This window comes from Theropithecus gelada, chromosome 2 (assembly GCF_003255815.1).
Source record: "Theropithecus gelada isolate Dixy chromosome 2, Tgel_1.0, whole genome shotgun sequence".
Lineage (NCBI taxonomy): Eukaryota > Metazoa > Chordata > Mammalia > Primates > Cercopithecidae > Theropithecus > Theropithecus gelada.
In genome coordinates this window covers 32977390-33049478 of record NC_037669.1, presented here as the reverse complement: position 1 = coordinate 33049478, position 72089 = coordinate 32977390, and the positions used below count along the sequence as shown (strand labels likewise).

General features: G+C 40.3%; 2 protein-coding genes across 8 annotated transcripts in view; one reads left to right on the top strand and one right to left on the bottom strand.

Moving 5' to 3' along the window:
• The first annotated feature begins 45667 nt into the window (after positions 1–45667).
• On the top strand, positions 45668–60870 carry NEPRO (nucleolus and neural progenitor protein). 6 transcript variants are annotated; one of them, XM_025375557.1, is made up of 9 exons: positions 45690–45988; positions 47951–48105; positions 51834–51913; positions 52444–52575; positions 53035–53112; positions 54428–54789; positions 55128–55189; positions 57419–57678; positions 59800–60870. In XM_025375557.1, the coding sequence occupies exons 1-9, from the start codon at positions 45886–45888 to the stop codon at positions 60266–60268; spliced, it is 1701 nt and encodes a 566-aa protein (XP_025231342.1). In that variant the 5' UTR covers positions 45690–45885; the 3' UTR covers positions 60269–60870. The 6 variants fall into 6 exon arrangements, with proteins under 6 accessions (XP_025231344.1, XP_025231347.1, XP_025231342.1 ...); XM_025375559.1 differs by lacking the exon at positions 47951–48105 and having other exon boundaries at positions 45668–45988; XM_025375561.1 differs by lacking the exon at positions 47951–48105 and having other exon boundaries at positions 45697–45988; positions 51834–51917.
• A 3571-nt stretch (positions 60871–64441) lies between these two features.
• Positions 64442–72089, bottom strand: part of GTPBP8 (GTP binding protein 8 (putative)) — a 10781-nt gene continuing 3133 nt past the window's right edge. For both annotated transcript variants that reach the window (XM_025375564.1, XM_025375565.1), the window contains 4 exons: positions 70843–70973; positions 68831–68930; positions 66218–66336; positions 64442–64956 (listed from right to left, as the gene is read on the bottom strand). In XM_025375564.1, coding sequence (XP_025231349.1) covers positions 64887–64956; positions 66218–66336; positions 68831–68930; positions 70843–70973 — 420 coding nt within the window. In that variant the 3' untranslated portion in view covers positions 64442–64886. The remainder of the gene's footprint in view (positions 64957–66217; positions 66337–68830; positions 68931–70842; positions 70974–72089) is intronic.

The window sequence follows — 72089 nt, the reverse complement described above, 5'->3', positions numbered from 1 at the left end:
ACCATCGAGGCTAGGAAGAAACTGCATCAACTAATGAGCAAAATAACCAGTTAATATCATAATGGCAGGATCAAGTTCACACATAACAATCTTAACCTTAAATGTAAATGGACTAAATGCTCCAATGAAAAGACACAGACTGGCAAACTGGATAAAGAGTCAAGACCCATCAGTCTGCTGTATTCAGGAGACCCATCTCACACGCAGAGACATACATAGGCTCAAAATAAAGGGATGGAGGAAGATTTACCAAGCAAATGGAGAACAAAAAAAAGCGGGGGTTGCAATACTAGTCTCTGATAAAACAGACTTTAAACCATCAAAGATCAAAAGAGACAAAGAAGGCCATTACATAATGGTAAAGGGATCAATTCAACAAGAAGAGCTAACTATCCTAAATATATAAGCACCCAATGCAGGAGCACCCAGATTCATAAAGCAAGTCCTTAGAGACTTACAAAGAGACTTAGACTCCCATACAATAATAATGGAAGACTTCAACATTCCACTGTCAACATTAGACAGATCAACGAGACAGAAAGTTAACAAGGATATCCAGGAATTGAACTCATCTCTGCAGCAAGCAGACCTAATAGACATCTACAGAACTCTCCACCCCAAATCAACAGAATATACATTCTTCTCAGCACCACATCGCACTTATTCCAAAATTGAACACATAATTGGAAGTAAAGCACTCCTCAGCAAATGTACAAGAACAGAAATTATAACAAACTGTCTCTCAGACCACAGTGCAATCAAACTAGAACTCAGGACTAAGAAACTCAATCAAAACCGCTCAACTACATGGAAACTGAACAACCTGCTCCTGAATGACTACTGGGTAAATAAGGAAATGAAGGCAGAAATAAAGATGTTCTTTGAAACTAATGAGAAAAAGACACAACGTACCAGAATATCTGGGACACATTTAAAGCAGTGTGTAGAGGGAAATTTTTAGTACTAAATGCCCACAAGAGAAAGCTGGAAAGATCTAAAATTGACACTCTAACATCACAATTAAAAGAACTAGAGAAGCAAGAGCAAACACATTCAAAAGCTAGCAGAAGGCAAGAAATAACTAAGATCAGAGCAGAACTGAAGGAGATAGAAACACAAAAAACCCTCCAAAAAATCAATGAATCCAGGAGTTGGTTTTTTGAAAGGATCAACAAAATTGATAGACCGCTAGCAAGACTAATAAAGAAGAAAAGAGAGAAGAATCAAATAGACGCAATAAAAAATGATAAAGGGGATATCACCACCGACCCCACAGAAATACAAACTACCATCAGAGAATACTATAAACACCTCTACGCAAATAAACTAGAAAATCTAGAAGAAATGGAAAATTTCCTGGACACTTACACTCTCCCAAGACTAAACCAGGAAGAAGCTGAATCCCTGAATAGACCAATAGCAGGCTCTGAAATTGAGGCAATAATTAGTAGCCTACCAACCAAAAAAAGTCCAGGACCAGATGGATTCACAGCTGAATTCTACTAGAGGTACAAGGAGGAGCTGGTACCATTCCTTCTGAAACTATTCCAATCAATAGAAAAAGAGGGAATCCTTCCTAACTCATTTTATGAGGCCAACATCATCCTGATACCAAAGCCTGGCAGAGACACAACAAAAAAAGAGAATTTTAGACCAATATCCCTGATGAACATCGATGCAAAAATCCTCAATAAAATACTAGCAAACCGGATCCAGCAGCACATCAAAAAGCTTATCCACCATGATCAAGTTGGCTTCATCCCTGGGATGCAAGGCTGATTCAACATATGCAAATTAATAAACGTAATCCAGCATATAAACAGAACCAAAGACAAAAACCACATGATTATCTCAATAGATGCAGAAAAGACCCTTGACAAAATTCAACAGCCCTTCATGCTAAAAACTCTCAATAAATTCGGTATTGATGGAACGTATCTCAAAATCATAAGAGCTATTTATGACAAACCCACAGCCAATATCACACCGAATGGGCAAAAACTGGAAAAATTCCCTTTGAAAACTGGCACAAGACAGGGATGCCCTCTCTCATCACTCCTATTCAACATAGTGTTGGAAGTTCTGGCTAGGGCAATCAGGCAAGAGAAAGAAATCAAGGGTATTCAGTTAGGAAAAGAAGAAGTCAAATTGTCCCTGTTTGCAGATGACATGATTGTATATTTAGAAAACCCCATTGTCTCAGCCCAAAATCTCCTTAAGCTGATAAGAAACTTCAGCAAAGTCTCAGGACACAAAATTAATGTGCAAAAATCACAAGCATTCTTATACACCAGTAACAGACAAACAGAGAGCCAAATCAGGAATGAACTTCCATTCACAATTGCTTCAAAGAGAATAAAATACCTAGGAATCCAACTTACAAGGGATGTAAAGGACCTCTTCAAGGAGAACTACAAACCACTGCTCAGTGAAATAAAAGAGGACATAAACAAATGGAAGAACATACCATGCTCATGGACAGGAAGAATCAGTATCGTGGAAATGGCCATACTGCCCAAGGTAATTTACAGATTCATTGCCATCCCCATCAAGCTACCAATGAGTTTCTTCACAGAATTGGAAAAAACTGCTTTAAAGTTCATATGGAACCAAAAAAGAGCCTGCATCTCCAAGACAATCCTAAGTCAAAAGAACAAAGCTGGAGGCATCATGCTACCTGACTTCAAACTATACTATAAGGCTACAGTAACCAAAACAGCATGGTACTGGTACCAAAACAGAGATATAGACCAATGGAACAGAACAGAGTCCTCAGAAATAATACCACACATCTACAGCCATCTGATCTTTGATAAACCTGACAAAAACAAGAAATGGGGAAAGGATTCCCTATTTAATAAATGGTGTTGGGAAAATTGGCTAGCCATAAGTAGAAAGCTGAAACTGGATCCTTTCCTTACTCCTTATACGAAAATTAATTCAAGATGGATTAGAGACTGAAATGTTAGACCTAATACCATAAAAACCCTAGAAGAAAACCTAGGTAATACCATTCAGGACATAGGCATGGGCAAGGACTTCATGTCTAAAACACCAAAAGCAATGGCAACAAAAGCTAAAATTGACAAATGGGATCTAATTAAACTAAAGAGCTTCTGCACAGCAAAAGAAACTACCATCAGAGTGAACAGGCAACCTACAGAATGGGAGAAAATTTTTGCAATCTACTCATCAGACAAAGGGCTAATATTCAGAACCTACAAAGAACTCAAACAAATTTACAAGAAAAAACAAACAACCCCATCAAAAAGTGGGCACATGATAAGAACAGACATTTCTCATAAGAGGACATTCATACAGCCAACAGACACATGAAAAAATGCTCATCATCACTGGCCATCAGAGAAATGCAAATCAAAACCACAATGAGATACCATCTCACACCAGTTAGAATGGCAATCATTAAAAAGTCAGGAAACAACAGGTGCTGGAGAGGATGTGGAGAAATAGGAACACTTTTACACTGTTGGTGGGATTGTAAACTAGTTCAACCATTATGGAAAACAGTATGGCGATTCCTCAAGGATCTAAAACTAGAAGTACCATATGACCCAGCCATCCCATTACTGGGTATATACCCAAAGGATTATAAATCATGCTGCTATAAAGACACATGCACACGTATGTTTATTGTGGCACTATTCACAATAGCAAAGACTTGGAACCAACCCAAATGTCCATCAGTGACAGACTGGATTAAGAAAATGTGGCACATATACACCATGGAATACTATGCAGCCATAAAAAAGGATGAGTTTGTGTCCTTTGTAGGGACATGGATGCAGCTGGAAACCATCATTCTCAGCAAACTATCGCAAGAACAGAAAACCAAACACTGCATGTTCTCACTCATAGGTGGGAACTGAACAATGAGATCACTTGGACTTGGGAAGGGGAACATCACACACCGGGGCCTATCACAGGGAGGGGAGAGGGGGGAGGGATTGCATTGGGAGTTATACCCGATGTAAATGACGAGTTGATGGGTGCTGATGAGTTGATGGGTGCAGCACACCAACATGGCACAAATATACATATGTAACAAACCTGCACATTATGAACATGTACCCTAGAACTTAAAGTATAAAAAAAAAAAAAAATAGGCACATAGACCAATGGGACAGAATAGAGAATCCAGAAATGAATCCAAATACTTGTAGCCAACTGATTTTTGACAAAGCAAACAAAAATATAAAGTGGGGAAAGGACACCCTCTTCAATAAATGGTGCTGGGATAATTGGCAAGCCACATGTAGGAGAATGAAACTGGATCCTCATCTCTCACTTTATACAAAAAACAACTCAAGATGTATCAATGACTTAAATCTAAGACCTGAAACCATAACAATTCTAGAAGATAACATTGGAAAAACTTTTCTAGACATTGGGTTAGGCAAAGACTTCATGACCAAGAACTTAAAAGCAAATACAACAAAAACAAAGATAAATAGCTGAGACTTAATTAAACTAAAAAGCTTCTGCACAGCCAAAGAAGTAATCAGTAGAGTAAACACACAACCCACAGAGTGGAAGAAAATCTTCATAGTCTATATATCCAGCAAAGGACTAACACCCAGAATCTGCAAACAACTCAAACAAATCAGCAAGAAAAAAATAAACAATCCCATCAAAAAGTGGGCTAAGGACATGAATAGACAATTCTTAGGAGAAGATATACAAATGGCCAACAAACATATGAAAAAATGCTCAACATCACTAATTATCAGGGAAACGCAAATCAAAACCACCGTGCAATACTACCTTAGTCCTGCAAGAACGGCCATAAAAAAGTAAATAAATAAACAGATGTTGATGTGTGTGTGGTAAAAAGGGAACACTTTTACACTGTTGGTAGGAATGTAAACTGGTACAACCACTATGGAAAACAGTATAGAGATTCCTTAAGAACTAAAAGTAGATCTACCATTTGATCCAGCAGTCTCACTCCTGGGTGTGTGCCCAGAGGAAAAGAAGTCATTATATGAAAAAGATACTTAACGCATGCATGTTTATAGCAGCACAATTTGCAATTGCAAAAATATGGAAACAGCCTAAATGCCCATCTATCAATTACTGAATAAAGAAAATGTGCTATATATGTATACCATGGAATACTATTCAGCCATAAAAAGAAATGAAATAATGGCAATCGCAGCAACCTAGATGGAATTGGAGACCATTATTCTAAGTGAAGTAACTCAGGAATGGAAAACCAAACATTGTATGTTCCTTATAAGTGGGAGCTAAGCTATGAGGATGCAAAGGCATAAGAATGATATAATAAACTTTGGGGACTTGGGGGAAAGGGTGGAAGTGGGATGAAGGATAAAATACTACACACTGGGTACAGTTTACATTGCTTGGGTGATGGGTGCACCAAAATCTCAGAAATTACCACTAAAGAATTTATTCATGTAACCAAACACCATCTGTTCCCCAAAAACTTATTGGAAAAAAAAAAAAAAAGAAGCCTTGACTCCTAATGGCAGTTGATTACCTATGTTTGCAGGTGGAAGATGAGTACATAAGTTTTGCCTCCACATGCCGTGAACTATCAGTATGTTATTTACCCCTGGAAGTAGGTAAAATCTGATCAGATCAGGGTAACACTTTTAGAAAACCCAAAGGCAATTCAAGAACCCATCTTTAAAGTTTTGCTTCTCTGAAACCACTCCTGGTACCAATTTTTTTTACAGTTAGGGTTTGATCAGAGATGAGAGATATAGAGTAAGGGAATTTTTTCTTGTCTTGTCTTGTCTTGTCTTTTTTTGAGACGGAGTCTTGCTCTGTCACCCAGGCTGGACTGCAGTGGCATAATCTCGGCTCAGAGAATTTTTAGCAGGAATTAGATCTCAAACAGTCGTGGAAGCTGGCTAAGCAGTCTATTTAAGATTACTGCTTTGTATCTAATGTTGGGCCCAAAGACACCAGGGCCAATAGTCAGGAAAGAAAAATAGACAAAAGTTGAGGGAAAGCACGTATTTGTTAAGTGCTTACTTTTATGTGCCCTCTGCTCTTCTGGACTCACAGAGATGCCCTTTGTCCACTTGGTCACCACTGGCCTTGCAGCCATTCATTAAGGTCAGTGACCAGCATAATACTTGCTCAGGTCCCTTTTGGCTCCACCGGGGACAGTAACCATCCCCAGGATTCTTGCCTCATCTGTGAACCCCTCTGGAATTGAGCTGAGACCTTATTATATACTTGGTCTTGATCTAGGTGGTTCCCTCTGCTGAGAGTCACCTCAGGTTGGCAGGCACTCTTTGGCAAGTTTTTCAGATAGGTTCTCAACTAAATTTGAGTTATACATGCCATGCGCAACTGAAAGTGGCTTAGGAAGATAAATTTGTGGGTCTTTCTCTGCTTAACTACTCTGTACCACTAGGTTTGCATGAAGGTAACACACCCCACATTGATCTAGGTGGTAACATCCTTCCAGAGCCCCAGATAAGAAGGTGGAATAAAGATTGCTCCCGCCAGGCACAATGGCTCATGCCTGTAATCCCAGCACTTTGGAAGGCCGGACCCACTTTGGTGGGCGGATCACGAGGTCAGGAGTTCCAGACCAGCCTGGCTCTACTAAAAATACAAAAAATTAGCTGGGTGTGGTGGCGTGCACCCATAGTCCCAGCTACTTGGGAGGCTGAGGCACGAGAACCACTTGAACCTGGGAGATGGAGGTTGTGGTGAGTTGAGATCGCGCCACTGCACTCCAGCCTGGGCGACAGAGCGAGACTCCATCTCAAAAAAAAAAAAAGAGGATTCCTCTCCTTGATTGGGTACTTCTAAAGCACTCCTGTCATTTTAGTCATAGACTGTGTGTGTGTGTGTGTGTGTGTGTGTGTGTGCGCGAGAGAGAGAGAGAGAGAATGAGAGAGACAGACAGAGAAAGAGAAAGAGAATGAGAAAGAGAAAAAAGAGTGCTTTGGAACCAATAGTGTGCTGGTCACCTGATCTATGGGGGAATATGTAACATTTGCTGATTTCTGAGCGGGGTGTAAATATTTGCACTCTGCTTAAAAAATGTCTGAATATTTAAAAGGAGACTTTGCTAGCCTGTATAAGCTGACACCAGCATTCCATTGCCTGGTTCCTTTCTATATCATCTACTTTTGTTTTCCTCTCATTTGTCTCTTCTCAAAATTCCTCAGTCAGAAGGAGTGGGCTTTCTTTTCTTTCCAATCTCGCATTCTTCTTCTCCCATGAAATGGTGAGCCTCTTGGCTTGGGGATGATATAATTTATCATCGAAACCAGAACTTTTTTGAGCGTGAAAGGGAGCAGTTGTAATGATTCATCAGGACAACAGGAATAAACCAGGACTGGAACACTGGAATATAGGGTTTCCCTACTCATGGTCTAGTCTTCACAATTGGGTGGTATCTTCTGTAAAATACGAGAAATACTTTATGATCTGAGTTCTCTATGCTTCCTTCCGAAAGAAATTTAGGAAACCTTTTTCATCCAAGCCTGGGTTTTTAAGACTGTTTTCTTGTTAAATAGGCCTCTAGTCTGGAGAGATACAAGTAAACATTCACCTATTTAATATTTTCACACTTTCTCTGTCAATACATAGAAATATCAACAGGCATTGGAAGGAGAGTCCTGCCTTTGAAGTTGGAGTAGGGAACGAATTCAGATCTGCCATTAAACAGTATGTGATCCTGAATGAGTTTCTTGATTTCTTGGAGTCTCAAATTCCTAATTAGTAAATTGGGAGGCAGGGGAAAATGAAGTTACAGGACTATTCTGATTTTAAAATTAAATGTCACACCCCAGGGGCCCTCTCAGTCCTGGGCAAACGGGGATGGTTGGTCACCCTCCAACCCACTAGAGTTGTTATGAAGCTCACCTATCACATAACAGTCTGTCTCATCTAGATGGAGCTGCTGTCCTCCAGGTAGGGTGTGTGAGAGAGGTTGGAGGGTAAGTTTGTAGTAAATGTTTTCAGTTTTGTTTTACTCTCTGTCGCTACAGCTTCACTTTATTCCCAGCTATGTGGGGTCACCATCTGTTTGGTGGATGTAGCTATGGGTGATGAGTTATCTCAGCAATACAGTTAATTATTAGGCACAAAGTAAGAATCCTGAAAATTGATCTGAGATTATGCTTCTCCCCCAACGTTAGCCTCGAAAACGACCCTTCGAAGGAAACCTCTCTAATCCTCTTGCCATGGAAAGTCCACATTGCTAAAAGTCGACTTGCTGCTTCTGTTGAAACGATCACTGTAATCAGAGAGGCAGGGGAACAATCAAGCAGATTGACAGATTCCATCCATCTGTCTGGGGACTAGTCTGGAGTCATTCTCTCACAAAAGTTTTATTTAGCTTGTCTAAATAAGAACCTCTCTTCTTAAAATATAATGTAAGTTTAAGGCTGATAACAGGAATTGGTTGGCAAGTGCAGAACCAAATCTTCTGTTTCCCTAGAAGGTGCCACTAGTGCAGCCACAGCACAAATTTCTCTCCTTAGTCTGAGAAGTGCAACCTTGACATGTAGGAAATGGCTCTAGAGGGGCTAGTTTAGTCTCAGGGACTCCTTCCAACTCTGACACCTCTGCTTCAGCTGCCCTATTATGCTGGGAAGAATAAAATGACTCTCACAGAGGCAAGGTTTGGGATGACATCAACATTTTTCCATCTGGAAGGAATTGAAATCACCAGCTCATTTTTAGTAGTCTCTTAGGGAGTAAAGGTTGTGACTGAAGAAATTATGACTTGGAACTCAATTTAGGACAAATGACACTTTTTTCCAATATACATCAGATGCTACATACACAGTATCTTCATGATCAGTTCGTCAGCCCCCATCCCTTTCCTAAGTCGGCAGGCCCTTCCTAGTTAGAATTAATAAACCAAATTATTTCTGAAACAACCCATACCTTATGTGCTGGCTTGGAGGGAGGGATTAATCAGCTTCAGTTCTTCCTTTAATTCCACGCTGCCTCCCCATACGTGTACGTAAGTTATACTGGAGTGGCAGCAGAACAGCTGAGGTTAGGAACCAACATAGTACCTAGCATCATGTAGGGGTAATGAGTGAGACTAAGTTTCTGGCCTTGGCTGTGTCACTTAACTAGCTATATAACTTTGGTGTCATTTTACCTCTTTGGCTCTACTCCCACAGCTATAAGTAAGGGGGTTGGCTTGGGTAATCTTCAAGGCCCTTCCATCTCTAGGAGCCAATGAATTCTATCCCTTAGCAGCTTTTCTACCCACCCCTTCTTTTCTTTGTGTTTCTCTCTGCCTTTCCTTAGAAGTCCAAGAGGCTGATAGGATGGCCCTGGCTGGGGATGAGGTGAGGATGGTGATTAAGGTTGGCTAGCAAAAAACACAGATTTTTTTCTTCCACTTCCCTCGAGTCTTACTTTCAACAGGAGCTTCCCCATGGCACCAAATGACTTTGCCCTGTCCTGGAGACTGGCTTCATAGTGGTCACTGTGCCCTTCCTTGTGTTATTCCTTATGTTCTTTCTTTTTTTTCCAACTTTTATTTTAGATTCAGAGGGTACATGTGCAGGTTGGTTACCTGGGTATATTGTGTGATGCTGAGGTTTGGGGTGTGGATGATCTTGTCACCCAGGTACTAGGCATAGTAGTATCCAATAGTTAATTTTTCAACCCATGCCTTTCTCCCTCCTCCCCAGTTTCTATTGTTGCCATCTTTATGTCCATGAGTACCCGATATTTAGCTCCCACTTATAAATGAGAATGTGAAACATTTGGTTTTCTTTGCCTGTATTAATTTATTTATGATAATGTCCTCCAGTTGTATCCATGTTGCTGCAAAGGACATGATGCTTTCTTTTTTATGGCTATGTAGTAGTCCAGGGTGTATATGAACCTCATTTTGTTTATCTAGTTCACCACCGATGGGCACCTAGGTTGATTCCATGCGTTTGCTATTGTAAATAATACTGTGATGAACATGTGAGTGGATGTGTCTTCCGGGTAGAACAATTTGTTTTCTTTTGGATATATGCCCAATAATGGGATTGCTGCATTAAATGGTAGTTCTGTCTTAAGTTCTTTGAGAAATCTCCAAATGGCTTTCCACAGTAACTGAACTAACTTACATTCCCATCAACAGTGTATAAGCATTCCCCTTTCCCTGCAGCCTCACCAGCATCTGTTGTTTTTTGACTTTTTAATAATGGTCATCCTGACTGGTGTGAGATGGTATCTCATTGTGGTTTTGATTTGCATTTCTCTAATGATTAGTGATGTTGAGCATTTTTTCATATGTTTGTTAGCTACTTGTATGTCTTCTTTTGGTAAGTATCTATTCATGTCCTTTGCCCATTTTTTAATGGGGTTGTTTTTTGCTTGTTCAATTGTTTAAGTTCCTTATAGATTCTGGATGTTAGACTTTCATTGGATGCATAATTTGCAAATATTTTCTCCCATTGTGTAGGTTGTCTGTTTACTCTACTGATAGTTTCTTGTCCTGTGCAGGAGCTCTTTAATTTAATTAGGTCCCACTTGTCAATTTTTGTTTTGGTTACAATTGCTTTTGAGGACTTAGTCATAAATTGTTTCCCAAGGCCAGTGTCCAGAATACTGTTTCCTAGGTTTTCTTCTAGAATTCTTATAGTTTGAAGTCTTACATTTAAAACTTTAACCCATCTTGTGTTAACTTTTGTATATGGTAAAAGCTAGAAAACTAGTTTCATTCTTCTGCATATGGCTAGCCAGCTATCTCAGGACCATTTATTAAATAGGGAATCTTTTCCCCATTGTTTATTTTTGTTGACTTCGTTGAAGATCGGATGGCTGTAGATATTAGGCTTTATTTCTGGGTTTTCTATTCTTTTCCATTGGTGTATGTATTTGTTTTTATACCAGTACTATGCTGTTTTGATTACTATACCTTGTAAGCACAGTTTGAAGGTGGGTAAGGTGATGCTTCCAACTTTGTTCTTTTTGCCTAGACTTGCTTTGGCTATTTGGGCTTGTTGTTGGTTCCATATGAATTTTAGAATAGTTTTTTCTAGTTCTGTGAAATATGTCATTGGTAGTTTGATAGGAATAGTGTTGAATCTGTAGATTGCTTTGGGCAGTGACACAGTTTGGCTATTGTCCCTGCCCAAATCCCATGTTGAAATGAAATCCCCAGTGCTGAAAGTGGGGCCTGGTGGAAAGGGTTTGGATCATGGTCCCTCATGGCTTGGTGCTATCCTCATGATAGTGAGTGAGCTCTTGTGAGATCTGGTCATTTAAAAGTGTGTGGCACCTCCCTGCCCCCACTCTCTCTCTTGCTGTTGCTCCTGTTCTCACCATGTGATGTGCCTGCTCCCCTTTGCCTTCTGAAGCAAGCAATGCCATGCCACTATGCTTCCTGTACAGCCTGCAGAACTGTGAGCCAGTTAAACCTCTTTTCTCATAAATTACCCAGTCTTGGGTGTTTCTTTATAGCCATGCAAGAATGGCCTAACACAGGCAGTATGACCATTTTAACAATATTGATTCCTCCAATCCATGGGAATGGAATGTTTTTCCGTTCGTTTTTGTCATCTATTATTTCTTTCAAAAGTGTCTTATAGTTCTCCTTATGGAGATCTTTCACCTCCTCAGTTTGTTGTATTTCCAGGTATTTTTTTGTGTGTGTGGTGATTGTAAATACAATTGCATTCTGGATTTGGCTCTCAACTTGAACGTTATTGTTGTATAGAAATACTACTGAGTTTTGTACTTTGATTTTGTGTACTGAAACTTTACTGATGTTGTTTATTAGTTGCTGAAACCTTTTGGTGGAGTCTTTAGAGTTTTCTAGGTATAGAGTCATATCACCTGTGAAGAGAGAAAATTTGACTTCTTCTCTTCCTATTTGGATGTCTTTTATATCTTTCCCTTGCTGATTGCTCTGGCTGTCACTTCCAGTACTATGTTGAATAGGTCTTGTTCTGTCTCTCAAGGGGAATGCTTCTAGCTTTGCATATTCTGTAAGATGCTGGCTGTGGGTTTGTCATAGATGGTTCTTATTATTTTGAGGTATATTCATTCAATTCCTGGTTTGTTGAGGCTTTTTATCATGAAGGAATGTTGGATTATGTTGAAGATTTTCCTGCATCTGTTGAGATGATCATATGGTTCACTGAAAGGATAAACAATATTGATAGACTGCTAGCTACATTGTGTGAGTGCACACATGAGAGACAGAGAAAAACAGAGAAAGAGAGGGAAGATCCAAATAAACATAAATCAGAAATGACAAGAGTGACATTATAATCAATCCCGGAGAAATACATAAGATCCTCGAAACTATTATGAACACCTATACACACATAAACTAGAAAATCTAGAGGAAATGGATAAATTCCTGGAAACACATAATCTCCTAAGGTGAAATCAGGAAGAAATCGAAATCCTGATTAGACCCATATTGAGCACTGAAACTGAGTCAGTAATAAAAAACCTACCAACCAAAGAAAACTTCGTACCACATAAATTCACAGCCAAATTCTACAGATGTAAGAAGAAGATCTGGCATCAATTTACTGAAATTATTGCAAAAAATCAAACAGGAGGGACTCCTTCCTAACTAATTCTACAAAGCCAGCATCACCCTGATAGAAAAACCTGGCAAAGACACAACAACAACAACAACAACAACAAACTACGGGTCCATATTCCTGACAAACATAGACATAAAAATCCTCAACAAAATACTAGCAAATTGAATCCAACACCACATCAAAAAGCTAATTCATCATGATCAAGTAGGCTTCGTTCCTGGGATGCAAGGTTGGTTCAACATATGCAAATTCATAAATGTGATTCACCACATAAACAGAATTAAAAACAAAAGCTACATGATCATCTCAATAGATGTGGGAAAAGCTTTCAATAAAATCAAACATTTCTTCATGATAAAAAATCTTCAAGAAACTAGGCATTGAGGGAACATACTTCAAAATAATAAGAGCTATCTATGATAAACCCACAGCCAACATCATACTGAATGGACAAAAGCTGGAAGCATACCTCTTGAGAACAGAAAAAAGACAGGGATGCCCACTCTCACCACTCCTATTCAACATAGTACCAGAAGTGCTAGCCACAGCCATCAGACAAGAGAAAGAAATAAAAGGTATCCCAAAAGGTAAGGAAGTCAAACTATCTCTCTTTGAGGACAATACAATTCCATAACTAGAAAACCCCCAAAGCCTCTGTGAAAAGGCTCCTGGAACTGAGAGACAATTTCAGTAATGTTTCAGGATGCAAAATAAATGTGCACACATCAGTAATATTTATATACACCAATAACGTTCAAGCTGACACACAAATCTTTCTAAGTCTATCATCTGCAGCATTGGGCACGGTCTATGTATGTTTACGGCAGTTGTGTGTTGCTAAGCTGCCTCCCTGAAAACAAAGTCCTGATGTGCAGCATTTGTCCATGTTCATGGTTTAAATATTCTTTTGTGGCTAATTTCAAGCTAACAATGGTTTAGCAACCTGCTCAAGAATTTCCTGAATATTTAACAATATGTTCCCACAAGTCAGTCTTCGCCAATTCCAGCACACCACAGACCTGGCATAAAACTAGAAGGAACCAGACCTTCTAGTTCTTCCATCAGTCTGTGGTATCAACACAATGCACTGCACATAGTAAGAACACAAGTGAAGCCCAGATTGACTGAATTTCTTTATGCCTTGATTGGTACGATCTTCCTGACTGTCATAATTTTTCTTATGGAATGTAATTATGATAATTTCCCGGCCTAGTCTTAGCTCCAGGCTCTAATTTATTCTATTTATTGTGGTTTTCTTTTCAGGTTACAAGTTGGTCTGGTTTTTTAAATTTCTGTTCCTTTCTTATTCTTAAACTTTTATTTTTAATGCAGAAACACATACCCATGAAAACATAGTAACCTCCATCTTCCCTGTTTCTATCTTACAAAAAAGGAGGTGCTCCCAGTGCTAAACTTTAAGCAGTGTGAACTCCCTCCACTTCACATGAGTTTTTTTTTTTTTTTTTTTTTGTGGTCCATGTCAGTCCGTGATTTGCTCAAGGGTTCCTTCTTGAAATGCCATGCATGATGATCTCTGGGAACTGATTATCACGTTGGAGGAAGATTTTGGAGATAAACCTGCTGTTACTAGCAAACCAGATATTGACTGTATCTTTTGTGGACCTTTTTCAAAACTTTATTCAAGAGCCTCCATCTGTTGGGCTCTGTCTCCTTTTAGCTCTTCTGTTATTTGACTTTTGCCCTGAGTTTGTTGTGTAAGTTTGCTTTGCAGGGCTGTGCCAATTGTGGCTTTGGGACAGACTGTTCCTTTTCCAGACAGAGATGTTTCATCTGGAGCCAGCCTTTACTTTTCTTTCTTCTGTAATGTAAGCATGAAAATATGAAAATGAACAGCACAAATAAGGTTTTATGGCTTCCTCCAGTTACATAAGGAGCCAAGAAAGGCAATAACGGAATTCAGTCATTCACTCTCTTTTCCTATTAACTTGATTTAAATTTATCTTCCAGAATAAATATTTGACAAATTTCTTCATTAGTGTGGAGCTGAAGAAAATACAGTACCTTTGGCTCAGGTTGGTTAATACTGCTCTACTTTGGCAGTTCTGGCCTGTGGAGTTTAGTGCTGGGTTTGTGATTCCTACCAGGCCATATTGCAAAGACTAGATAAAGAAGGCATTGAGGTTGTTGAGTGGGGGTCCAAGGTTCAGGCAGCCAAAAGCAGACATCAGAGGTCAAGGCTGAGGTACTGGTAGAGATGAGCTCAAGACAAAACTGTGTGCCCACTTGTTATACTCCTTACCAGGAGTGCAATTCATTCTTCAAAGTGGAAAAATACAAGAAGACCTCTGGAAATGGAGTGAAGCTTTCAAAAAATTTAAAGCAGGCACATTCTTCATAGAGTTCAGGAGTCAAAAAAGGTTGACCTGCAAGTTAGATTAGGGAGCAGTGACTCACATGCACATTCCAGAGAGGGTGCATGAGATAATTTTGAGAGGGCACAGGCAGGACCAGCCTGAAACAAAATTATATACTTTCCCATGGCATTCCCTACTTCTGCTATTCTAGCAACTGTTATGGACTGAATGTTTGTGCCATTCCCCACATTCATATGTTGAAATCTTAATCCCCAATGTGATGGTATGAGAAGATCGGGCCTTTGGAAGGTAATTAGGTCACAAGGGTGGAGCCTTTATCTATAAGATTAGTGCCCTTATAGAAAGAGATCCCAGAGCTTGCTCTCTCTTTCTGTTCTCTGCCATGTGAGGATGTCATGAGAAGATGTTCCTCTGCAAGCCAGGAAGCAGGCCCTCCCCAGACACTGGACCTGCTGGCACCTCGATCTTCACTTCCCAGCTTCTAGGACTATGAGAAATAAATGTGTGTTATTTAAGTCATCCAGTCTTTGGCAATGTGTTGCAGCAGCCTGAACTGACTGACACCATCTTGTTTCTGAAGTCTTATGACTCCCTACCACTTCCAGGGACCTACCAACTCCACTCGTAATTGTGAAACACTGAATCCTTACCAAAAAAGGAAAGCTTCCAGGAAAATGTCATATAGTGTGTTTGATAATTTGGGACTCAGGCTTAGATATAAGTATTGTATGCCTATTACTTATATGGTCCAAATGATGTACCTAAGTCTGCCTACACACTTAGAATCACTTGGGAAACCCTTTAAAAATACGAACCCTTCCTTTTCTCATCTTCATCTAAGGGATCAGGACACTGAGGGAGGAGGGGGTGCTGTGGTGATGACTTGGCAAGAGGCAGTCTGATTGCTGAGGAAGACAGTGGGAAAGATGCAGAGGTGGCAAGTGAGAGAGGCAGTTGGAAGGCTGGGGACTGGCTATACTCGGCAAATAAGTTAGCCCACTGAGCAAATACGTGAATGAATTGAGTATAGTCAGATCCACATGTCTTATCATCTGGGACAAGAGTTATAATCATGGAAATAGGAAAAGCTAGGGAGATCCTAAGGTGTTGGATTGAAATTGGAAGTATTGGTAGAAGCTCATGAATTTTCAAAAATATATAGATACAGAAATAATTATAGAAACACGTAGCAATATACACACCAAGTTCCCAGATCTTGGCTTTTAAATATCCCCTCCATAAAAAGGAGCCAAGCTCCTGGAGGAATGACTGATTATAGGCCTAGGGCAAGGAAAGAACAAAATAAGCCTGAATTATCTTGCTACAGAAAATAAAGAAGTGCTCAAAAAATGTCAGGGACATGTCAAAAGGAGAGAGAAGTTAGTGTGAAGGAGCTCCCACTGGCCAAATCTGAGACAACCAAAGCATCAAAATAAATAATGAAAACATTGGATTGAAATTCAATGAATAAAATAAGAATGCACGAGCCCACACGGATATAAATAAGTGAATATATAAACAAACAAATGAAGCGGAAAGTAAAGCTCTTTCTCACAATAGAATGTAGACTATTTTAAATGTTGGCAACAGACAATCTCCATCTGGCAGTGAACCTACAGTGGCTGACAAAGGTAGGAGTCATTCATGGATACTCAGCTGCTGGGTGAAGGTTTGATGGGGAATAGAATATTGGTGTGACATTGAAATATGTCCCCAGAAAGCACTGATCAAATACAAAGGAAAAATGATGACTTCACAATGGCAGACACAAATTTGGCCAGGTGACCAAGGCTAACATTACCAATAGTGGGGGCCGGTTGAGAGAGTAGAGCCTCCTGATGTGAAGCACTGAGAAGAGCACAGCGTCATTTCTTCAGTCTTTCTGCCAGGAATGCAAGGCTTGAGTCTGAGGAAACATTGACTGAGCCAAGTTGAGGGTCACCCTCATAAATGAAAGTTCTGTCCTCTTTAAGACTGTCAGGGACGCAGATCCAGAGCCAGAGAAAGAAGGAGAAACTGTTCCAGACTGAAGGAGAACAATGTGACAATAGGTATTCCTGGAACAAGGAAAAACATGGCATTGGGACTGTTGGAGAAACTTGAATGGGATTAGCAGATTGGAAAGTAGTATTGGTTGATGCTGATTTTCAGATTGGAAAGGTATTATATGGTAATACAGAAGAGTGTTCTTGTTTGGGGAAAGTATACACTGGAATCTGTAGGAGTTATGGGTCATGATGTCAGAAAAAAAGACTCTAATAAATTCAGTTCATTTCTCTCTTTCCCTATAAATATACACACACGTATACATGAACAAATAAAAAACACATATATACTTCTGTATAACTATTCACACACATGTGTATATGTGTACACACACATACATATTTCTTTCTCTCTAAAAGGTTAGTAACTAAAAATTAGGGAATCTGGGTAAAGAGAGTACTCTTGTAATTTTTCTGTTGGCTTAAAACTATTTCAAAAAATAAAATTAGAGGCTGGGCACTGTGGCTCACACCTATAATCCCAGCACTTTGGAAGGCTGAGGCGGGTGGATCACCTGAGGTCAGGAGTTCCAGACCAGCCTGGCCAACATGGCTAAACCCTGTCTCTACTAAAAAAATTAAATAAAATACAAAAAAATAGCCAGGTGAAGTGGTGCATGCCTGTAATCCCAGCTACCTGGGAGGCTGAGGTAGGAGAATCACTTGAACCTGGGAGGTAGAGGTTGCAGTGAGCTGAAATCACACTACTACACTCTAGCCTGGGTAACACAGCGAGACTCTGTCTCAAAACCAAACCAAACAAAAATCAGAAAAATTCCTGAGTCCTACTCCAGAACAACTCAAATGAATTTTTAATCTGAGTATCTGCATGTTTAAAAAATTTCGAGGTGATTTAAAGGTATGACCAGGGTTGAGGGCCACAGCTCTAAGCCATCTGCATACTTCTCAGCTTGAACCCTAACTGCCTACTTAGGACCAAGCACAGGGAATGAAGATTGCTGAGACATATCACTGTCTTCAAGACCCAGACCAGAGCAGAGCCCACAGGTCATGCAGACTTTGGACTGTTCTGAAGATGGTGATTCCATGGTGGGAGGTAAGGTTAAGACAAATGGAAACTTGAGGCACTGATGTCCCCAACTGATTTTCCTGTGTCCCCCTTAAAACCAGACGGGTAGTTGACTCATCTGAGGCTAGAATCAGGGGTGGAGATTGGAGAGGTCCTGGGCACTCCAGCCTGTTCCTAACTGGGATACCCACTGGGGCTATTTGTTTGCAAAGCTTCTGATGCTAACTAGCAGTCAGTTATGGAATCAGATGAATCAGCTAGGGTTCTATTGCTCCAAGCAATGGAAGCAAACCCTCTAACTTAAATAACAGAGGAATGTATTGGTGGTATACTGGAGAGCTCACATAAAGGACAAGAAGTCACAGAAATCAGGGCAGGAGCCAGGAGCTCAGGACATCTAGGTGGCAGGAGCCACCCTGTCTGGTCATTGCTGCTGGATAAAACATCCTCCATTCATTTTTCTTTTGCATCCTTGCTTTGGTCTACTTAAAATAGAAAGACCTGAGAAAGTGGTATAATTGGTTGCTCTTGACTCCTAGGCCCACCTCCTGGCTGTATTAGCATCTCGATTTCCAGTCCTATCAAGACTGTGTAGAGAAAGAGAATATCCCAAGAAGGGAAGGGAAGGGAGGTGAAGGCTGGGCAATACCCACCCCCATTGTCTGATAGAGTTTCTAGAATGAGTCAAAATCCATAGAGCCATAGGTGAATAATCCAATAAATGAAATAATAACTTCTAATATTCTCCCCCCCGCTTGCTTGTTGTCATTTGCATTAAAGACACACAAGACGTTGTGGACCCATTCTACCTCCTCAGAGTTTCTGAATACCCCTCCTTGGTTGTCATATTATTGATAAATGAAAAAATCTATGACCCTATACTATTCATTTTTATATGGATGGCTTAAGGATCCTTCAAGATCACAGAAGCATTCATTTGCATATCAACTAATAATTGAGCACCTGCTGTCTACTAGGCCTTGTTCAGGTACCCGAGATGCATCAGTGAACAAAAGAAGTCAAATTCCCTGCTCTTGTCTTGCTTCCATGTTAGGTGGGGCTTATGTGTGTCCGTCCTATCTCACTAACCTGAAAACAAAAATTGTTCATACTGTTTCTACAGGCAAAAAATTGTTCATACTGTTTCTACAGGCAAAACTTTACCACAATTCCAGGAAACCAAAAGAGGCTTTTTTTTTTTTTTTTTTTTTTTTTCAGATGGCGTCTCGCTCTGCTGCCCAGGCTGGAGTGTAGCGGCATGATCTTGGCTCACTGCAAACTCTGCCTCCTGGGTTCAACTGATTCTTCTGCCTTAGCCTCCTGATTAGCTGGGACTACAGGTGTGTACCACCACACCCTGCTAATTTTTGTATTTTTAGTAGACACGAGGTTTCACCATATTGGCCAGGCTGGTCTCAAACTTCTGATCTCATGATCCCCCCACCTCAGCCTCCCAAAGTGCTGAGATTACAGGCATGAGCCCCCACACCTGGCCAAGAGAGGCTCTTCTAAGACACAACCAGTTTCCTTGGTCATCTGTATGTGCCATACTTCTCTCCTTTGGGCTGGGGCAGACACATGTGGTTTCAGAACAACCCAGTGGATCTCAGTCCCAGCTCTCCACTAAGCAGAGCCACCAACGTCGGTGTGCCTCAGGCAAATCCATGTTTTCTTTTTTTATTTTTTTCATTTGAGACGGAGTCTAGCTCTGTCCCCCAGACTGGAGTGCAGTGGTATGATCTCTGCTCACTGCAACCTCCGCCTCCTGGGTTCAAGTGATTCTCCTGCCTCAGTCTCCCAAGTAGCTGGGATTGCAGGCGCATGCCACTACACCCAGCAAATTTTTGTATTTCAGTAGAGATGGGGTTTCACCATGTTGGCCAGGCTGGTCTTGAACTCCTGATCTCAAGTGATCCACCTGCCTCAGTCTCCTAAAGTGCTGGAATCACAGGCGTGAGCCACCGTGCCTGGCCGCAAATGTATGTTTTGTAGGCTGACAATCAGAGCCCAACATTCTCTTTTGGAGAATCCAGATATGTGGGCATGGAAGAGGTGAGCACAAACTCTTACCAATGCTTGGTTATTTGTCTTAATGACCTGAGGGTAACTCTAAGAGGACCTTCTGAAAGGGATTAATGTGGTATCAATTTAGTAGATGTGGAATATCTATGCCTTGGGCCCAATGCTCATCCCTCTCTGGGCTAGGTTTGGTGGGAGCTGGGCCTTGGCCTTAAGCCTGACCTCTCTCTCGCTGCCCTGGCAGTGACCACGCCCTGATCCTGGCTGAGCTGGCATACCCGGCATAGGAAATGCATGTTGGTGAGGTTTGGGCAGGAGAGAGAGGTGTTTGGTGAGACATTCAGCTAAAGGTTTCTTTTACCACAGAGTAGACATTGCGGTTTTGCTGGAATCACATTCAGGTTTATGTGCCTTTGGTTTCATGAAAAGACCAGGACCATTTGCCCAGGAGTGAAATGACTTGGCCCAGCTCAGCCACAAGTGATATTTTGGCTGGAGATAAGCTCCTGTAGCAAAGGGGAAACTCTCTGTGGAACCTGGGTTATATTGGTGCTCTGAGGCGAATGAGCTTGTGACTGAAGGTGACCAGTTCTACTGTCCTAGCCTCAGTTTCTTCATCTGCAAGATGGGTGGGGGTGGAATGGATGACCTCTCGAAGTCCTTCCAGCTCCAACATTCTGATTCTATGCAAGACTGTCTCCATCATTTGTGCGGCCCAGTGCAAGATGAAAATGCCCAGTGCAAAATGAGAATTTCAAGACGGTAGCAGCAGAACATTAAACCAAGGACCAGGCCCTTCTACACACGGGGTCCATACACCACACAGGTAGTGTGCCCATAAAGCTGGCCTTGATTCTACGCATCCCCATGGCTGCCTGTTTCTAATTACACTTGATGGAGCATCATGTAATAGAGTGGACAGATACAGGTTTTACAGTTAGAAAAACTTGGTCTTGAATCTAGGCCTTGCATACCAGTCCAATCCTAGGTTCCTTCCCTATCCGTTCCTTGTCTCAGTTTCCTCATGTGTAAAACAGGGATAATTACACTCATCTAGCAGGAAGGTTGTGAAAAATAAAGACAGACACGCAGAATACACAGTAGGGGTTCAGTAAACAGACTCACCAGTGTTGCAAGGTATCACATATTCACATTAAACTGAATTCCACCTGAAATAGCATTTCACAGAGCCATGGCTTTTTAAGGCAAAGTTATGCTAGAGAGATAGCCAGATTCAAAACAGACTTTCTTTTTTCCCAAAAAAAAAAAAAAAAAAAGTCACGAGGGGCTTTTTACAGTAACTGCATCTGTGGCTCTCTGCTTTCTGGACCACACACTCTACGATTTAGGAAGTCATTCCGTTCCCAACTGAAAATTATCTTGGGCTTGGTCCCTTTCTTCACTCAGTTCCCCATCCTCCCACTCTTTTCTTCTGCTATTCAGAACTGCATATGGGTTTTGAGAAACCCATTTGCATTTCACATTCATTTCATGGCTATGATTGTTCTCATTTGCTTTGACTTCACATGTAGCCACATGTGCAGTTTTTCTCTCATCTTGTGCAGCCAGAAAAGAGGACCAGACTTCCTTGGGACTGTCCCTCCTCTCATTAATGAATGATGCTATACGCAAAAGTCAGCTTCCACCACTGGGGAAAATATTATTCATTCTTGTGTTCGTCTCTCCATTCATTCACTTACATGTCACCCTTTGAGTGCCTAATATGTGCTAGCCATGTTCCCAGACACTGGGAATTTAGAGATAAATTATGATCTTTATCCAATTAGAAACTCAAGAACCAGTGAGAGAGACAAACGAGAGAGCATAAAATGTCAAATACAGGAAGGTAAGTGTTTTTAGAACGGTTGTGGAGTTGCAGGGAGGCAGAATGACTCCCATGAGTTTTGTTTCCACCTGGGTGAGCCGGAGAAGGGACCATTTGAGCTGGGTGATGAAGGATGTGAAGGAATTTGCTAGAAAAAGATACACCCATCTGAAAGGAATCCTGGGACCTCACTGATGCTTTTCAATCATTTCAATAATCTTGTCAATTCCCTGAGACATTTATCTCAGGATCACGTGTGTGGAACTCCAGCTTCACAAACCCCATGGCCTTGGCTCACCATTGACCCTCTTGCTCCAGCAGAGTGGAAATGTCTAGAGGTGGGTCCTTTCACTCTCTTCATTGCCTTAGTTATGCAATTCCTCACTCCTAACCCACTCTTTCCTTCTCTCTCAGGGGTAGATACCCTTCTCCCTTCCAAAGGCAGCCCTTCCTCAGGGAGCCCAACCCCAGCACACCTGTGAGACTTTGCTTATTCAGTTTTCTCTCTTAGTGCTTCAAAATCTACTTTCCGGTTCCTTACTCTCCTTCAACAAACAAGATTCAGTCTTGCACAACCTAAAAACAAACAAAACTTTTTAAAGCCCTGCTATTCCCTCAAGGTATTCAGGTACCTATCACTTTCCTTTTACTAACACACTTGTTGAGGAAATTGGTTTCTTCACTCTCAGTTGTGACATTCTCACCGCTCCTTCAAGCCTGACCTAACAGCTTTTAGCCCCTGCTCCCTACTGAGTCTCATCTCCCAAAAGTCAGCAGATCTCCAATTCACGAGTCTACTGACACATCTCCAGCCCTCATGCTCACCGAATTCTGCATCGTTTCAATTCTTGAAATGTTCACGTTATTGAAACCTTGCTCCCTCCTGGCTTTTGTAGCACTGTTCCTCAGCTACTCCCTTCCCCACCAGCCCCTCTTCCCTTCTCTTGTCACAGACCCTACTCCTCAGTTATCCCCTAATGACCCTTGGCCTCGGCTAGATGACTGGCTCCAAAACCCTGTCTCTAGGTCCTTCAACTTCTCTGAGTCTCACTCTCACATTTCCAATGGTTTCTGTGATATTTTCCTTGAGGTAGCTCATTGGTTTCTCAAATGCTGACTTTTCTTTCCTTCTCCCTTAAGCCTTTATATTTTGATGAGTGATGCTGTCATCACCCCAGCGCCCACTCAGGATTGGAATGATATTATTCCAATATATATCATTCCAATCTTTCCCTTGCCCCATCTCCAATTAGGTACCCAATCCCATTTCTGTTACTCTGAAATGGTCCTTGCCATCTTTGTTATTATGGTTTCACCTTGTCCTTGAACCACCATGGGTGCCCGATGGTGCATGTTCATTATTTCCCAGCCCAGATAAGTTCATCTTTCTAAAGTTTGACTCTGATGCTGTCAAAATCCATTCTCTTTCTGAATTTACCCACATTTTTGTCTGGATATTAACTCAGTGTTTTCGAGACAATCTCTGATTTTTCTCTTCAATGTAACAAATTCTTACTCAATACTTAGTATGAGCAAGTCACTGTATGAGGAGCTACAGAAGTAGAAACAGGAAGATACAGTCTTTGCCTTCGAGGAGTACAATCCAACTTTAAGAGGAGACCATTGGGGATAAGACAGAAAGTTAGGAGAACTAGAAAAGAAGATAAAAAAGCAAGGGCTCTCTCAGAAAGAAGAAACCACAACATGTGTGTTGTGTGTGTGTTTTGTGTGTGTGTGTGAGTGGTGTGTGTGCATGGTGTGTGTGTGTCCAGGACTGTGAAAAGTAGAGGTGGTGTTTGAGGAGGATTTTGACAGAAAGGACAGCAGAACTTTCCAGGTGAAGAAAACAATTTCCACAGCGGTGTAGAGATGGGAAAATACTGTGCATATTTGGAAAAATAGTAATCCAGATTTGTGGGAACATAAGGTCTAGTGAGATCTAGTCTAACCAATTAATGTACACGATGAGAACTAAAATCCACGTTTCTTTAGGAAATATAGTAAATGGCATAGCTTAGGACTTTGTCTTACACTTCAACAAAGCAGAGTGCTGTATATATTATGTTTGTCAGATCACACACACACACACACACACACACACACACACACACACATTCGCTCTCTCACAGAGACATGCATGGACAGAAAACCATGCTGGGTAGTATAGTTACACAGACCTTGCTCTTGAGAAATAGCCTCTTGGGAGAAGGAGGGAAGGGTGAATAAATAATTGCAACATGGTATGGTCAACACTATTAGTACAAGTAAAGATGTGTGCAGTGCTCACAGCAGCCTAGAGGAGGGAAAGGAAATGAAGTTGGCAGAGATTGTAAGGAAAGCTATATAGGGTAGCATTTGATTTAAGCCTCAGAGAATAAGTACGAGTTTGTCAATGGAAAGGGGGAAAGCAGGGTGTTTTAGGTCAAGGAAACAGGAATGAAATGTGTGTGTAGTGTGGTGGGGGAGTGTGGGTAGAGCTTGAGGAAATGTGTTCATAGCAGGAAAAGCTGTCTCGTGGGCCAGAGCAGTGGTCCTCAGTGCTGGTGATTTTGCCCCCAATGGTTCTTCATGGGGGCGATTTTGCCACCCAGGGTACATTTGACAATGCCTACAGACATTTTTTAATTGTCACACTCTTGCACGGGGAGGGGATGTTCTGCTGGTATCCAGTGGGTAGAGGTCGGCGATGCCACTAAATATCCTACAATGCACAGGATTCTCCCAAACGACAAAGAATTCTCCCCTTTAAAATGTCAATAGTGCCAAGGTTCAGAAACCTTTGGCTAGAATGTAGTAGTCCTAGAAAGAAGCAGAAGAAAATGAGATTGGAAGGATATATTGGTGTTAATTTGTAAAATGCCTTAAATGCCGTATAATATACTGATGATTTCCAGAAAGGTAAACATTTTATTTTCATTGATTTAATTAGTCTCATTTGATTCAACAATATTCATTTATAGTATAATTCAATAAAAAGTGATAATGCTTATAAGTGACAAAAGAGAATTTTCTTTACAAAATTGTATAATTTTTAGCTTTGAGATCATTTGAACAGAGACTTTCTAATGGAAAAGCATCTATTTGAATCCTTTCCCTGGTGAGTAGCTGGATTCCTCTGCCTCTGGCCACTCCTCCTGCCTCCACTCAAGGTATCAGGGTTATTCGCTGAGCCTTCTGGCTAAGTTGGCCCATAAAGCACAGGGATGCTCAGGTGGACCTGGTCTCTTTAGGACTGTGGCTAGGAACTAATTACTTGTTTAGAGTCACAACTAGGTGTGGGTTCTCAGGAAAGACTGGCTGTGGTCCAGGACTAATACAAGATGTTTTGAACAGAAGTCTGGGGATCACTTTTTCTAAGCCTTATTTGTGTTGGAAAAGTTGAGTTCATATCATCATCACTTAATTGAGTCCTTTTTTTCCCCATACTCTTCCATTAGGAACCCCTGCATTGCCCCCTGAGTGGGGTATTAGACCTACTTTATAATGAAGAGGTTGATAATTGGCAGGAAGTTACTTAGGAAATACAATGCCATCGAAGCCTATTTTCAACCATCTAAACAAAGGTATCCGCCCAGAAATAATTTCCCAATGTAAAGGGGAGGCAGAAGACTATACGGCACACCCTCATTCAGATGAAAGAAGGCTGCTTACTAAAGTTTGTGTACTAGTGGTTCTCAAATCCTTAAGCGCAGGGAACGTTTTCAAAATACTAGGATTTTTGATGGCACACTTGAAGGGATTAAATGGAATCCACTGTGATTATCATACTACAACGGCATTCATACATTAAAGTTAAAAGGATACAACCTATGTGCCCAGAGAGAAAGAGAGGTCACAAGTGAAAAAGTCAGACCATCCTCCCACCTTTCCACTCAGAAAGTGTATGCCCCATGGTAGGCTTGCCAGATAAAATATAGGAGGCCAAGTTCATTTTGAATTTCAGATACATAATGAATATTTTTGAGTGTAAGTTTGTCCCATGCTAAACTCATTTATCTGAAATTCAAATGTAACTGAATACCTTGTATGTTTATTTGCTAAATCCAGCAACCCTATTCCAGAGAGAGCGTGAGATGGGAGTCTTCCATTTATTCCGCCAGTATCTGTGCCCACGCACTTCTCCCGGGTGAGCATCTTGCTCCTTTAGATACGATTGTTAACAGTGCATACAACATGGCCCCTAAATCCGAGCCAACTAATTCAGCTAGCGTCCACCTAAAGAAATCACGATCTGTGTTAATGCTGGAGGGAGAAGAGGATTGTCTAAAATGGACTTACTAAGAGACGGTATGTTTGTCTCTGATGTGGAACATTCCCTAAGCATTTTCGTTATTTGGCAAACATTAACTGAGCATCAGAAATGTTCTGGGCACTTAGGATGGAACAAGAAACTAAATATTGCTGTTCTCATGGTGCCTACATACTTGTAGCGGGGAGACTCTTCGATGCTCATTTTTATCCCAGGGTTGACCTGAGTTAGATGTGAGTTCACGTATCAGCTGCAACACACTTTAGTACCTTGTTATTTGAATACCTCTGCTTTCTGCCCTGATTATGTTTTCTCGTATACTCCTGAGGCAAAGTTCTTGCTATGCCAGCATCTCCCACAGTAGACCTTATGAGGATAGACAGCAATAAATACTGGTGTAAAAGATAAAGCTTTTAGGAACATGACTCTTAACTGAACACTTTTTGTTTCTTGGCATGTGTGCATGTGCTTATGTGTTTGTGAGTATATAGATAACGCACAAATAATGGGTTTCCTGGAAACGTTGGTTGTACAGAGACTATCTTTCTTGACAATTTTTGTCCCCAAAGCAAGCACTTGAAAGAATTCAGTAACAACTTCTTGAGCAGAAAAAGATGGCCCCTGCTCAGAGCTTGGTTCAGCAGCAGACACTGAAATGTGGCTTGGCTCTGTCCCTTGGCATAGTTCTAGGGTTTTATGTTCCATGAGAGGCCTTGGAGGGAGGAGGTACTGGTACCTTTTCAGAATCTCATCAAATCAGGCACGGACTTGCTGGCAGCCACAGTAGAAGGATCTTACTGATCTTTGCCCAACTCTCAGGAGGTAACTGGAAAAAGAGAAGGCGGCAAAACAAGCAACCAAATCTGAAGCCTTATAAATTTGACTTGATAATTTTTCTCAAGACTGTCAAAGAGTAGAAACAATGATTTCATTTTCTCCAACTCCAATTATTGGGCATTTAGTATTTAACTCAGATAAAATACATTCGAGCGTACCTATCAACTTTTTTTCTTTTCTTTTTCTTTTTTTTTCAGTCTAGCCGTTCTTAGCATCAGATGACTCTGCTCCTTGAAAATACATTTAAGTGATGCCATTCCTGTTCAAAACCACCACTGACTCCTTCGGGGGGCAAGCCTTGACATCATGTGCATTTTGCCTGTGAGACGTGTCTCCAATTATCTGAAAATCTTCTGCCAGGGATAAGGCGATTCGTCTCTATTCTGTCTGAGGTTGTGGATCTTGGTTTGCAGAGGAGGGCTGCAACCTAGTAGCTTCCTCCTCCGCGTGGCTTCTCACTGAAACCAGAATGACTCATTTAGAAAGTAATCTGGGTGCAGCCTCTTGCTGCCCTCTGGTGGAGAGAACGGATATTGAACAAGCCATAACAGGACTGATCTCTGAGGCAAATGCTGTAATGCGTCAGCGCAAAGGTCCACGGGGAATAATTACATTTCAAGCTATTATCTAAATGAATGGAATTCATCTAAATGAATGGAGTTGGAACGGTTGTTCTATGAGAATCTTATTTCTCAGCAACAGGCTTTAATTCCATCCCCTTTTTATTTCTGTTTGCTGAGAACTGGTTTCTCATTTCTCCACGCTTGTTCTTCCTTTTCGTGAACAATCATTTTGTGTATTTTGAGATAATTATAAAATTCTTGTACCCTCATTTTAAAACATTTCCAGAAAGTGAAAGTCAGCATGTGACCCAGGAAAATTCTAATTCTTTTTTTTTTTTTTTTTTTTTTTTTTTGAGACGGAGTCTCGCTCTGTCACCCAGGCTGGAGTGCAGTGGCCGGATCTCTGCTCACTGCAAGCTCCGCCTCCCGGGTTTAGGCCATTCTCCTGGCTCAGCCTCCCGAGTAGCTGGGACTACAGGCGCTCGCCACCTCGCCCGGCTAGTTTTTTGTACTTTTTAGTAGAGACGGGGTTTCACCGTGTTAGCCAGGATGGTCTCGATCTCCTGACCTTGTGATCCGCCCGTCTCGGCCTCCCAAAGTGCTAGGATTACAGGCTTGAGCCACCGCGCCCGGCCGAAAATTCTAATTCTTAATACACTCGAGATTGTAAACTAGGGTTTAGACCTATATATTCAGATCAAATTCCAAACCAAAATTCATTTCAGAAGTTTAAATAAAACGTATTCGTTTTATACCTTCTGAGTCCCTTCATGAAAGTGAGAGGTTGTCTTCTTAAGACTTTTGCATACAAGTTACATTTCAAGAGAATGTGCTTATTTTTTAAGCCCTAAAGATGAGAAAATGCTCAAAAAGTATATCCAGGTAGAAGCATGCAATTTTAATTAAAATCTACTACTACTCTTTTTAGAATCCAGGAAAAATTGTGGAGACTAGAGTATGGGATATTAACACATTATGCATCAGTGTACGACTGACCTTTCAAATGTGTTCCAGTGCCCTCTAGAGCTGTTGTGCTTTTTGAATTAAGAAATTCTTTTTTTTTTAATTTTTATTTTTTGAGATGGAATTTCGCTCTTGTTGCCCAGGCTGGAGTGCAATGGCATGATCTTGGCTCACTGCAACCTCTGCCTTCCAGGTTCAAGCGTTTCTCCTGCTTCAGTCTCCAGAGTAGCTGGGATTACAGGCATGCGCCATCACGCCCGGCTAATTTTTTTGTATTTTCAGCAGAGATGGGGTTTCTCCATGTTGGTCAGGCTGGTCTCGAACTCCTGACCTCAGGTGATCTGCCCACCTCGGCCTCCCAAAGTGCTGGGATTACAGGCGTGAGCCACCGTGCCCGGCCTGAATTAGGAAATTCTTAATGCTAGGTTAGTGATTGGTTCATATAGGAAGGATTTTTTATTCATTAGTTATTTGGTTTTTATTCAACAAGTATTCCCTGAGCACCCACATGCCAATGCTATGGAAGATGAATTCATCACCTGCATGAAGGTACTTACAGAGCTGAGAGTAAATGTCTTGAGAACAAGGCAGACCATGGGCAGCTCACAAGAGAGGTAGAGGTAACACGATATCAGAATTCAGAGATGAGGGCCGGGTGCAGTGGCTCATGCCTGTAATCCTAGCACTTTGGGAGGCTGAGGCGGGTGGATCACTTGAGGTCAGGAGTTTGAGATCAGCCTGACCAACAGGGTAAAACCCTGTCTCTGCTAAAAATACAAAAATTAGCCAGGCATGGTAACATGTACCTGTAATCCCAGCTACTAAGGAGGCTGAGGCAGGAGAATCTCTTGAACCCAGGAGGCTGAGGTTGCAGTGAGCCAAGGTAGCACCACTGCACTCCAGCCTGGGCCACAGAGTGAGACTCATGTCAAAAAAAAAAAAAAAAAAAAAATTCAGAGATGAAAGAGATTACTTCCAGTTCTAGTTTTGGGAGCAGGTGAAATAAGGGACTTTTCTGAACTAGAAATTAAAGTGTGAACAAGATTTGGATGTAAAATCATTCTACATGGCAGAAATTTGGAAATTTCTTCCTTAGGTATAATTTTTTCTTGGGAAAATAAGCTAGAGGCAGCTCCTAAAAGTCATGCAAACGACTTTGTCTCTTTGAGGCGTCTTTTGAAATGGGAGAGTTCATGACATTTCGGATACTATCAATTCTTGATTGACCTCTGCCCTTTACACATGAGATTTCTGCCCTCTTCCTCAAAATACTCTTCTCTCACCAAGCCAAAAGTAGTAAAACAAGAGAGGAGGAATAACTGGTTTTATTGGCTCTCCCTGTCACTATATTCTCCTTAAGTCACCAGTGCTACTCATTTGATGTCATACTCCATTCGGGCTGCTATAACAAAAATATCACAAACTGGGTGGCTCATAAACAACAAATATTTGTTTCTTACAGTTCTGGAGGCTGGAAAGTCCAAGATCAAGCTACCCACAGATTTGGTATCTGGGGAGGGTTCATTTCCTGCTTCATAGTTGGTGCCTTCTCACTGTGTTCTCACAAGGTGAAAGGGGCTAATGACCTTGGGTCTATCTTACAACGGCACCAATTCCATTCATGAGGACTCTTACCTTTGTGACCCAGGTACCTCCTCAAAGGCCCACCTCCTAATATCATTACCTTGGGGGTTAGGATTTCAACTTAAGGATTTTGGAGGATATAATATTCAGACCACAGCATTTGATGAATTTCTTTCTTTCTTTCTTTTTTTTTGTTTTTTGAGACAGAGTCTCACTCTGTTGCCCACGCTGGAGTGCAATGGTGTAATCTCAGCTTACTGCAACTTCTGCCTCCCGGGTTCAAGCAATTCTCCTGCCTCAGCCTCCGAGTGGTAGCTGGGATTACAGGCGTGTGCCACCACGCCCAGCTAATTTTTGTAGTTTTAGTAGAGACGGGGTTTCACCATGTTGGCCAGGCTGGTCTTGAACTCCTGACCTCGGGTGATTCGCCCGCTTCAGCCTCCCAAAGTGCTAGGATTACAGGTGTGAGCCACCACACCTGGTGATGAATATTTATCGCGTACCTATTATATGCCAGATATACTGCTAGCTACTAAAAGTCAACAGTTAGCAAGCATACATGGTCCTTTTTCTTAAAAAGCTTTTACTGGCTATAGACAGCCAATTAAGCAATAGAATACAACCCTTAATGTATCATAAGAAAAGCAGTACACCACAAATATCAACCTGGCCTTTGGTGTAAGGCAATCTGGACTCTGTTGAATACTTGCCATGTGACCGGGCTACTTAACCTCTTTACACTCAGTTTTTGATATAAATATATTCCTAGTTCACCTAACGGTCCGAGCAGGTGTTCCTGGTCTGCAGTGACTTTCCTCCAGGCCATAATTCCTTCTTGTGATTTTGCCATCCCCTAGGGCTTCATCCTCACAGCTGAAGGGGAAAGAGAGCGTGTGAAAGAGGGACAGATGCTTTTTTAAAACGCACTGCTCTGGAAATGGCATCTATTGGCTAGAACTCAGTCATTTGGCCAAACTTAATTCAAGTAAGGCTGGAAAAAGTAGCTCAGCTGTGCACCCAGATATAAGAAGAGAACATGGATCTTGTTGAACACCTAGAAGTATTTGACACAATCTTTGTAAACCACATTAAGAAGTTCAGATTTATCATGGAATTAACAAGCCAATGAAAGCAAAGGAGTAAAATCATCATATTTTTCATTTTTGGAAAATCATTCTATCAGCAGTGAAAAGAATGGCTTGGGTGATTGATTGGATAACTGAGTGGGTAGTAGTGTTATTCAGTGAGATACGGCAAGAGGTGTGAGTTTTCAGGGAGGAGAGCGGGAGGTGAGTTTAACTGAAGTCACATTGAATATGAGGTGCTTCAAGATCATCATATACACGGAGATGTGCTCTAGTTACAAACACTGGAGTCTAAAGCTCAGGAAAGAAATCTGAACTAGAGGTATACCTTTGTGAATTTTCAACTTATAGATGGAGCTTTGGGGGTTTGTAGAGAAAAACAATATAAAGGAAAGGACAGAGGAAGAGGAACCAGCAAAAGCAACTGAGCAGGAGCATCCTGTAGAGGGAAAAGTGGCTGAATATGCTGCCACACCTGCCACAGGAAGAGATTATTTCAAGGAGGCAGTGGTCAACAATATCAAAGCAAGACACCAACTTTTATAAAAAAGGAGGTTGTGGGTGAAATGTTCTGGTTATTCTGTGTATCCACCATTCTCCCCTCTTCCCTGTGCCCCTGAAGGCTGAGCTCTGTAGACTTTATCACTTAGGCTCCCTAGATCTCTAGCTTTCAACTGGGTTTGGACAATGGGAAGCAATGACAGATGGGATGACTGAAACAGAGAGAGCAGAATATTTTTCCCCAGTTCCATTCTGCTTTAGTATCTTCTCTTAGGCAGTAAGTCCACCGCTCCTTGACTTCAATTCCTACCAGGTGTCCTCTTCTCCCTGGTTCTCACTCTTACTGTTCTATTTCCTCCTCTTGTCTCTTTGGCCCTAGGAATGATAATGGCTTCCTACTGTCACTGCTCTTGGAGTGCCTCACGATTCCATTTTTGATGTCTTCATCCTGCCTATATCTCTGGAAGCAGCTTCTCCCCTTGAACCATGTGGGATGCCTGCTTCTTGCTGGTATGCTGACTGATCTTGTAATATTAGTATTTAGAAACTAAATTGCAATTGGTAGAAGGGTGAGTATTTGATGAAGTAGGAGTTAGGCTTTCAAGGAGTTTGGCTGTGGAATTCATCATCTTTCTCTACTTGCCTGAAAGGAGAAAGGATGGAGGAAAGGAAGGAAAGGGAGATAGTACAAGTGGAGAAACCTTGAGTGGAAGGAGTTTTTTTTTTTTTTTCCCCAACATGGAAGAGACCTGTTAATGTTTAAGTACTCATAGGAAAGACCCAACAGAAAGAATTTATTATTGATGTAAGAAAGTAGGCGACTTATTAATTGGTTGAAGCTTATGAGAAGGCAGAAGGATTTGGGACACAGGATGCAAATGGGAGGATTTGACTTGGGTGAGGAGAGGGTCACCTTATCTGTTGTAAGTGAAAGAATGGAAGACAGGATGAGTGGGAGACAAGTAAGTTTGTAGGGTTGGTGTCAAAAAGTTGAGAGAGTTCTTATCTAAGGGCTTCTGCTTTTTCTGGAATCCCAGAACATTCAGAGGGTAGAATTATTACAGAGCTGGGCATTTGCCTGGAAAATCTCATGGAAGTACATGGGGCAAGGGAATTGAGAATGCTGGCAAGAAATGGACTGGGGACAAATAAAGATGAAAATGGGGGTACCGATGAGAGAGAAGAGGGCGCTGGGGACTGGTGATTCAGTGCAGTTTAAGATCAGATTTATAGGGAGTAACTTGAGTAAGAAAGTTGGAAAATAGGAAACTATTGTCAGAAATGGAAATGTCTGAATTCACGGTTTCAGAGAAGGAACAACTCTGGTTGATGGTAAGATTTAGGATATGGCTGGAGAGTGCATGCCTGCAGTGAGGTTGATATGAAGGTTACTGGAGATGAGGACACTAAAGGAAGTGGGATGATGGAGGACTTGGGATGGAGAGGAACCAAAGTCTCTAAGATGGCTGCTTCCATGAGGGGAAAAGTACATGAGGAAAACATTTCTTCCCCATCCTAGGGGTCCCTGGCATCTTCCTAGTCATCCTAATGTAACATCCCATCACCTATCTCCTTCAGGACCATGCCTGGTGGGAGCCCCTGCCCCAGGCCTGGAAGCAGCTCCCTTCTGCCTCCATGCTCCCACCATGGCATCATTGCTGAGGAAGCTCCCACTTTCCACATGATGAGGAAACTGGTTCTAGTCAAGACAAGATCTGGACCATTGAAGTGAAAACACGGTGGAAAGAGGGACCGAAATCACCTTCCCCAAGCAAGGAAGGAGACCAAACCTCTAAAAACATTCCAGCTGACATCATCTTTGTTTTAAAGGACAAGCCACAAGCCACATAGTATTTTTAAGAGAAATGGCTCTGATGTCATCTGTCCTGGCAGGATCAGCATTTGGGAGGCTCTGTGTGGGTACACAGTGAACATCCCACTCTGGACGGAAAGGCTATACCCATCGTATTCAAGGAAGTCATCAGGACTGGCATGTGGTGAAAAGTCCCTGGAGAAGACCTCTCTCTCCCCAAAGTGCCCAAGAAATATGGGGACTTCATTATTGAGTTTGAAGTGATCTTCCCCTAATGGATTCCCCAGAGGTCAAGAACTGTACTTGAGCAAGTTCTTCCAATATAGCTACCTGCATTCCCCAAGGACAAACCAGGAAGCTTTCCAGAGCTCAAGGATTTCAGGACTCTTCTCCAGTTGTGGACCATGAGAGGACAGGTGGGCCCAGGGAAGGCTTTCAGACTGCTGAAAGTTTTCCATAGACTATATTACCATCTTTCAAAGTCATGCACTAGGGGAGAAAAAAGCTCCCACTTTGGCTGCCAGGGCTTGTTGGGGTGGAGGGTGACACAAGGTGAGGAAAGATATGCTCCTGCTATCTTGCCCTTGACCATGGAAAGCACTTTTCTGTAGCAATCCTGGGATCCAGAGTTGGTCTCTATGGAACCAACGGTAGCAATATCGTGTCTGGTTGCAGTAGAGGGGCTTTGGTGGGCTGGCCCTGGATCCTTATCAGCATCCTTTACATTAATTTTGTCAGAGAATGCATTCATCTTCAAACAATGGACTTAGAAATGGCTTTTGTAAATTAGGGACTGTGTTAAATTGCACGCTGGCCTCTGAATACCTCAGAAAATAGATTGCTATCAATAGGTGCTTTTCCTCTATGTTTCTGTGAGGTTCTAGGAGTTGAGATAGGAGATGGATTGTCAACAATGATCCTTGCTAAATGAGCACTTTGTGTTTATAATTGAGATATTTTAACATTTAAAAAATAATATGTCATCTTATAGAGGTAATCTATGTTCACTGAACAATTCAGAAAATTAAAAGAATAGAAAATAAAACTCTTCTGTATTCCCACTAACTGGAAATAACTATTATTAATATCTTAGCATCATTTTTTACTCTGGGTACACATCCCCATTTGCCCCTTTCCCAACTTGGAGTCATATGTATATCCAGTTTTATTATCTCCTTTATTCATTTAATAAAATGTGAGCACTGTGGAGTCCTGTTAAGATGAGTAAGCAACAATGAAGAAGGGGTCCAATGTCAGGGAGAACAATTGTTGTGAGACAGGTAACCACAAAAGCCACCGTTGGTACAACCACCTTGCTCTGCACGTAGCCCCAGCAGTATGACCTCGTTCTATAAATACCCCTTCCAGCACAACCCTATAAAACTTTCCTCCAGACCCTGCTTCTTTGCAGACAGCCCCTTCTTTGCTGTGCTGCCCATTGCACCCTTGCAATGTATCTTCATACTTTGTCTAATAAACCTGCCTTTCTTTACCTATAGCTGTCTTGGTTAATTCCTTTACCGCCTGCAATGCCAGCCCCAGTCAGTCAGACCTGCGACAAGTACTTCTCTGGGCCATTAAAAATTTCTTTTTAAAAAAGTGATTGTAGCAAAGTCTTCTAGTTGTTCACTATCCCTCCCTCCCTCCCTTCCTTCCTTCTTTTTCTTTTTTTGAGACAGAGTCTCGCTCTGTCACCTAGGCTGGAGGGCAATGGTGCGATCTTGGCTCACTGCAACTTCCGCCTCCTGGGCTCAAGTGATTCTCGTGTCTCAGCCTCCCAAATAGCTAGGATTACAGGCGTGCACTGCCATGCTCAGTTAATGTTTGTATTTTTAGTAGAGATGGCGTTTCACCATGTTGGCCAGGCTGGTCTTGAATTCCTGACCCCAAGTGATCCACCTGCCTTAGCCTCCCAAAGTGCTGGGATTACAGGTATAAGTCACCGTGGTTGATCTCTTTCCTTCTTCCTGGGTATGCAACTAGACTATGTTTCCTGGCCTCCCTTGCAGTTAGGCGTAGCCAAAGTAACATGAGTGAATGTGATGCGTATATTCTTGGGCCAATGCTTGCAAGAGGCAGGCGTGTCCTACCTCTATGTTATCTGTTCCCCCTTCTTATAGCTGGATGCAGATGATGACAAGGCCTTAGGAGATTTCAAGGTCACAGGATGGAAGGAACCTAAAATTTGAATAATCATGTGCTGAACAAGATGGGGAATACTGGTGAGAATAAACATCTAATGTGTTTGATCTATTACATATTTTGGATCTGTTTGTTATAGCCACTTTGCTTACCCTAACTGTTTTTCATTCTACAGGCATACCATAATTTCTAAGAGGAAATGGTTTTGTTTTGTTTTGTTTTTTTTGAGACAGAGTTTCGCACTGTTGCCCAGGCTGGCGTGCAACGGCACAATCTCTGCTCACTGCAACCTCTGCCTCCCGGATTCAAGCAATTGTCCTGCCTCAGCCTCCTGAGTAGCTGGGATTACAGGTGCCTGTCACCATGCCTGGCTAATGTTTTGTATTTTCAGTAGAGATGGGGTTTCACTATGTTGGCCAGGCTGGTCTTGAACTCCTGACCTCGTGATCCGCCCACCTCAGCCTCCCAAGTGTGGGGATTACAGGTGTGAGCCCGACCAGGAAATGTTTCTTATTAAACTGTAGTAGGTTGTTAAAAACGGCCCCCAATGAGTGAATCACATCTCCCTGTGTCCATGTCTCTTTGTAATATTCTTGACTGCTTTCCCCAACAAAAGCAGGGGGTCTATTTCCTCATTCCTGGAGCCTAGGCTGCCCTTACGAGTTTTTTGGCCAGAAGAATGTGATGAAAGCAGCATTTGAGGACTTCTGAGCGCAGATCCTAAGGGCCCTTGTAGCATCTGCTCTTGCTCAGGGTGGACCCCAGCTACTATATAAAGAAGCCCAGATTATCCTGTTTGTGTAGAGAGTCTGTGTGGAGAGATAGGTCCTAGATGATGAGATAACATGTGGAGAAAGAAGCCACATGGAGGAGAACTGAAGCCCTACACACATGTGTGAGTCCAGGTAAAGCCATGAGAATAAATATCCAGGCATCTCAGTCCACCCTCAGCCATTTGAGCTATCCCAGGAGGGATGCCAGACTTGTAAGTGAAACCATCTAGGAGTCTCCCGATCCAGTTAAGCCACCCAGCCAACAACACCATGTGAAGCAGAGACAAGCCACCCCTGCAGAGCCCTGCCCACATTCCTGACCCACAGTACTGTAAGCATTAACATAGTTATTTTAAGTCACTAAACTATTGATTGTTAGCCAGTAACAGATAACTGAAACATGGATACTGCAGGAGAGAAAAGGCAATATCTTTTCCTCACCCATTGCAAGGTTCATGGCTGACACCCTGGAACAAAAGACAGATTAACAAAGGAAACACTTAAAACTTATATTTAACCAAAGTTTTACATGACATGGAACCCTTCAAAAATCATGACCCAAAGACCCAGGGAAAACTGTATTTTTATGGTAAGTCTGATGAAAGAAGTGGATAGTTGTGGAGAAATATGACTGGACAAAGGAGAGTATGACCTAATGGTAATAAACAGGAATTGTGGGGGAGAACTTCGCAAGGCCTGTTTGTTCAGATTCTTCTTTATGTCTTCCTTTATTTCCTTTAGATATAGAGCAGGACACCTGTGTCGTGATGTCTTATGGCCTACTTTCAGGGGAGGTAGGTCAGATAATTATTTTATGGCTGGCTCTCTTGCAGAACGGTGGGAGAGCTGAGAGAATGACCTTGCTTCTGTGGTTTTCTCAATTTCTAGGGTCTCACACTTTGAACCCCAACAGTATTTATATGTGTTCACATTTTTGTTACTGTAAATGACAGTGATGAACATCCTTGTCCTGAATTTCCTGTCCATCAAGAGACTCTATATTGTTGAACTTGTTTAAATCTGGAAACTAAGTAAGAAGTCATGTCTCTCCAGTTTGGTGCTCATATCAAGTTCCTGGTTCCTTTCACATACAGGAAGTAATATTTTCATAGGCTGCAATCTATTTAATTCCTGCAGACACTGTGGTCAATTAGCCTCCACTAAAGTTCCTTGCTAGTCAAAACAATCTGGTTACCATTTTGTCCCTATTGTCCATTATAGTAAACGCATCAACCTGTCTCTTGTAATTAATCATTGCCAGTTGGCCTTTATCATTCTGGGATCCCACTGAAATCAAGGGGCCAATTTCAATGATGGTATCTTCTACCATCACTCCAACCTACAGGAGACAGCCATTGCAGAACTTTGTAAAGAAACTGATAGCACCTCATTAATGTATTTCTCAATGCCTTAGTGGAGGGCATGACCTCTGAGCTCTTTCAGAAGACACAGTCGGGGTGGGGTGGATGTGCAGACCACAGATTATATATCCATTCCAACATTCCAATTTTTCTAAGTCTTTGGATCCCTCCTTTTACATTAATACAGGAAAATTTTGGCATCTTAACCTCATTGAATGTAGGTTATAGCTGGATTCAAGTTTCAATCATCAAAGAAAACTGTTAGATACACTTCTAGCTGCAAGACTCTCTAGAAACTGATATGATGACTCATATTGATACATTTGGTTTAGTCCAGTGCTTTATATTCCATCCTCTAGGGTCTAATAACCTTAAAATCCAACACTACTTCAGTTTGGATTTTTAGTGACTTCAGTCACTAAAAATTAGCAACATTTTGCAACTATTTTGAAATCTAAACTATTTCTTTCCATTTCAGACTTTGTACCTGTCCCCCTGGAGCAAACTGAGATCTGATTTTAGTTATAGCTCTAGAAGTGATGAGAAGTGGTTTTGGTGGGTCTTGAGGTTATTATAGGGTCTTCATACAAGTCTCCTCAGACACAGGAAGGCAGACTGCTCCAAGATTCTCAGCTTTTCCCGAGTTCAACTAATTCCGAGGCTCAGAGTCCTTCTTCCTACCAATCAATGCTCTAACTTTCATGTATGAGATTTTTGAGTGTATGAATTCAATTTAGGTTGTAATTCTGCAACCCACAGAACTGAATTTTGGGTCAAGGTCAGCTATGAAACTGTAAGAAATAACTGATTATTTTAGGGCCACCATAGACACTCCCTGATTCTCTGTGCCTTGAGCTGTGTTAAATACCTAAGCGTGTCACTTTCTGTAGGCTTTCCAGTGCACTCAGAAGCATCACTGCTACTGTAACAGTCGTGGAGTCAGCAGGTTTCAGAGGGCACTTCCTCACAGTCAGCTTCAGGTGACTAAGTATGACGCTGCAGCACACCAAGGATTTCTAATACCCAATTTCCCCATCACTACTGTGTTCAAAGCTAAGGACATGGCCAAACCAAGCACAGAATTCCATTTAGAGGGGCCGTTTCCTGGGACCACTTCTGGTTCCAAATATCGTATCAGTCAGAGTCCATTAGTAAAACAGAATAATACAGTGTTATATATTTTACCAGAAAGAATTTTTTTTTCGAGATGGAGTTTCACTCTTGTTGCCCAGGCTGGAGTGCAATGGCGCAATCTCGGTTCACTGCAACCTCTGCCTCCCGGGTTCAAGGATTCTCCTGCCTCAGCCTCTCAAGTAGCTGGAATTATAAGCATGCACCACCATGCCTGGCTAATTTTTTTGCATTTTTAGTAGAGAGAGGGTTTCCACCATGTGGGTCAGGCTGATCTCAAACTCCTGGCCTCAAGTGATCCACCCACTTCAGTCTCCCAAAGTGCTGGGATTACAGGCATGAGCCACCGTGCCTGGCCACCAGAAAGAATTTAAGGAATATAAGGAATTGGTTAAATGAATGTTTAAAAACTAAGATGAAAAGATGATACAACACTGAAGTAACACAGAGATAACTGCTGAAAGCAGTTACAATCCCTGGGACTGGAGAAACCAGGCAAAGAAATTTGGGGTTATCAGAATTTAGATTTTTAGAGAAAGGGACTTACAGAATTGGGACCTAGACCTCTAAGGACAGAACACCATCCCCATGCTGCTAGTACCTCTGAGGGTTGCTCTGAGCATGTGTCAAAAAGAGTCAGGGACCGGAACCAACTGCCATTACCTGGAGTGAAGACAGTGTCGGGCAACACTGCCAGGGACAATGGAGCAGAGAAGAATCTTCTCTCCTGCTCTTGCCTTCAGCCTCCCTCTAGTGGCCCATATTGGTATATCTACAGGCTAGCCAAGTAGTTTGCAGAGTCCTAGTCCCAGCATCACAAAGCAAATATAGAAGCATGGGATTAGAGCTGAAAGGCCATAGGGGAATAAGCCAAAAGGTATGTCTCTGTGCATATGCATATCATGTGCACGCACACACACAAACATCTTGGTACACAGCATTCTGGCATTAAAAATAATTTTTTTCGCTAAGCAAGGTGGCTCACGCCTGTAATCCCAGTACTTTGGGAGGCCGAGGTGGATCACCTGAGGTCAGGAGTTCAAGACCAGCCTGGCCAACGTCGTGAAACCCTGTCTCTATTAAAAACACAAAAATTAGCCAGGCACGGTGGGTGCCTGTAATCCCAACTACTTGGAAGGCTGAGGCAGGATAATCGCTTGTTCCCAGGAAGTAGAGGTTGCAGTGAGCCGAGATAGTGTCACTGCACTCCAGCCTGGGTGAGGAGAGTGAAGCTCTGTCTCAAAAAAAAATAAAATAAATAAAATAAGTAAATAAATAAAAATAATAAATAATTTTTTCTCATTACAACAATACTTCTTTTTTTAATATAAAAAAATAAGCTCATAGAAGAAAAAAAAATCTATCCTACTGCCAGAAAAACAACCATTCATTTATATCCTCCCAGACCTTTTCCTCAACGTGTGGATATGCATTTTTTTTCAAGGAATGACATACAGTTTTCTGAACTGCTTAAAAAAAATCTTAATGTATCATTAATAATTGCTCACATGAATACATATTTATTTACAACAGTGGGTTTTAAACTGTTCTAGGAAATATCTTGGGCAAGTACCTCAGGAAATGGCCCCTCAAAATTGCCTTAATGGGAGGGCCTTGCATTCCCCCATATATCCTTAACCACTGCAATCTTGCTTTTATATATTTGTTTTACATAGTAGGTTTCTATGTAAGATTTTGTGGGGAATAAAAAATTCCACTGCCAAAATATTAGGAAGTAATCGAATTATTGTGAGGATACAATGTCACTTTCCTTTTTCATGATTACAACAAAGAATAACTTTGCACCTAAATTTTTGTGTGAAGCCCTAGTAACACTAGACACTGTGCTTTTTACTCTTTGTCTATTTGATAGAAGCTAAAAATTATTTTAATTTGTATTTTGTGAATTACTAATGAGATGGCCAACATTTTACATTTAATGGTCATTTGTATCTGTTACAGCCTATTTTTTTTTTTTTTTTTTTGCAGTCTAGAGATTTGTTTACAGTATGGCCCTAAAACCTTACTTCTAATGTACATAGCCTGTGCTTTTTCCATGTCCCCTGATTCAAGGAAGCTCGGATTTCAACATCCATTGCTCATCCAGAACACCATCTCCCTGCTCTCCTCCACTCTTGGTAATGATCTCAAGTCCTCCTCCACTGAGAACACAGAAGCTGCCCATCACTCCATTCCAAATAGATCCATATCTATACTATTTGTATTTTTCTTCCTGGCTCACAAAATAAAAGCTTTTGATATTTAAGTTAACTCCTTTACTTCAGCACTTGATTTCATCCCTGCTTGTCTCTTCTGGTTTCGAGAATGGTATCTGGCAAACAACTGATGCTCAGAAACTTTGTTGAATGAGTAATGGGTCTTTCTCCATCCATTTTCTCCTTTTGTAATATCCAGCTTCTTTCACACTTTGAATTCTTCCCTTTAGCCTATATATATGTTTGATCAAGTCATTTTCCATCCATGATGGTCAGCTTTATGTGTCAACTTGGCTAGGCTGTAGTACCCAGTTATTCAATCAAATATTAACTTAGGTGCTACTGTGAAGGTATTCTGTAGAAGTGATTAATGTCTACAGTCAGTTGACTTTACTAGAGGGGATTATTCTGGGTAATGTGGGTGAGCCTGATCCAATCAGTTGAAAGGCCTAAGGAATAGGACTTAGGTTTTCCTGAAGATGTGAAGAAAGAAGAAATTCCACCTGTGGACTTCCTCTTCAGCTCCTGCCTGAGAGTTTCCAGCCTTATGAATTTCACACTTTCCTATCTGACCCCTACAATGGTATAAGTCAATTTCTTTCTGTAAATCCCTTTATATATATCCCACTGTTTCTCTTTGGTTGGTGGAATCCTGACTGGTACACTATCCTTAAAATCAGAACAAAACAAAACAATACGCTTTTTGATCCTGCATCTCTCTGTCACCAATAAACTTTGTTTTCCCTTCTATCTAAGCCACTAAAAATATTGTCCTATATTCACTGTCTCTACTTCATCCCTTTGCAATCACTTTGGAGCTATAGTCCCATTTATTCAACTGGTGAACTGCACATTTTCTCATGGATAGCTATGGACAATCTCAAACTCAGTACATCAAAAGTCATCTTATCACCCTTGCCACCTACCTAAATCTATTCTTCTTCTGAATGTCATACTTCAAACTTAAGGTGAAAACCTGGAAGTCATTTATATTAGTCCATTCTCACATTATTATAAAGAACTACCTGAGATTGGGTAATTTATAAATAAAAGAAGTTTAATTGACTCACAGTTCTGCAGGCTGTACAGGAAGCACAACTGGGGAACCCTCAGGAAACTTACAATCATGGAGGAAGGTAAAGGGGAAGCAGGCACATCTTACATGGCCAGAGAAGGAGAGAGAGAGAGCAAAGGGGGAGGTGCAACACACTTTTAAACAACCAGATGTCATGAGAACTCACTATCATGAGAACAGCAAGGGGAATTTCTGCCCCCAGTATCCAATTGCATCCCACAAGGCCCCTCCTCCAACATCGGGGGTTACAATTCAACATGAGATTTGGCTAGGGACACAGACCCAAACCATATCATCATTCTAGACATGCAAATACATAAATAGGTTGAGCATCTTTAATCTGAAAATCCAAAATCTGAAGTGCTCCAAAATGCCAGACTTTTTGAGTATTGACATGACGATACAAGTTACCCTGAACACATTAATTTTCACTGCATTAATGGTATATCATTTTTCTTACTATTAAGCACATATGTGTGAATAAGTAGAAGAAAATGATTACTTAACAGTAGCATATAAATTCAGAGTCAGGAATGATGTTGACACCAAACAACCACAAATTGTCCACATGGGTAATTAAGATGTACACAAACTTTGTTTCATTTACAAAATTATTAAAAATATTACATGACACTTTCTTCAGGCCGTGTGTTTAACGTGTGTACGAAACACAAATAAATTTCATGTTGGTACTTGGGTCCCATACCCAAGCTATCTCATGTATATTTGCAAATATTCCAAAATCTTAAAAAATTGGAAATCTGAAACAATTTTGGTCCCAAGCATTTCAGATAAGGGATACTCTCAACCCATGCTAGACATCTAAATACTGTCTATATCCAGTAGAAATACTTCAAGGTTTGGGCCTTCATTGTTTTTGGCCTTAGCTTTTGTAATAGAACAGATGGGCCTGGTCTCCTTACTTCCAACATCTTCCCTCCCAAATTTGTTCTTCAGAGTGCTCTTCTGAGGCAAGGTGACAAAAACTGCTCTGCCTAAGACTCAGTGAGTGACTCCTTTATCACCTATAGCAAGGGCATGTCAACCTAGATTACCATCACAAAGACCTTTTAGAAACAGCCCTACTCAGAACTAATGAGTAAGAATTTCCAAAGTGGGACCTGAAAATCTCTACTTTTAAAAGTTATTCAGGCAATTTTGATAATCATTTGGGTTTCTGAACTACTGGTCTTCAGGTAAAAATCCAAATTCTTCCCATGATCTGACACCAGTATTTCCAGCTCCATCCCTCAGCACAAATCATGTCCCAGCAGTACCAATTCAGGACTAGTGATTCTTCAAACCCATGCTGCTTAACATCTCTCTGTAGGAATATCGTTCTTCCCTTAACTGCCTGGGGACTTCTTAGTCATCCTTCAGAAGACTCTATTCAAGCATCATCTAACCTCATATCCAGCCAGTAAATATCTACTGAGGCCCTACTACATGCCAGGCTCTGAACTAAGCATTGAGATAGAAAGACCAGTTAGCTATGTCAGTGGTAGTTCTCGCTTTCAGTAGGTTCATATGCCACTGGAGAAACAGACATGAAAGTAAACAAAGAAATATAATACAGCAAGGTAAATTATGTGAGAGAGGCTCTGGTAGTCTGAATAAAGATCCCTCCACCTTACACCCAAAGATGTTTCCATTCTAATTTCCATAATCTGTAACTATGTTACCTTGCACTGAGAAGGGATTTCTAGATACATAACCAGACTGCTTGAGATTTCAGCACCCCAGCATTTTTTTGTGTGTGTGACTGAAATAATAAAAAGTTTGATCAGGCCCTTCCTTGCCTGTACATGTTAACCACCCGCTTTTTGCCCAGTATTCCTTGTTCCCACAATGTAATTATAAACTGCTGATGTACTGTTTCTTTGTGAAGCAGAAGGAGATAACTTCAGAGTCATAAGAAGAGTTTGCAGAAGGAATGAATTCCTTAAAGGACATTGCAACCAGCTGCCATGTACATACGGCTGCACAAGGTATTATCTGAAACGGAAGAAACACAGACTTTTCCCCTGGATTCCTTGAAACTCCCTCTCCATTACTCTCTAGCTTCATAAAAACTCCCCGCTTCTTTTTTGGTATTGTGGATCTGAGAGATCTTGCTCTGGTCCAATAGAATAAATACTTCTCTCTCTCCAAGCACCAGTATCTCAGTATTTGGCATCAGCTGCCCATCCGGGACATGAGCCTGAATTTGGAGTTCTAAAACAGATGTGATTAAGTTAAATATTCTGAGATGGAGTGACTATCCTGATTATCTTGATGGGCTCAATGTAATCACAGGGGTGTTTTTAAGAGGGAGGCAGGCAGGAGGGTGAGAGAGAGGAAGAGGAGGAGACTGAAAAATGTCATGCTGACAATGAAGATGGAGGATAGTGAAATAAGCCAAGGAATGAAGGCAGCCTCTAGAAGCTGGAAAAGGAAAGGAAATGAATTCTTCCCTAGAGATTCTGGAAAGAACCAGCCCTGTCAACTTCAGTCCAGTGAAATTAATTTTGGACTTCTGACCTCCAGAAATGTAAAATAACTTCTACTTATTTCAAGTCATTAAGTTTGTGGTAATTTGTTAAAGCATCAGTAGAAAACGAATACATAAGCCAACATAGAGCACTGTGGTAATACATTAAAGGGGCCTCTATATCAAATTATGGAGTGAGAATGGGGTGTTTAGGAAGAATTACCCAAAGTGAAGACCCCAAAGCTGAGGAAGGGAGATTGTTTCCGAGGATGACCCAGGTAGAGTAAGGAGATGTGTAAATGCGCACAGAAAGAGCATGGAAAGTGTTTCAATAAAGTAAGACTGTTTGCATGAAATAGTAGTAATAACATCAACAATATTAACTATGGTACATGGTTATTGTTTGTATGCCAGAAGTGCCTTGGCATTTTACAAGTCTGTGAGATTGATACTATTATTATCATCTTCATTTTACCCACAGGGATATTAAGGTCTGGAGGAGGAGGTAAGTAAATTTCCTGAGATCACCGAGCTGGTAAACAGCAAAGCTAGAACTGGAACCTTGGCAGTCTGTTTCTAAAACACTGTTTTTCTAATACGTTACTGTGGGAGTCTTAAGAACTTAAGGGGGCATTAGCAAGGCTGAGGATAAATGAATTATTAGAAAGATATTAATGAGGTAAGGATCACTAGAGCTTGGAATATGATCTTGTCTTGGAGACTGACAAAAGTGGGAATGACAGACAGGTGTCTTCCAAGTTTCTTTGATGTGATCTCGGTTTTGCTGTGGGTCAAGACATAAAGGAGCCTTCCTTTACCACTCAAAGCAAATCACTCGTTCTTGGCTACAAATTCCACACCTTGCATAAACCTCTTTATTTCATTTCTTCCTTTTTCCCCTAATGTCTGAGGCAGAGTTGGGGGTAAAAGCACCAACTCACCTCTGGGCCTCATTTTCCATATTTGCAAAATGCCTGGAAGTATTTAATAGTTCCAAACTTGGTTGTGCTTCTGAATCCCCTGCGTGAAGTTTAAACAAAACGCAGATTCCTCACCCCATTCTCAGAGATTCTGTTGGTTAGTATTGGGATGGCGCTTTTTTTCTCCCATGATTCTACGCGGCCACGTATTGGTAACCAATGTACAGATTACGGGGTCCTTCCCAGTCCCACGCGTTTACTCCGTGAAGGCCGCCTCCCGCCCGGCTCCTGGCCCCGCCCGAGCCCCGCCCCCTGCTCCCTTCAGGCCGGGACTAGGTCCCATCGCCCCACCTCCGGTCGCTAGACGTGCTCTCGCGTAGCTCCGCCTTTCCTAGATCTACCTCGCCTCGCAAGATGGCTGCGTTACCGCCGGGCCCGGAACCTTGGAACCGTGTGAGAATTCCTAAGGCGGGGAGCCGCACCGCAATGACAGTGCAGAACCCCGGCGCGACCCTTGGTGAGTGAGGCGCCGGGCGAGGATGGGGGAACGTTTCCGGAGGAGGCAGCCAGGCCGGGCCGGCGCACGTGGCGGGGGCGGTACCGGGACTTCCCGGGCCCGGGGGACGCTGGGAGAGGGCGCGGGGCACGTAGGGATCGAGCGGTGCCTGCACTTTACTGGTGTAGCTCGTAGGGCCTCTGGCTTAGCAGTCCTTCATTGAACCAACTGTGCTAATGCAGGGCTTGGCTGGAGAGATGAAGGATTAAGGCTCAGCCGTGCGCTGAGGAGGCGGAGAGAGGTGGACTCAGCTGGTGCCTGGGAACAGTGCTGCCTGGGAACCCTTGTTCACCCGGGTCTTGGGAGTCTTGTTTACCCTTCCGTCCGTTTCCCCTTTCCGTCTTTTTCCTGACCCCTGCCCCCGAGAAGCGGTTGACGTCACCTAAGCACTGGGACTCAAACTGCGATCTTTTCGGACCGCTATCTGCTTATCTGTGAAATGGAGCTAGTCTCCTCCTACTCACAGGGGCGTCGGGAATATCTAACGATGTAATGTAGGAGACAGTGCTCTGTAAACGACAGTGTTTTACCACCTAAATGGATGGTATTTGTTAGGGTGAAGGGCATATAGTAGGTAGGAGCCTGGCGCAGGAGCCAGATTGTTTGGGTTTGAATACTAGCTCTACCCTTTGCTGGAGTTTGAGAGAGTTACTGAACCTTTCTGTGCCTCACTGATCTCACTTTCAAATGGAGATAAAAGTAGTACCTTCCTCATAGGACTGTTTTAGGGTGATGAAAGAGTTGATAATGTAGAGAAAGCATTTGGAACACTGCCTGGCATGGTAAATGGACATTCGAATGGTAGCTGTTACGAATGTTACATACGTAGCTCGGGGGCCCAAGTGGGAGAATACAGTCAGTCATGGGTTCTTTGTTTCAGATTGTGCTGGCAAAGCCCTTTCCTCATCCCTGTTTTCACTAGAGACAAACTAAAAACCATGACTTTAAGCTGCAAAAAGCCTAAAACAAAGCAGAACAACACAATAAGGCGGATTGGACAAGCTTGATTTAGATCATCACATCCCCTTTCCCATATATCCATCCTACACACTTCACAGATTATCCCATCTGTCCGTCCTACACACTTGACAGATTAATCTTCCCTCTTTCTCTATTCAGAAATTCTGTAACAATTCCTATTAGGCATGGGAAATTCACCAACTCACTACCCATCCCCGAGGCAGCCCATTCTGTCTTCAGATAGTTGTTGGGACAGTAAGAAAATTCTTGTTAGGTAGCAACCAGCCTTTACTTCCACCTGGAATGCTAGTGCTGCCTTTAGAGCCATAAATAACACATGAACTACATCTTAGGGATTACTACAGATTTTCAGACTAGGAAGCATCTGCTGATGAGCACCGAGTGTTCAGTCAGGTGTTCATCAAATAATACGATTTCCAGTTACTGTGGTGGTTTTTCTTTTCTGAATATGTTTGTGTCTCTCTTAAAGTGATATCCAAACACAGAAGCCTTGATTTTGAAGACTGTGAATTTATTCATTCTGTCTTGCTTTTGGGAATAGCAACATGGGGAGTTAGAGAATTATTACACTTGTAGTGACATGTGCCCCACCTCCAAAGTGGGGGCGTAAGTGTACACATGAGGCGTAAGTGTACACCAAATGACTGACAGCAAAGTATTCATATGAAAGATTATTAAACCATGATAAAATGCAATGTAAAGATACAACTTCTTGTTTAACAGATGTTCTCTTAATGATTTCCTGGACTTTATATCATCTGTTACCATTTTTCAACTTCTCTTATACTTGGAATCCTTATGTTCTTACAGTTGAGACAGATTACATTTGTTTTTGATTCCTTTAAAACAAATAAGGGAAGATGCTTTTTTTCAGTGTGTTTTTAATATAACATACTTAATGTAGAAATATGTACTAAATCTTATTAAATATCTCTGTTTCAGACCTTTGCATTGCAGCTGTAATTAAAGAATGCCATCTCGTCACACTGTCACTGAAGAGCCAAACCTTAGATGCAGAAACAGATGTGTTATGTGCCGTCCTTTACAGCAATCACAACAGAATGGGCCGCCACAAACCCCATTTGGCCCTCAAACAGGTGAGGAAGCCCGGTAGATGAGACCCAGCCTGTTCACTTGAAAGTGTAGAGCACACTGCCACTTACTATTTTGCTATTTATAGAAATCTTGTGGAAATCTCAGTAAATCACTTGTGTTTTATAGGCCTATAGCCCACAGTTACATGTACGCTTTCTTTTTTTTCCTGAAAGCATTTCAGCGTTTCAAAAAGTAATTTTTGTTAGAAAAGAAGTATGTTTAGATTAATTCTTTCCCAGTCTTGTTTCTAATGGGCAAGTAAACATTTTCTTCATTATATACAATCTATAACAACAGTGCCTTTGCCCAGTGCAAAGATAAAGTGAGTTGAGCAAGACAAAATGTTGGACATTAAGAAACAGTTCCCTGGGCATAATCAAAATGCTGAAATTAAAAAAAAAAAACCAAACAAACTTGTCTACTTATTATGGAGTACATAATCTAATTGGTGGTATGTTAGAGTAAATGGATACATAGCAAGTTGTGATGTAAACTGGTTTCATGTAATGTCTGGAGCTTAAGACAAAATTGGACCCTCCAGCTCAGGGGCTACACCATAGAGTAGAGCCTCTTTTAAGCTGGCTTCCTGATATGCTCATTCATTCATTCATTCACTTAATTCCGCAGGTATTTTCTAGAAGTTCAGAAGGCTATCCATTGTGTGACAGGGCTACCTTGCAAGTGTTTTTGAACTTTCTGTGTGCCTGGCACTCTGCTTAGTGCTGTGTAGAGTAGTGAAAAAGATGGACGTAGTCTCCAACCTTATAGATGCATGCTTTCTAGTTAGTTTTCCACCCCTAGTACTTAAAGCAAACAGCGTGAAGATTTCATCAATGAAAGATCTGGGATCATGGTCTTTCCCTAAATTTTCCATTCTAGGGTAGCTTTTATCTTTTTCGGAGTCTTTTTAATCCAAAAGCAAGCTTGCTAACCCTCCCAGTGAATGTATTTTTCCTTCCAGCTTCTGGGTTGTGAATAATCACCCCGTCATAAAAATTTGCTGTTCTCTAGTCTCTCTCTTTTATGTAGCTCTCCCATCCAGGCGGTCCGTAAGACAAAACTTCCTCTGCATCTGGTGCCCTCTTCAGTTCTGGCTGCCATTTTCCTCTTAGACCTCGTCAAATTTTAGTTGTCTTACTGTCATAACTGATGGTTTCTCTTTCAGCTTTTCCTAAGCTCTGGCATATTCTAAATATTAAAACTAGGTTAATCATCTGAAAATACAACTTTGATTTTTAGTGGTTCTCCATTGTGTCCTGAGTAAAGACCAAACTTCTGGCTGGGCGCGGTGGCTCACGCCTGTCATCCCAGCACTTTGGAGACCGAAGCGGGTGAATCACGAGGTCAGGAGATGGAGACCATCCTGGCTAACACGGTGAAAACCCGTCTCTACTAAAAAATGCAAAAAATTAGCTGGGTGTGGTGGCGAGTGCCTGTAGTCCCAGCTACTCGGGAGGCTGAGGCAGGAGAATGGCGTGAACCTGGGAGGTGGAGCTTGCAGTGAGCTGAGATCGTGCCACTGTACTCCAGACTGGGGGAGAGAGCAAGACTCTGTCTCAAACAAACAAAAAAAAAGACCAAACTTCTTAGTTTGCCTTACAAGATCTGTGATCTGGCCTTTTCAGTCTTCTTAGTTCAGGCTTCTCTCTCACGTTCAGATAGGTCATATTCCAGCCAACCTAGACTCTTAACAAACCTGCATGCTCACTGTGTGTGTTCCTACTTCTGAGTCTGCTTACCTGGTCCTGTATGTTTAGAATGCCCAGCCTTTCCATGTCTGCCTGTTAAAGGCCTTCCTATCCTCTAAGTCCTGGCAGTGATAATCTATGTTGTAGTACTCTCATTTTGTTATATTTTTCTGATTATTACTGAAGTTGTTTTTTTTTTTTTTTTTTTTTTTAATTCTTAGCTATTTGGGCCTCCTCTTTGTACTTCTCTTATAGTATTTAATATAGTCTGTGTTGTGGTAAAGTTATTTGTGTATATATTTTATATTCTGTGTGATCCCTGAGGTGGGAAACATATTTTATCCTTATGTTACTGCTGCAGCTGCTATTACCACTTCTACTGCCTTACAACTGCTTAACATTTCACAGTTACAGAGAACTTTCATGTAAGTACTAGAATCGGCCTGTCTCTAAACATTCCCCTAAGTGGAACACAGAAAATACTTTTGATTCCTGTTCTGTGGAGTACATGTAGGGCATGCTGGGAGATAAAATGGTATTAGAAACTTCTGTATCTCTAGTTGCTAAAAATCTAGAAGTAAAGATAGGAAGACATGTAAAATATTTAATTAAATGCTGAAATAAAAACAGACCCTATTTAAAATTGCAGTCTTCTCAGCACTTCCTCTCTGCCTTATTTTTCTTCATAGCACTTAATACCACCTGCCATTTATTGACTGCCTTTCTCTCCCAGCTATAGTGTAAGCTCCACAGGGGCAATGTATTTTGTCCCTTTTGTTTACCGCTATAATCCAGTTCTTAGAACAGTGTTCAGTAAGCACTCAATAGCATCTTTTATTTTTTTTTTAAAAAAAGGTAAGAGCCATGCATTGTACAGAATGCTGTAGGAATTCTGTAGTCCTCAGGAATACCACACAAAGCGCAGCATGGGACTGCATCTAGACAGATAAAAAAATTTGGATGGGTGTTGATACTGGCAATGAGAGTATCTTGCCAGAGCTTCTAGAAATTGAACCAAGGTTATGGATTCTGTTTTAACAACGGTTTTCAGAACAACGGAGGGAACAATCCTTGAATTCTTTGGTGTCAGCTCCTATCTTTTTCAGTTTTCAAGTGTGGACACCATCCTTTGAGGGAGGTATTGACAAACCAAGATGGTAAAGCACTTGGAAAACATAGTAAGTGAACTGTGGTTCAAAAGGAAACAAAAGGGCAAAAAATTCAGGAGAGAGAAGGGAGGAAGAGAGAAGATGCAGAGGAACATAAGGACAAGCTTCATCTACTCAAAGAATGTATTTGTTCAGTGATTGAAGCCACTCGTTTTCCTCATCTCTGTGGTACTTTATAGACTGTTGAAATTTAGTAGTTAATAATTTGCTATATTGTTTTAATAGTTTCACTATTAAAAATTATGTTGTCGGCCGGGTGCGGTGGCTCATGCCTATAATCCCAGCAATTTGAGAGGCCAAGGTGGGCGGATCACAAGGTCAGGAGATCGAGACCATCCTGGCTAACACAGTGAAACCCTGTCTCTACTAAAAATACAGAAAATTAGCCGGGTGTGGTGGCGAGCACCTGTAGGCCCAGCTACTTGGGAGGCTGAGGCAGGAGAATGGAGTGAACCCAGGAGGCAGAGCTTGCAATGAGCAGAGATCGCGCCACTGCACTGCAGCCTGGGTGACAGAGTGAGACTCTGTCTCTAAAAAAATAAAAATCATGCTGTCTCGGCAAAATTATAATCTTGAGAATAACCTATACTTGCTTTTGTCCCCTTTATAACATCAAGCTCATTGTGGCATATACTGATTTCTTAGGAGTCACTTGATTTTAAAAATGTGTTTGGCTGGATAAATTCCAAATTTGTAACCAGAAACAATTGCTTGCACTTTGGATTTCTCAACCCTGAAAAAAAATAAGGTATTCTGTGATATTTAGCATAGTTCCATTCTTTGAATATCTAGAACTGTTTGCTTTCCTGGTCATAATCAGTGACCCTGTCTGCATTACATACACATGAATTTGAGCTGCTCCTCTTCTTTCAGGTTGAGCAATGTTTAAAGCGTTTGAAAAACATGAATTTGGAGGGTTCAATTCAAGACCTGTTTGAGTTGTTTTCTTCCAAGTAAGTGGTCCAGTTGCTCTGTGATGTGGTGGGCTGGGAACTCAATGTCTTGTGATCTCCCTGTGGATTTCTCTATGCTTGGTGTTGGAATATAACCAATTATACCTCAGCTGCATAAATTTTGTTTTAATGTGGGGCACCTGGTGTTTGTGGTACTCTTCTGACGTTGATCTGTGGGAGTGACTGGTGTGACGTTGAAATCTGGGTCATGGTAGATTATATTAAAACATCAGAGGGCTGTTATTGCGCATAACTTTATCTCACATTGAACTTAAAGCAAGTCTTCACTTGAAAACTGCTATAGAAATGCTTTATACTTAAAAATGAAAGTAAAGGGAGCTTGCAGATAGCTGAACATGTGAAGGGTTGCCCAGGGAGGACGTGGAAGCTCTGTGCTTCTGCCATACCTTGCTCTATGCATCTCTTTATTTCAATCCTTTGTCATATCCTTTAACTGGTAAATGTAAAAAAAAAAAAACACACTTTTTTTTTTTTAAGTGAAAGTAATCACTTTTTCTATTTTTTTCAAGTGAAAATCAGCCCTTAACTACCAAAGTGTGTGTTGTCCCCAGTCAGCCGGTGGTGGAGTTGGTGTTGATGAAGGTGTTGGGAGCCTGCAAGTTGTTGCTCCGCTTGTTGGACTGCTGCTGCAAAACATTTCTGTATCCTTGAATATCTTAAATACACCTTCGTTTGAACTGGAATTGGTTGGATATTTTTGACAGTATTTTTATTTGAAAGCTGACACTCTGTAGGAGTTACAGTCTACAGGAATTCTTAACCTTCGCTTCTTGGCCTTCTTTTCTCAGGAATTGCCTGATGCAGCCATTGCCAGAGACTGCCTGTCAACTGTTCAGCATGTATTATCCTAAGAGCATTGACAGCTAGAAATTCTTAATCTTAGAAACTAAACTTTAAGAACTAAATTTAATAATGGGAGCCCTAGCAGAGTGTTTATTACCATATTTTAAAGATTTAAATTCTTAAATAGAACGTGTTTTAAGGCTTTAATACCTTTAAGAAAATTCTCTTTACTTCCAATATATTTCTTAATTCATGATTGTAACTTACAAAACCCACATTACTTTGATTTTGTTTTCTACCTTAAATTGATATTCCAGTTTGACTGTGAAACATCTAGGTTTGCAAGAGTTCATTATTTTAAACCTTGTGATGGTTGGGCTGGTGAGCAGATTGTGGTATGTACACACCTCTGACATCCTTCATTTCTTTCTCATCTCTTTTCAGCCTAGATTTCTTATTAGTAGTTTTCAAACTTATTTTCCTATGGGGTTACGGGAGGTGCAGATATTCTCTGTCTTGATTTGATCAGAGTTTTTTGAGGGTAGATTGGGAAGCTGAGTGCTAATGGCTATGTCAAAGGAGTAGGCTTTGTATCTCAATCCACGAGATCAGCCCAACACTGAACAACTAAAAAAATTGGGAGTGACTGGTGTCACATTGAAATCTGGGTCATGGTAGGTTGTAGTGAAACATCAGTGGGCTTTTATTGAACATTAAAAAAATTAATGCCTACGACAGGGAATTGCAGTAATAAAAAATTGTTAGCAGTAGTCATATTACAACAGGCCATTTAAAATGATGCTATTCCTGGGCCGGCTATATCACTTGATTCTTTCTGTCACTTGGTTTCTAATTTTTAATGGCAATGATAAATGCAGTTTTTGACTTATGTACTAGCCTCTTTTCTTCCATCTCAAACACCACTGCTTTTTTGAGCATATTTGGTTGATGTATGCTGGTAATATTTGCTAACTAAGAGACATTCTTTTGCATGTCTCTCAGTACATATTGTGAAACTGATCTGATGGATAATTAGAATTTGTCCGTATCTGTAAGAAGGCCTGTTTTGGGCCATTTCAAGCAATTAAGTTTATTAGCTCTAATAAGAATATAAGAAAACATTGGATGGGGAAAAGAAAAAAAGTGTGTTTAGAGATTGAAAACTTTGCTTTGATATCTTAACCTGGATATCTCAAATACTATTTCCTATTGTTTTATTATGATTATAATTATTCTACTCAGAGAATCAGAGGTAACTGATTACTAATCATTATTTTAAAATGCTAAACCTTTGATACTCTTTTCTGTAATGAAAATAGCTTTAATTTTTGCTGATTATAATACATGCCTGTTTTAAGAAATTTAAAAAGAAAAATGTGAAGAACCTGAAATTTGCCTAAAATCTCAACATCTACTACACTTAAGACTTTGATATGCATCCTTTTGTACATTCTCCATGTAGTACTTTTTGAATATGTATATTTTTTTCCTGGTAGACTATCCTACAGTTTTTTGAGTAACATTTTATACTTGGATTTTTCTGTTGGGATGGACTAATCTGGCTGTTTGCAAGTGTGCACCATAGTATTTTTTATCTGTACTGGAGGACCTTGATAGCCCTTTATTTTCAGCTTTCAGTCTTGCAGTTTATTATGTAATCTGCAAATTGTAATTACTGGTTAATTAATGAGCTCCTATTTCTTTCTCTAGGGTTCTCTATAAAGGTGTTTTAAAAAGGTTGATTTTGTTATATGAGCCTTTGTTTGGATTGCTTCAAGAGGTCTCTAGGCTTCAACCAATGCCTTACTTCAAAGATTTTACCTTCCCTTCTGATATCACTGAATTTTTAGGACAGCCATATTTTGAAGCCTTTAAGAAAAAAATGTCTACAGCTTTTGCAGCTAAAGGAGTAACTAAATTGCTAAATAAACTGTTTTTAATGAATGAGCAGTCACCAAAAGCCAGTGAAGAAACCTTACTTGGAATTTCCAAAAAAGCTAAACAAATAAAGATCAATGTACAGAATAAAGTGGATCTTGGACAGCCAGTAAAGAATAAGAGAGTCTTCAAAGGTAATTTGCTTTGATACAGCACATACTCCAGTAAAACAAACAAACAAAAAAAGGAAACCTTTTGAAAGTAATAGGCATTGCGTAGAAGGAAATTCAACATCTCACATCTTAATTTTGACTTACATTATCTATAGAGAGGTATGATAATACCTGTGCTTTCTAAGCTTGAGTACTTTAAGTTATTTGTTTCTGTAATTGCTTCCTAGTTATTTGCTTGCTTTATTCCTTTATTTATTTTGTGGTAATTTGGCAAGAAGTGTCATGCACTTAAGAATTTGTTGTAGATTTGAAAATAGTATGCCTAAGGTTTTGTATCTGCCATTTTTCCACCTCCACAGAAAAGTCATCAGAATTTGATGTGAGGGCTTTCTGCAACCAGCTGAAACACAAAGCTACTCAGGTTTGTCTGGCTTCATTAAATTTAGCTTATGATTTCTGCTAATTTGTAGAGGATGCTTTTTACCAAGGGCAGAGATTGAATCTTCTCATTTTATCCCCAGCTCTAAGCTTAGTGCCTTCTTAGTTGTCAGTGTGTGCTTCTGAATGAATAGAGGCAGGGGATTTTTAATACATCTAGTTAATTCAGTTAATAGAGTACCTTCAGAAATATTTTAGTAGGAGTTTCTCTAGAATTTTAAAGTAACTGTAAGATCTGTTGTTAAGTATGGATTGTACTGCAGCTTAAGAGTATCGGCTTTGCAGTCAGATGGTTGGTTTGAATCCTGGCTTTGGTACTAGCTGTGTGACCTTCTGTGAGTTTCCTGATCTCTCCGTTCCTCTATTTTGTAATAGTAATATGTGCCTCATAGGGTTGTGCTAGTTTTAATGCATGTAAAGCGTTCGGCGGTCTGGGGCATGGTAAGCATTTAATTGGAGTTAGATGTTATTAGCTACTGTCATTTTGGTCATCATCCTCATCGTTTTGTCATGAAGCTATTCCTTTACTCTTGTTGAGGTTCAGGTTTTAACATGATTGATTAATGTCTGTAAATTCTGTTTGTTCTGGACCTAGCAGCATATAAGTACATCAGCATTACTGTTTTACTCAGTAACTTGACTTTTTGTTTTTAACCCTGTCTTTGCAAAATGTCTTTACTTCTGATATTTTTCATGGGTTAGTTTACTTCTTTTATTTAAGAATTCTTAAGCATACTTTCTTGAACTCTAAGGACTCCAGCTTCCATTGATGTTCTGTCTAATTCATGAATTCAGAGTGAGGAGTAATACTTTCTGTGCCAGGCATTGTTCTAAGTGCCTTTATATGCACGAAGTCATGTAATTATATCACAAAAGCTCTGTGAGGTGGGCATGCTTATTACCATTTTCATGTTTCAGATGGGGAAATTGAGGCATAGAAAGGCCAAGAAACTTGGCCACATAGTGAATAAATGGCAGAGCTGCGATTTGAATGCAGGCAGTATGGTTTCATAGTCTGTCTTCTTTACCATTCACCAGTCCCCAGAATAGTTTTTCAACAGTATCTCAAGAACTACGGTGCTTTGTGAGCCTTGAAACTTCTGCAGCCTGTGCCCCTGTTTGTAGGTGACTGGCTTTGAAGTTGGTGGGTCAGGATCCCTCTTATTCAAGACTAATTGCTACTATATTTTTAGCAAATAGCACTAACTTGCTTAGCTTTTAAAGTAAACTACTTCTGTTGATCACCAAACATAAACTATTGACATGGGTCACCAAACATAGAATATTTATGTTAAAACTTTTTTTACTTCTGTAAAAGTGCCTTTTGAGTGTAAGAAATTTGGAAGAAGGTAAGCTTTGAATGAATGATAGAGCAGATCATCTCGTAGGCAGCATATTTTCATAAAGAAATAGTAAACGTTAGTAAAATCCAAATGCGACTTGGTATAGAAAGAAGGGGTTGAAGAAGTAAAGTTGCCTTGTCAGAGATGGTTGAAGTAGAATTGGAAGTGTTGCTCGGTTGAGCATTTTTAACAGATACTCAGCAGGCATTAACTGATTAATGGTCTTATTCTGCTGGGCGCTCTGCAGGGCCCCATATTTTCCCTGTTTTCAGAAACATTTCTAAATTGAGGAGGTTTGCTCAGGATATGGAAATAAGTGAAAAACGAATTGTGATATTCTGTTGGTATAGAGGAGAGGGGCCTTCCAGTGATCCCCAACCCTCTGCAATTAGGCTTTGCATTTAATCATGTGGGGTTTTATTGTTGTGTATGTGAGATATGCGTGTTAGAATATTTATGTTAGCTTTCCTATGTCAGTCTAACTCAGCTGCAGATGGGACCTGTCCTGGTACAGAGGGGGAACAAAACAACTTGTATTTGGAGCAGTGGAGAAAAATTCAGTTTTTAAAGACATAAGGAAAGCTTATTGAGCAAAAAAATTTCCTTGAAGACTGACAAGTTATTTTTTTAATTTTTAGTTTTTGTGGGTACGTAGCAGGCATATATATTTATGGGGTACATAAGATATTTTGTTACAGGCATACAGTGCATAATAATCACAGGGTAAATGGGGTATCCATCACTTCAAGCATTTAGGGACTGATAATTCTAATTTTTAAATTTTGATTATAAGCTAACTTTCCCTGTTGTCATATAATTACACGCCGGTAACATGTCCAATATATTTTTCTCATGTTTTCACGTTTCAGGAGACCTGCTTTGATTTTAAATGTTCTCAATCCAGATTAAAGACAACCAAGTATTCTTCTGAGAAAGTGATAGGAGCTCCTCATGCCAAAAGTTTTGTGCAAAGATTCCGAGAGGCTGAGTCCTTCACACAACTTTCTGAAGAAATCCAGATGGCAGTTGTATGGTGCAGGAGCAAAAAACTCAAGGCTCAGGCCATTTTTCTGGGTAACAAACTTCTTAAAAGCAACCGGCTTAAACATCTGGAAGCTCAAGGTACTAGGTAGGTATATTGCAAAAATTATGTTCCTTTACTTTTTCCGTTGTCGTTATGAGTAAAAGTGTATATTCAGGTCACTTTTCTTTAAAATGTGATGTCCAGCAGCCGCAGTGGGGCTAAATTGGGATGTACTCAAACTGCAGTTTCATTTGCTGCTTTTGTTGTAAGAGAGCAAAACTGTATCATTGGAGAAAGAAGATAAACAGGTGAATTGGACCTCAGTCATTTATGCTCTTCATCATTTCCATCTGCTCATTCAGGAACCGTTAAGAATGTCTGGTGTGCTGAGCCTGAGGATACAACTGCATAAAGACATGACTTGGTCTTCAGGGAGCTCAGGGTCTTCTGGAAAGGCAGCGCTTCTGCAGATAGCTTCAGCGCAGTGCAGTGGGATAAGGGCATGAGAGCAGAAGCAGAAGGTGCCTGCCTCCCATGAGGCCCACACAAGACTGCTGGGGCCTTGTACTGTTGCTACTTGCTACTGTTTGTATCAGCTGGACTCTATATAATTTCTTTTCTGTGATTTTTATATTCAGAACTGTTTATGGGTGCTTATCTTTGCTTGTGAACCAGTATTGCATGAAGTATTACATGAAGTTAGACATTAGACACTTCAGGGCTTAGTGGTAATGATTTCAAACACAAATAGGTATTAAGAGCCTATTCCACCTTCACAGAGGCAATTTTCTGATTTGTTTTTTATTGTATTCTTTAAGAAATATCCTGTGCATGCCCCATAATTTCTTATCCATAGTTATAGAGCTATTCAGGGATTTAAAATTAGTTCCTGGGGAGGAAGCACATATTAAAAATGTTGTTAAATTTTCTTTTGACGTTTACAGAAAATATATTCCTGTTTCAGAAAAAAATTAGTATACAGTGAGGGTTTTGTAACACATTTTGATTAAAAGTGACAGGAAAAATAAAGTGCTTGAGGGGTTTTTACATTGAGATGGGTCCCCTAAAGGTGTGTAATAATCTAAAAGTCCTATGGCTGGAAACGCAGCCTGAGATGGAGAGAAGCATTCTGTTTAAAATTGGGTTTAAAATCAAGGGTAGATGAGGCAGAGGTAACAACTAAAAGTTAATGAGAAGAGTGGCAAACTGGTGTTTATTGGTTAAACTATTACTCAGTACTCACCAGATATGGTGCTTCTTCATATACTGCCCTGTTTTGCTGTTTCATCAATATATTTGTAGTAAACTTCATAATTTATTTAATGCCCATAATAACACTGTGAGGTAGACAGTATTATTCCCATTTCATAGATGGGTAAATGGAGGATTTTGCTCAAGGCATTAGATGTGGAACTCAGTTCAGGCCCTCTGTTTTCCTTTCAACTCTGAAGTACACCCACCTTCTTCCCACTTAAAAGCCACTGCTTATAGTAAGATAAGAAAATGGTTTGGAAGCAAAGATCATGATTTATTATAATGGGCTTCCTCAAAGTTTTATATCCATGCCCATCTTTTAAAATCTATCACAAACAGTGAAACAATTCAGTAAGGCACTGATGAACCTTGTGGCAGTGTACCCTGTGTGGAAGCAAAACACCTAAACTGATCAGCTGTTTGATTTCTGAATTTCCAAACTTGAAGATGACATATGAATCATAATTAGGGTAGCTTAAGGCTGTCAGTGTGTCTAGGCCAGAAGCCCTGTCTTCACATTCTTTTATAAACTTCTCTTAGCCTTTATTCCTTTTTCCTTGTTCATTTCCTGCTACAGCATGAAGCTGATTATCCAGATTCAGATTAATATGTACTGGCAGATTTTTTCATTTGTGATGTTTCCTCATGTCTACTCATTACATTATGAACAGATTTAGCAGTTATGAGGGAAATGCTCTAAAAGTACAGGGGTATCTCACCATTCAGCGAATTGCTAGCGGCTGTACTTTTGAGAGTTTGAAAGCAAAATGGGGACACATTCGTCTACACTTCAATCAGAGGGCATTTGTGCTCTGAAGAAACAGACTTGGGGGTGAAACATTTTTCAATGTGGTTCTGGGATTGTACACAGGCATAGGACTTGTAGATAAATTGTGTATTTTCCTTTTCAGTTGGTAAAGAATGTTTTTCTGCATCTTAAGCCCTGATTTTTCCTCTCTCTGTCTTTTAAAGTTTGCCAAAGAAACTGGAGTGCATAAAAACGTCTATTTGCAACCACCTTCTTCGTGGCTCAGGTATCAAAACTTCCAAGCATCATCTGAGACAGAGAAGATCACAGAATAAATTTTTACGGAGACAAAGTAAACCACAGAGAAAGTTGCAGTCGACTCTTTTAAGGGAAATTCAGCAGTTCTCTCAAAGGACTCGGAAGACTGCTGCAGATACCAGTGCTAAGTGGAGACTCTCACACTGTACTGTGCATAGAACTGATCTCTACCCTAACAGTAAGCAGCTCTTGAATAGTGGAGTTTCAATGCCTGTCATACAAACTAAGGAGAAAATGATGCATGAAAATCTTAGAGGCATCCATGAAAATGAAACTGATTCGTTGACAGTGATGCAAATAAATAAAAACAGTACATCAGGAACCATTAAGGAGACAGATGACATTGATGATATTTTTGCTTTAATGGGAGTTTAGGTGTTCATAGGTGAGAATTTTAAGTGATTAACAAGGCTAGTTCAGTGTTCTAAGTAGAACTGCTAAGATCTGGAAGTACCACCTGGACTCACAGAGGAGCTGCTTTTGTGCAGCATTGCACAGGAGTTCAGTTCAGTTCAGTCTACATATAAAGTAGCACTGTGTCATTTCATCAACAAGTATTTCTTTTTGGTTTCAACTACATGCCAGGTGTTAATATGAAAAATCTGCCACAGCCTACCCTTGAGAAGCAGATGTAATTCCTTGAGGCCAGTAAGTCTCTGAAAAACTGAATAATTTTATGACTTACTGGGCAATTTAATAATCGTTTGCAAAAACCATTGTGTCTTGAAGTAAATGAGGAGGGAGGGTGGGGGATAGCAAGGAAACACCTGAAAGGTCACTTTGGCCTTAATTGGTTCCATTGTACATAGGTCCACCTCTGAATACTGGTTTGTAGCTCCTGACAGTTACGCTGTCTTGTAAGTTGGAATTGATCATCAAGGTTTGCCACTGCTTGTATTACCAGGGACTGGTTACAACCATTATTTCTCTTCATTTGCTCAGCTTATCTCATACTGAAGTGCGTTTGGAGTTCTCCAGGCGGTTTTAATTGTATTTATTTGGCTACCAGTGATTGATTCCAAATAAATCTTTTTACAAAAAGGATATAAGGTGGTTTATGGTTACATATGAAATATAACAGGGTAACAGGTAGAGAAAATAAAATGAAAATATCAGGTTAGGAGACACAAAGTAGACCCAGGAATGAGGCTAGAACATTTATAATTTGGTGTCGATGCTGTCATCTGATAGGGGATGTTGCTCATACTGTTGCTCTGAGGGAGTACATCATGAGTATTTTCAAATAATGATGTGAAGTTTGAGGTAGGTATCTTTCCACTGTTCTCCTTTACTAGAATTAGGTTATTAAGCTTCTCTAGTGGCCTTAACTTTTGTTACACAGAGATTTAAAGAAAACCAAAGCAGTACCTTAGTTATGTACTGCATCCTTCTTTTCCTCAGCCACCCTATTGTAACAAGTTATTTCCCTTCCATTCTTTATTTAGCTTTGTTCTTTCCCTGTCTGCCTTCTGCATTTTCTCAGTTATCTACCAGTGGTTCTCAAACTTTAGACCTTTTGAGAATCGCCTGGTGGGTTGCTAAAAGATGCAGATTAGTCCTTTCCTAGAGACTTATAAACAGGGGCCAGAAATCTGTATTTTTAACACGGAGCCCACGTGATTTTGATCCAGGTGGCCCCAAATCCAGTTACGTAAACACTGCTTTAGCTTCTCTCCTGAAGCCTTGTTAAGTAAACTGGTTTAATCTTTAATCTCTAGTCACTTTTCATGTTCCTTTTGGCTTCCTACCAAGTGGTAGTATCCATTTAGTGCCTTAAAATATGGACAATACCAAGGAGATTTCATTCCAGACAAATCTAGAAATGGCCATTAGCTTCTAAGTGTCCTTGTATTCAATATGTTTCCTTTACCTATTGGGAAATGGAAGGTAAATTCGTAAGAGAACTGGTGTATAGCTTTGTGGACCATAGGGCTTATTTGCTGAGAGTTGAATAACATGCACCCAGTCCCCTAAGTAGCCTTTTTTAAGACTTCGTGTAACTGATTCAGAAAAAAACTCCCAGTCTTTTAAGACTTAATTTAGCTGATTCAGAAAAAACCTCCCTGGGAATTAGGAGATTTAAGGTTCAGTCTTGCTGCTTCTACTTGAATGTGGCTTCACTGAGCTAGTCAGTTTCCCCTGGCTTAGGTTTCTGGATTTCACGTGGATTTTTTTTTTTTCCAAAAATGAAACTTTTATAGCTGAAATAAACTTTGGAGCTTATCTTTCATTGGAAAAACCAGGGAGGTTCAGTGAGTTAAGGACAATACAGCATGGACTGGACCACACCAATCTAGCATTTGTTTCCAAATTCATTCATGTTCTTTTGGAGTATCTTCATCTCCTCATTTTCCTGTCTTCTGTCCTTTACTATTCTGTAAAAATGGCAAAAAAGCTTCACATGTGTACACAAAATGACAATGTATATGTTTATAAGGAATTTAGTATTCTATATCAGTTAGTTTTTCTAAATAAATCAAAATATTTATCATTTAAAAAAATGCAATCTAAAGTATACCAAACTGTAACTTACCTAGTGAGATTAGAAACTATTGTCAGGGTCATCGTAGTGAATTATTATTATTACTACTTTTGAGACAGAGTCTTGCGCTGTTGCCCAGGCTGGAGCACAGTGGTATGATCTCAGTTCACTGCACCCTCCACCTCCTGGGCTCAAGCTATTCTCCCACCTCAGCCACCTGAGTAGCTGAGACTCCAGGCACACCCTGCCCTGGCTAATTTTTTAAAAACTTTGTGTAGAGATGGGGTTTCACCATGTTGCTTAGGCTGGTCTGAAACTCCTGGACTCAAGGGATCTGCCCACTTTGGTCTGCCAAAATGCTAGGATTACCCACATCCTAGCACCAACTTTATCACTTCTGATGGCATTAGGACACACAGGCCATTTATAAGAGCAGTGTTTGAGACCTCGTGTGTGTCACTTCAAAGCCTCTTGGCCTTCATACTAAAGTCACTGCTGTGGTAACCACTTTCAAGTAGGGCTGAACCTTGCCTCTTGCTCTGGGGACGACTCACTTCCTGCCCCTGGGCTTCTCAACAGCTGCAGGAACTGCCTAGCACTGGGGTATGTACAACCCAGAAGAGGTGTGGGGCTATCCCATCCCCTCCTCAGAGAAATTCAGAGGCACAGTGTGAGGCTAACTTCCATCTTGGATGCTAATCTACCATGTTGACTTCTGATAACCAGTTCCAGGAATGCCTCTAAGATTTCTACTTTTACCTATTAAAAGAACACACACTCACTGTAAATCCTGGCAAATTTTAGGCTATGGTGCAAACAGCATTCTTGCCTTTCCCTGAGGAGTTGACTTCAGTGTCTCACATGTTCCTTCTGAAGCATGTAAACCCTTTTCTCTATGTCATACAAGCCCTGGGTCGGGGGTAACTGCGGGGATCCACTGTCTCGTCACTGCCTGAGACATGGCTTCTGTGCATAAGTCCCTATTAAATGTTTCTTTCTGACACAATGGATTTGTCGGCCTCTTTCTTTGGCATCTCAGCACCCTCAGTCTTTGGGGATAGGTTGCATAGACCTGCTCACTGTAGAACACATATTTCCTAAGACTTGTCATAAGTTCCCTCAAGATCTAGCACTAGTGCCTACGTTTTGGCTAACTCAATGCATATGTCGTTAATAGGCCTGTCTTGTTTCATTTTGCCACTGTTTCCTGGGATCACTTCCCAAATTTACGTATGTAAGCTTTTGGCTCAGGCTCTGCTTATAGGAGAACCAAGGATAAATCAAAGCAGTAAAGTAACACTGACAGACAAAAAGATGACTTCCAAGATAACTCTGTTGTTACTATATATTTTATGAATGTCTATATTAAAAAAATCTTTTTTCTAGCTGAAAACATTCCGGGTTAGATTAGACCAATTCCATCAACTATACAACTGACAATATATTCAGATTATTTTCTGAAAAAAAGCCATGAAGTTGGTTTATAGCTTTAATTAATTTTTTATCCAGCAATACAGCTATAACCTTTTAATATTCAGCTTTACTTTGAAAAGCTAAGCCACTTATATGAATAGGTCAGTGGCACCTTCACAAAAATCTTTTCTATTACCTTTAGTTCAAAGGCTTTATCTTTCCATTCTGAATTTTAAATGTAGCCGTCTAAACTGTCCCATCAGCTTTTTTCTCTTGCCTTTTGCAAATTAGTTTTCTCACTTAAAGCTATTTTTGTTTTTTGCTTTTTTCACTAGTGAAAATGTTACTTCCCCCGTGAAAGGACATTTCCTGTAATCTGCCTGTGAATTTTGCTATATTTCTTTGTTGGTTTGGCTTCACAAATATGTAGCTGTCTTCTCACATGTTACCTGCTGTAAAACCATTTTACTCCTAATAGCTTTCAAGGTTACAGTAACATAAATTTCAGAGAAATCAAGTAAGTTGCCCAAGATCCAACATATATAATAAACATCAGAACTGGAACTTGAATTCTGTTCTTTTGGTTGTTTCCAACATGGACTAACACATTTTATCAAGAATGTTTTCAATATTCAAATAAGGACTCAAAAAAATAGGCTTACATAGTAACATTTATCCATCAACTTACCTATCGATGCTTAACAGAAAAGCAGCCCCCTTTTACCTGGCCCATATTAACATTAAAAAAAAAAAAAATACACGTAGTAGACATATTCTTCAAAAGACAAAAGCCCAATAAAATGTCAAACCCTTCTCTACATAGTTGTAACAGGTTTTCATTTTATGGCTGTGCTCTTGCTCGTCAGTTTGTTAAAACAGGGGAATCAGCTAGTAGCTGTTCTAATGAACACCATAATTCAATTACTTATAAACTTTTTTCCCCCCAGGCGCAAATTCTTGTTTTAAAGCTGAAGTGATCCTCCTGGAAGTTATAGATGCCCAACATTTAAAACAATGTTGGAATTCTTCTAGGTATTTAACTCCAGTTAGCATAAAGCTTCTTTTTTTTTTTTGAATCTTCAGTTAAACTGGGAATCGTTAGTCAAGATTTCCTGTTACACTGGCTATAAAGCTTCTCAACAGATGGATTCCAGAAAAGGTCACAGAGCTGTGAAAAGAAAAGAAAAAAATAATTTTCTTCCTTTCCTCAGAGATAACATCTGAATTCATCAACTTAAAAAAATTTGCAAATTCTTATGATTTCATGTATGAAAGCAGAATATCTTTTAATGTGTTCTAGCTTTCTTCTCTTCCCCCAGCCCCGTCTTGTAGTATCCTAAGATCTGATCAATATCTGATCCATTTCCTTCATGATTCCAAAAATTTCACTATACCTTCTGTTTTGCTTTGTTTTCCAGAATAAGTCTTGATCTCTTTAGTTTGTTCTTTTTTGTAACAAATATTCAATTACCTTGTTAGACTTTTCAGGTTTTAAAAAAATTACCATCACTGTTACTGTATATATTATTTTTCTATCTGTCTTCCTACATCCATCCATCCCTCTGTCTGTCCATCAGTATGGAGATCAGCCAAAATGTTTCTCAGGTATGGATATATTAGGTTTTTTTTTTTTTTTTTTTTTTTTTTTATGAGACGGAGTCTTGCTCTGTTGCGCAAGCTGGAGTGCGATGCTGCGATCTTGGCTCACTGCAACCTCCACCTCCCAAGCAGCTGGGATTACAGGCGTGTGCCACCACACCTGGCTAATTTTTTTTTGTTTTAATTTTTCTAGAGATAGGTTTTCACCATGTTGACCAGGCTGGTTTTGGACTCCTGACCTCAGGTGATCCGCCCAAAAGTGCTAGGATTAACAGGTGTGAGCCACAGCACCTGGCCTTCAAATGCCTCTAGTTTTAAGTGACACTTTAAGAGATACTGACAGTATTACAGGTTTTCAGTATATAAAGTTATAAAAACAATTCAACAAGTGGATAAAGAAAATGTGGTATATATGTACCATGCACTACTCAGCCATAAAATGGAACAAAATAATGGCATTTGAAGCAACCTGGATGGAGGTGGAGACCATTATTCTAAGTGAAGTAACTCGGGAATGAAAAACCAAATGCTGTATGTTCTCACTGATAAGCGGGAGCTGAGCTATGAGGACACAAAGGCATAATAATGATATAATGGACTTTGGGGATTCATGGGGAAAAGTGGGAGGGGCGAGCGATAAAAGACTACACACACGGTACACTGCACTACACTGCTTAGGTGATGGGTGTGCTAAAATCTCATAATCACTAAAGAACTTTTCCACGCAACCAAAAACCTGTTCCCCAAAAACGACTGAGATAAAAAAATTTTAAAACCCACAACATTCTCATGTTACTTCATAAAATACAAAAAAACAAAACAACTCTTACCTTACAGGAAACAACTGAGGAAAACATCCTTGAGTTTTCGTGTTAACAAATTTCTGGATCTGAAGCACTTGTTTTAAAAGATGTCCCTTGGAAGATTTGTCAATTTTTGTTAATACAATCTATAAGAAAACAAATTTTTATGCATTAGAAATAAAGTGGTTCTTAATAATTTTACACATTTTAGCTATAATTTTTCATTCACAACTAGGTGACCCGTGCAAATTTATCTCTCTGTACCTATTTCCTCATCTATAAAACAAAAAGAATGACCCATAAAGGAGTAGCTACGAAGATTAAATGAGCAAATGTGTGAAACACATAAAGTATACACTGTGTGTCTGCTGCTTAATAGTGCTTTAACCACATAGGGCGATAATATCTTGGAAAGATCAATGAGAAGGGTCCTGGAGTTACATTTGCAATTGTTCATATGATCACAATATATCTGACAGCTTAAGATATATAAATGAATATTGGGTTTATCTATATAAAATTGTCAATTTGTAATCATGTTTTGACCTATGCTCTAAAGAAAAAATCAGAAATCAGGCTATTTGTAGGTTGTGTCTACTAGTTATATTCCAAGTAAGTCCAGAATTCTACTTGTCCAAAGACAAGTATCATAGTGCAGAAAAGGTCAAAGTATGGATGATTACAAAAATCAATTAAAAATAAAACCTTAATCCACCAAGTATTCCTGGTGAGCTTCTGTAAAATTAAATTTCCTGGCAAATCATTTTTGCTTTTTAGTCATAAAAGATGCTAATGGCAGGAGTGAGATGTCATGATACATATATTGGTTTGTGTCCACGGTGCCTTTCTCATAACTCCCATAGCCCTTGTTACAATCTTTTGTTTTAATGTTGGATATGTTAGGCATCAGGAAATAAAATCTCTCTGACCTCCTGCCTTCCATTCACCTGCTCCAAGACAAGACTTGTAATCTTCCCTCACCTTTCTCATTGTGGGTCATATGACCCTCATTCCAGAGAGGGTCCCACCCCATGCCCTGGGGGAAGGGATGCTGATGTCATGAAGCTTCCATAAAAGCCCAGAAGACTGGGTTTGGAGAGCTTTCAAATAGCTGAACACAGGGACATTCCCAGAGGGTGGCATGCCCAAGGAGGACATGGAGGTTCTGAAGTGCATCTTCATTGTATCCTTTGTAATATACTTTATAATACCATCAGAAAACATGTTTCCCTGAGTTCTGTGAGCCACTCCAGCAATTAATCAAACCCAAAGAACGGACAGTGGGAACCCCAACTTGAAGCCAGTCTAGATATTCTAGAGGCCCAAAATTGTGGCTAGTGTCTGAAGCCAGGTGGGAGGAGTAGTCTTGGGGACTGAATCCTCAGTCTGTAGGATCTGATGTTATCTCCAGATAGACAGTATCAGAATCAAATTTTCAGATACCGAGCTGGTGTCCACTGCTTGTTGGTGAAGGAAAAACCCCTACATATTTGACCCCAGAAATCTTCTGTGTTAATTGTTGTGGTATGAGAGCAGAGGAAAAACATGGTTCCAGTGTTTTCCCCATAGTAAGAAGCAGAAAGTGTGGTTTCTAATGACCTGTGAATCCCTCCACAAATGGGAGTCTTTTCTCATAAAGGCAAATATACTGATATTTAAAAGGAGATACAGATATAATTTCTCTATTCCAATTCCTTTTCCAACGAAGAAAGTAATATTTCCTTTCAATTAAAATTGAGGAAAATATATGATTTCATAAACTAGTATCTGTGATACCAAATAAGGAATACTATTATTTAGTTTGGCAATATTTAGGCATTTTTACTAGGTAGACTATCAATCCTTTGACTCCTAATAAATTGTCTCTAACGCTTCATAGGACTTTTGCAAACCCCAAGAATTCCAAGACCCCAAGAATAAAACAAAAGTGGCTGATTAGTTACTTGGTGTGATTTGTACTAAACTCCACTTCTACATATTAGTGGCTTTCTGACATCTTTTTGAAACCAAATTATAGTTATTGTGTTCTTCACTTTTCTTTGGAAAGAAACTTTAAGAGTGCTATTTTATCTGGAAGTCTCACAAAGCAAAATTAATGTGGATACCAATCTACAATTCTGTATTCTATGTCAAAAGACAAAGAATACTTGAAAGAAATACCCAGAAGAAATTTTGTTTGCTTTAAAAATATAAAAATCCTACTAGTGTGTGCTGGAGGCTGCTATGTTCCTGGAACAATTTTAAAATTTCAAATTAGTTAAGCAACTTTTAAAGTGGCAGTTTTATTCACATTCTTATCAGTACTGTCTGTCAAGCCGCTGTTAAAGAGCTAACTTTTTCTGAAAAAATGTTTATGTTGCTATAAAAAGAAAAAGTGAAAAGTACATAAGAACATTAAATGAACAGCTGAAAGAAACCTTTAATTTTTAAAACATACAGCTGAGCGACAGAAAAAAGTGCCACAGAACTTATTTTAATTAATATTAACGGATGATTAATTGAAAAGATTATTCAAAAGGCACTCTCCTTTATCTTTTGAGGAGGCAACACAAGCTCAATTGTTAAAAGGTGCATGTACACACAGATGCACATAGAACTGATTATTTCTAATTGCAACCATGATTGAAAGGAAGTACTTACCACATAAGGTAATGCAAATTCTTCACACATTTCTATGGCAATATTGTCTGTTTTTTGAATTCCAACAACACTATCCACTAATAAAAATGTTCTCTTCAAGCTATAAGCATGTAGAAAAGAAGATTAATGGCAATATAAAATATAGCCATTCATTTATCCCCTCTTCCTTACTATACTAAGAAATTCTCCTTGGAGTAAATCTCAATCCAAAATTTAAAAATTTCTTCAGGCAAAAGGAATTCTCAATTTGCCAGAAGTTTATCCTGCAGTCCAGTAGGTCTCAGTGCTATTTACTTTCAATAACTAAATTCACTAAATATTAACTTAATTCAATAAGGATATATTGGACATAAGACATTCTGCCTGGGACTTGATATATAATGAGTGACTTCCCTCCTCTAAAAGCTTAAACTCGAGGAGAAAGAGACACAAATCAAATTAACCATAAATTACAGATTATAAATTATAGAAACCATAATTTATAAAAATCAAATTAACCATTAGTTAGAAAACTTTGTTTTTTTAGAACCTCATTCTGTTGCCCAGTCTGGAATGCAGTGGCACGATCTTGGGCCACTAACCTCTGCCTCCTGGGTTCGAGTGATTCTCCTGCCTCAGTCTCCTGAGTAGTTGGGATTACAGGCATGCACCACCATGCCTGGCTAATTTTTTGTTGTTGTATTTTTAGTAGAGTCGAGGTTTTACCATGTTGCCAGGCTGGTCTCAAACTCCTGACCTCAAGTGATCCACTGGCCTTGGCCTCCCAAAGTGCTGGGATTACAGGCATGAGCTGCCGTGCCTGGCCTGTATAGAATTTTTTTTTCTTTTTTTTGAGACGGAGTCTCGCTCTGTTGCCCAGGCGGAAGCACAGTGGCACGATCTCGGCTCATTGCAAGCTCTGCCTCCCAGGTTCATGCCATTCTCCTGCCTCAGCCTCCCGAGTAGCTGGGACTATAGGCACCGCCACCATGCCCGGCTAATTTTTTGTATTTTTAGTAGAGACAGGGTTTCACCATGTTAGCCAAGATGGTCTCGATCTCCGGACCTCATGATCTGCCCACCGGACCTCATGATCTGCCCACCTTGGCCTTTATTACCCTAACACTAATAGATAACAGAAACCAGACAAATTATATTTTGCATTTTCTTATGTAAATATATGATTTTACCCTCTATGTAAAGCTACAACAAATAAGATACTTATAAACATTTTTTTACATTTCAAAAGATTAACATCAATTTTCTATATATAGTGCAATTTTTGAAACAGAACTATTACTTGACTACATAAGGAGACAAAAAAGAGATATTATTTGCAGCAGATCTGATGTCTGAAGTATTTTAAGATGATCAGAATTTACTGATTTTAACCAACAATTTTCATTTTCAAAATTAGCCAGGTAAGAGGTTTGGTTTAAAAAAAAATTAATGGGCCGGGCACAGTGGCTCACGCCTGTAATCCCACACTCTGGGAAGCCGAGGTGGGTGGATCACTTGAGGCCAGGAGTTTGAGACCAGCCTGGCCAACATGGTGAAACTCCATCTCTACTAAAAATACAAAAATGAGCTAAGCATGGTGGTGCACACCTGTAGTCCCAGCTACTTGGGAGGCTGAGGCAGGAGAATCACTTGAACCCGGGAGATGGAGGTTGCAGTGACTCTAGATCGTGCCACTGCACTCCAGCCTGGGTCACAGAATGAGACTGTCTCCAAAAAAAAAAAAAAAAAAAAAAAAAAATTAACTATGCTGAGTACTCTTTAGTCTCAATTAAAATTTGAGAAAACACTTAAATTTAATATTAAGGGTAAACTAAACCACAGACAGAAAACAAGCAAGCAGTATATACCTTGGTCCTAGATATTGTATTGTGGAATATTATGAGAATAAAATGGACCTTATAAAATAAGTCATTTGATAAAACTGAAGTGTTAATCATGTGTATAATACTCTACTGATGAAAACATGCTTTGGGGTTAAATGTATAACTATTATAAGAAAATATTTTCCTTACTTTCTTCGTTCTTTTAGATAGGTCTCTACCATGTCAACAAAATCTCCAGGTGCTCTATAGCCATAACCTGGCATGTCCACCACTGTAAAATGTTTTCCAACTTTGAAAAAATTCATTTTCTTTGTGTGTCCCTGATAAAGTAAATAGGAAAAAAAAGCTGTCTTAAGATATGTCCTCCATCTACTTAATGATTCAAAATGTTTTCCAGTTAATCAACAAATATTTATTAAAAGTCAAGTACATATAACCTTAACTATGCTGATGATGAACAGGAAGAGAAGACAGAAGGGGAATGGCTGGAGATAAGTTTAGATCATACTACTTTTTGCTTCATTTTAAAAAAAGAATCTGTATGACTTAAGAAGAACTTTAGATTCCATATTAGAAACATATGGGCAAAATATTTTGGAGTCTTTCCTATTGGATTAACTCTTAGTGACAAATTCACCCTGTTCTAAATTGTGACTGCATCAGTCAACATTCTCTGATGAACAATATATCTCCACTTTAAAGAGAAACTAATTATGGCAAGGATGGGTTAAAATGCTTACCATCAGTCATACACATTTTCATAAAACCTAGATCCAAAGTCTGATCGTTTCCTATACCTAGACTATTGCTTCCCTAAAATCAAGATGTTTTGCATATTTTATTAGGTGGATTTTAGTGCTTTCATTAAACAATTTTTTACTGTATAGACAATATAATTACAAAATGTTTGTGCAACTAAAATTGATGCACAGATGATGAAAACTGGTTTATTCATAGTTTTATGTCCATAGGACATATATTAATCAGAAAAGATAAGACTATGATAGGCAATTTTATTTTATTTTTTTGAGACAGAGTTTCGATCTTGTTGCCCAGGCTGGAGTGCAATGGCGCAATCTCAGCTCACTGCAACCTCCACCTCCCAGGTTCAAGTGATTCTCCTGCCTCAGCCTCCCGAGTAGCTGGAATTACAGGAATGCACCACCACGCCCGGCTAATTTTATATTTTTAGTGGAAACAGTTTCTCCATGTTGGTCAGGCTGGTCTCGAGCTCCCAACCTCAGGTGATCCGACTGCCTCAGGCTCCCAAAGTGCTGGGATTACAGGTGTGAGCCACTGTGCCCAGCATGATAGGCAATTTTAAAAGTTAAGCCAATTGTTTGGATCTTAGAACAAATATTACCAAAGGAAAGATTTTTATAAATGATTTTAAGTTCCCAGTCAGTTTACTTGTCTATAGGAAAATGATTTTAGAA

Coding starts and splice junctions, on each gene's coding strand:
- NEPRO (XM_025375557.1), top strand. CDS start 45,886: ATGGCTGCGTTACCGCCGGGCCCGGAACCTTGGAACCGTGTGAGAATT. Junction 51,914..52,443: donor TTTGAGTTGTTTTCTTCCAA/GTAAGTGGTCCA, acceptor ATTTTTTTCAAG/TGAAAATCAGCCCTTAACTA. Junction 53,113..54,427: donor GGGCTGGTGAGCAGATTGTG/GTATGTACACAC, acceptor TTCTTTCTCTAG/GGTTCTCTATAAAGGTGTTT.